General features: G+C 44.0%; 2 protein-coding genes across 4 annotated transcripts in view; one reads left to right on the top strand and one right to left on the bottom strand.

The window, feature by feature from the left end:
* Positions 1 to 12,740, bottom strand: part of nod2 (nucleotide-binding oligomerization domain containing 2) — a 50,909-nt gene extending 38,169 nt beyond the window's left edge. Inside the window, exon 1 of one of the 2 annotated variants that reach the window (XM_078210871.1) lies at positions 12,249 to 12,740. The gene's annotated coding sequence lies outside the window, so the exon portion shown is untranslated. The remainder of the gene's footprint in view (positions 1 to 12,248) is intronic. The other variant, XM_078210872.1, reaches the window with a different exon arrangement.
* A 17,818-nt stretch (positions 12,741 to 30,558) lies between these two features.
* On the top strand, positions 30,559 to 57,321 carry snx20 (sorting nexin 20). 2 transcript variants are annotated; one of them, XM_078210257.1, is made up of 4 exons: positions 30,559 to 30,771; positions 37,069 to 37,249; positions 38,456 to 38,607; positions 54,340 to 57,321. In XM_078210257.1, the coding sequence occupies exons 2-4, from the start codon at positions 37,081 to 37,083 to the stop codon at positions 55,009 to 55,011; spliced, it is 993 nt and encodes a 330-aa protein (XP_078066383.1). In that variant the 5' UTR covers positions 30,559 to 30,771; positions 37,069 to 37,080; the 3' UTR covers positions 55,012 to 57,321. The 2 variants fall into 2 exon arrangements, with proteins under 2 accessions (XP_078066383.1, XP_078066384.1); XM_078210258.1 differs by having other exon boundaries at positions 30,618 to 30,771; positions 37,069 to 37,261; positions 38,471 to 38,607; positions 54,340 to 57,315.
* Positions 57,322 to 72,089: the final 14,768 nt, after the last annotated feature.

Raw genomic sequence — 72,089 nt, 5'->3', positions numbered from 1 at the left:
GATTAGGGCCTGGGCGGAATTGTGGTCGCTACAGACTTGATGGGCCAAATGGCCTCCTTCTGTACTGTAGGAATTCTATGATTCTTAAGTACAACTGCAAAAGCTTCTTTTGATCACGTGATTAAATGTAATCAGTAAAATGCTAATTGATGAAACGTCGTAAAAATTATTATCTCAAACAAATTTTCACCTTCACTGGGCGGAAAGCTAATGGAAAGAAATGAACACCTTATAGAACCAGCATGCTTTTCATTCCCACTTGAATCTGCAGCAGGGATTGATTCTTTTGGAGAGATGTCTTGTGACATTTTGCCTGCGCAGCTTTGACTTCTATTACTGTGAACGACTGGGAAATTTTGACCGCACATCCCCTTTGAGGGCTTCTCAGGGACAGGTGCCAAGGGTATACCTTTGTTTAAGATTACCATGGAGGGGGACAAGGACGAGTAGGAAAGAATGGAGGAAAGAGGAACACTATAGCTTTGAAAGAAGATACATCCATCAGATATTTACCCACTATCATAGGAATGTACAGGCAATATAGGACCCGATGAAGACCCTAGTGAGGAAATGTGTACTCGAAAACCACACATTACCAAACAGGTAATAAAAACTCTTTGCCAGTCAGTTCTTTCTGGCCTGAATTATACAGATTCCACCAGCGAGTTTTGAAGCGGGGTGGGGGGGTTAGGAGTGTCAGATTGCATGGACTGGATTGCCTCTGGGATGATATCCGCCCCAATTCGGACATGATTTTATGGCAGGGAAGCAAGCCCTCGGCCAGGAAGTCTGCCCTTGCCTCAGTTAAGGAACATAAGGGACTTTTCCTACTGCAAGCTATGGATAGTTCAGAGTGAGAAATAGAAAAATTTACTATCCTCGATCTCGGGTGGGAGGGTCTGGTAGTGTGGGGGGACAGGGGGGGGAATGCGGGTGTGCCTCCATCAGAAGTCCCCTTTTGACCTTCTGACTGAGGACACCCTCTCCTCAAGGGCTGGACATCTCCGGTCCTCCCTTCACCTCACCACCTATCCCCTGATAACCCAATTGTCCCCCTTGCGACCCCAACCACATTACCTGGTTCCCATGTCCCGACTCGTAGTCCCAGGCAGGTCACTGCAGTGCCTCTTCCAGCCACTGCAGCAATGTGGCTGGATGGGCTGGACAGCTGATGATGAGCAATCTGACTGGGCTGGCAGCTCTCCAAGATGGGACTTCCATCTAAGTGAGAATGGAAGTTGCGCCAGCTGCCAACCAATGTTCATTCGAGTGTAAAATGGCAGTGTTGGAGCCAGCAGGGATGGGTTCCCTGTTGTCTGGATGGCGAAGGTATGAACCCCTGCACCCTAAAAATTCAGGCCTCTGTAACTAGGAAGATAACAACCACACATAATTTTTATGCTGCAAGGCTATTCAGGCTGCCATAGGACATTTCTGCAATATTAGTCAAATGTATTAATTGACTTTCTGATGCAACTTACAGGGAAACTCCAGAAATTCATCAACTTTCATTTGGGTAATGCAACAGGGAACTACAACCATCCAGTTTTATGCAGTTGTTGACTTTCCCCAAGATGCAATATGTGGAATCAATGGTGCTTTGCAAGCCTCTATAAGCAGCTCCATCAATTGGAAGGACTTTGACACCCTGAATGTAGAGATTGTGTGTGACAACATGGCAAAGAACCCTCTAGACCAATGAGAAATTTGCTGAAGATTTTCACCTTGCATCATTCCTTTGAAACTTGGTCTTCCCTGAACATGTCAAAAAGAGAATCAAGTCAACTAGTGGCTTGCGGATTATTAAGCCCGCTCCATCTTCACATAGATAATAATTCCATCACTGAGCCAACACACTGTTTCTTTGCTCCGAGATGGGGACGCCAATATTAATCACCTCATTGAATAAGTCAGCATACATGAACAGAAAAATGCTGGAAAATCTCAGCATCTGGACAGCAAGAGTGGCATGGTGGCACAGTGGTTAGCACTGCTGCCTCACAGCGCCAGGGATTCGGGTTCGATTCCCGACTTGGGTCACTGTCTGTGCGGAGTTTGCATTATCCCCTTGTCTGTGCGAGTTTCCTCCGGGTACTCCGGCTTCCTCCCACAGTCCAAAGATGTGCAGGTTAGGTGGATTGGCTATGCTAAATTGCTCCATAATGTCAGGGGGACTAGCTAGGGTAAATGCATGCGGTTTGGAGATAAGGCTTGGGTGGGATTGTGATCGGTGCAGACTCGATGGGCCGAATGGCCTCCTTCTGCAGTGTAGGATTCTATGATTCTATCTGTGGAGAGAGAGTAGAACCAACGTTTCGAGTCTAGATGACCCTTTGTCAGAGCTGAGAGGAAAGGGAGTCAGCAGTGATTTATGCTATGAGGGTAGGGAGAGGCGATGGAATTGGACAAAGGAAATGTAAATGAGCATGCAGAAGGCTGAGAAGGTGTTGAAAGGGTCCATCACCACCCTCCTCTGTCTGGCTGAACCAGTTCTTTCACTTAACAGTTTCTTCTTTAACTCAGCTCACTTTTTCCAAATAAAAGTTGTGGCTATGTGCGTAGGTCCCAGTTATGCCTGTCTCTTTATGGGTTATGTGGAGCATTACCTCTTCCAGTCCTACTCTGGCTTCCTCCCACAACTTCTTTATTGGTACATCGATGACAGTTTCGGTGCCACGTCATGTTCCTCTTTGGACCTCAAAAAAGTTACCAATTTTGCATCCAATTTCCACCCTTCTATCACCTTCACATGGTTCATCTCCGACACTTCTCTTCCCTTCTTTGACCTCTCCATTTCCATTTCTGGTGATAAACTGTCCACTAGTATCCAGTACAAAACTGTCCACTAATATCCAGTACAAATCCACCAACTCCCACAACTATCTTGACTACAGCTCTTCACACCCCACATCCTGTAAGGACTCTATCCCATTCTCTCAGTTCCTTCGCCATCTGTTCTGATAATGCCACTTTCCAAACTAGCGCGGCTGATATGTTTTCCTTCTTCCTCAATCATGGTTTTCCACCCACTGTGGTTGACAGGGCCCTCAACCACGTCCAACCCATTCCCCAGGCCACTGCTCTCACCCTCTCCCCACCCTCTCAGAACCAGGTTAGGGTCCCCCTTGTCCTCACTTTTCACCACATCAGTCTCCACATTCAAAAGATCATCCTCCACCATTTCCGCCAACTCCAGCATGATGCCACTACTCAACACATCTTCCCCTCACTCCCCGTCAGCATTCCACAAGGACCATTCTCTCCTGGACACCCTGGTCCACTCCTCCATCATGCCCAACACCTCACCCCCTGCCCACGCCACCTTCCCATGCAATTGTAGAAGGTGCAACACCTGCCCTTTTACCTCCTTCCTGCTCACCATCCTAGGTCCTAAACACCCCTTTCAGGTTAAGCAGCGCTTCACTTGAACCTCCTTCAATCTGGTCCATTGCATTCGCTGCTCCCAATATGGTCTACTCAACATCAGAAAGACTAAACGCAGATTGGGTGACTGCTTTGCTGAACACCTTCGGTCCGTCCGCAAGTAGGACCGAGACCTTCCTGTCGCTTGCCACTTCAACACACCACCCTGTTCTCCTGTCCACATGTCCGTCCTTGGCCTTTTGCAATGTTCTAGCGAAGCCCAACACAAACTGGAGGAACGGCACCTCATCTTCCGATTAGGCACTTTACAGCCTTCAGGACTGAACATTGAGTTCAACCACGTCAGAGGATGAAGTCTCCTCTCCATCTTCACCCCATTTCCATTTATTTTATTTCATTTCATCTCATTCTCCATTTTATTGCTCTCTTTCTTTCCACACCCCCCCCCCCCCCCCCCCCGCCCAAAATCTTCAGGCCAACTGCTACATTCCTCAGGCAGTCCTTTACCAAGCTGTATCTTTGTTTTGCCATTCATGCATTCTGATCACTTAATGGACACTTTCAACACCTTCTCAGCCTGCTGCATGCTCATTTACATTCCCTTTGTCCCATCCCATCACCCCTCCCTATCCTCACAATATCAATCTCTGCCCACTCTCTTTCCTCTCAGCTCTGACGAAGGATCATCCAGACTGAAATGTTGCCTCTATTCTTTCTCCACAGGCGCTGTCAGACCTGCTGAGATTTTCCAGCATTTTTCTGTTTTTGTTTCAAATTCTAGCATCCACAGTATTTTGTGTTTATGAAATACCTGAACCCTTTCCTCTATGGCTGTAACCTCCATGAATAACGAAGTATTGCTTAAGCTCTATTCTACTGTATTGCAACAAAGTTTAAAATGAGCTCATGCAAACATATTCCTTTTTTAAACACCATGCTTCCCTTTGCTTGTTCAACAGGGACCCAGGTTTAGTTCCAGCCTTGGTTCACTGTCTGTGTGGAGTTTGCATGTTCACCCTGTGTCTGCGTGGGTTTCCTCCCACAGTACAAAGATGTGCGCGTTAGGTTGTTTGGCCATGCTAAATTGATCCTAGCGTTAGGAGAGATTAACAGGGTAAACATGTGGGGTAGCGGGAATAGGGCCTGGGTGGGATTGTGGTCGGTACAGACTCAATGGGCCGAATAGCCTTCTTCTGTACTGTAGGGATTCTATGATCTACATGCCTATTCTGGTGCTTCCTCTAAGTGAAGCCAGAGGGTCAGTATGTCACACAAGATGCTCCTGCTTTACAAAAATGGTCATGGGGTTAAGGGGACCCTTCTCTCAGGGCAACATGCCCGTGGGAAACAGTTAATGGCTGCATCTCCGGTGCTTGCTTCTTGCAATTTTAGTGCCATGGCCCATGTGATATTGTTGTGGTGTTCTGAGGGGGGAAAGCTGAAGGCTTGACATATACTTTTGTTTTGAGGGACAGTAGATTCAAACTGGTTAACTCTAACCATTGCCATTACATTCAACCTTGGATTTGTGGTCCCACTGATCAGCTTGTCTGACAACCAATACATTCTGCACTCTCGTTTCCTTCTATATGAATGGCATGCTTTGTCTGCATAGCGTGCAAGAAACAATACTTTTCACTGTATACTAATACATGTGACAATAATAAATCAAATCAGATCCTGAAAACATCCTGAAGATGTCTACCTCCTGGTCACCAAGGTCTGGAAGCCAGTATATGCTGAGTACCAAATATTCTATCCCCATCTTCCACCAATCTATTCTTCCATGAAAGTGGAGGAACTGATTGATCTCTGAGATGTGGAGTGCACATCTGTTCCAAATTCCATTGAAGCTGTCATGTGTTCCATTTAGGCCTGCACTGAAGGAAATACATCCCAAATGCTACAAACGAGGGGAGTGGAATCTAGGAATACAGCTGTCTTTTGTTGAACATTCTCAGAGACTGACCAAAGAGATGTGATGTCCCTTTAATACTGTTCTTTTCAGGCCAGTACCCATGAGTTCTCAATCGCAGACTCTGTAAATCATGGCGGCCTGCCCCTCAGCCCTCACTGGGAAGGTATTACAACCTCCCCAATTCCCCAGACTTCCATGGGCTGTTTTATTTTTTTTTTAAAATCCTGGGATGTGGGTGTAATTTGTAAGGCCAGCAGGTATTGCCAGTTTCTAATTATCCTTTGAGAAGGTAGTGGTGAACCACCCTCTTAAATCGCTGCAGTCCGTGTGGTGTAAATACTCCCGGAATCTGTTTCTTATTTCAGAACTATCGTTACATACTGCACAAGATAAAAGCAAATTACTGCAGATGCTGGAATCTGAAACAAAAACAGAAAATGCTGGAAAATCCCAGCAGGTCTGGCAGCGTCTGTGGAGAGAGATGTTGCACACTCAGTTCTCAAGACTTCCCATACATTCGGTTCCCAAACACTGCGTTGCAAGTCAAAATGTATAAGTCGGAACCAGTTTTCCACTAGGAACGATGTTATAAATGGGTGATTGGATCATGAACCAAGATGCGATACCCTATTTTCACTGAATACTGAAAGGTTTTTGAGATCTTGCTTCCGTATAATTGCTTTAATGTATTTCCCATATAATATAATATAATAATATATAATATAATATAATAGTGCCGAGACTTCCAAAAAACACTTCTATACCATATCTGAGAAGTAATTTGCCTTTCCTGAGGTTGTGAATCATAGAAACCCTACAGTACAGAAAGAGGCCATTCGGCCCATCGAGTCTGCACCGACCACAATCCCACCCAGGCCCTACCCCCATATTCCTACATATTTTACCCGCTAATCCCTCTAATCTACGCATCCCAGGACACTAAGGGGCAATTTTAGCATGGCCAATCAACCTAACCCGCACATCTTTGGACTGTGGGAGGAAACCGGAGCACCCGGAGGAAACCCACGCAGACACGAGGAGAATGTGCAAACTCCACACAGACAGTGACCCAAGCTGGGGATCGAACCCAGGTCCCTGGAGCAGTGAAGCAGCAGTGCCGTGGTGGAATATAAAGGAACATACCAATATAAAGGATATAAAGGTGGAATATAAAGGAACATACCAATTGGTATGGATCAACAGTTTGCTGGTGTGTTGTCATAAAGTCGAAATATGTGTTATAAAGTTAAAATAGGGCGTCTGTCAATTTCTAAACATTGTAAGTGCCATTCATTGTAACTCGAACTTCGTAAAGTTGAGGACTTCCTGTGTGCAGCTTGTATCATAGAATCATTCACAGAATCCCTACAGTGCAGGAGGCCATTCGGCCCATCCAGTTTTCACCAACAACAATCCCACCCAGGCCCTATCCCCGTAACCCTATATATTTACCTTGCGAAACCCCCTGACACTAAGGGACAATTTACCATGGCCAATCAACCTAACCTGCACATCTTTGGACTGTGAGAGGAAACCAAAGCACCCGGAGGAAGCATATGCAGACACGGGGAGAATGTGCAGACTCTGCACAGACAGTAATCCTGGCCGGGAATCGAACCTGGGTCCCTGGCGCTGTGAGGCAGCAGTACTAACCACTGTGCCGCCCCTTCCTCATCCTTCCTCTCACATCAGAATAAATTTATAGTTAAAGCGACTGCTTTCTTGTTTTTGAATGGATTTGACATATTTTGGGCACTAATATAAAGTTTGATCAATATTCGCATTGACCTCTGTATACAGCACCTGGCAATACCTGCTGAAAATGTCAATAACAGGGATGTGGAGGGCATGACATTCTCTCACTTTAAGTGATCTTAAAATGCAACATGTTGGTTGAATCATCCACTGACAACTGGTTTGTCAATACATTGGAGACATCACCATTGATAAACACAATCACCTTGCCAAATTGACGAAGTATTGTCAAAAGGGCTTTAATAGCACATAATATTGGTGCAATCCAAGTCATGATTATAAAGTTGACTGCTGGCCAGTTTCCAAGTGTACACAAAATATAAAACGTCACAAACTAAACAGAAATAATCATTTTAAAAAATCATTTACAAACTATAAAACAAATACCTAAATATTTATTTATAATTTACTGATATGAATGCACCTTTATACCATGAGCCATTTTATTCAACCCAAAAGTCTATCTTTTCTCCCAAAGCTTGTTTTCCAGGGCTCCTTTATGTGGAAATCGCTTTGTAAATCAACGATCTTATACACCAAACCTAACGATTTAACTGAGTCACACCACTTCTTGGAGATATTCCATGTAAACACCTCACATTTGAAAATATCTTTAAAATTCCCTCCCAGACTTCTCTCAATCTCAAACACCCACTGCCACGTGCACACCCACAGGCTGAGGCGCACTTCTCCTCTTAAAATAAAGATCCGGAAATTTTCTATTTCCAGAATATCACAAGGTCTAACAATTTCCCCATGATAGTCAGTACCACAGCAATTTCTGCCCTGTTGAGAACTTGAGGCAGGAGGAGACCATACGACCCACTGACCTGCTCCACCATTCAATATGATCATGGCTGATCTTGGGATTTAATTTCACTTTTCCACCCACTTTCCCATTTTCTGAGAGACCAAATATCTGTCTCTCGTTGGCCTTAAATATATTCAATGATAATGCCTCCAAAACCCTCTGGGGTAGAGAATTCCAAGAATTCGTCACCCTTTGAGTGAAGAAACTTCACCTCATCTCAGTCCTAAATAACTGGCCCTTTATCCTGACACAGCTTCCTTGTTCAAGATTCCCCAATCTGGGGAAACAATGTCTCAGTACAGATCCTGTCAGGTAATTAGCCATATTTCATGAGGGACCAGAGGCATTTCTCTCTGTTAGATTGAGAGAGAGAGAAAGAGAGAGACAAGTGGTTATATAGCCTGAGAGCCACCACTCTACATCAAGCATGGAGCAAGACAAAGAGGTAGCACTCCCTGAATTACCACTGCTAATGCGGGAATTGAATATGTCCTGTTGGCATCATTTTGCACCACACTTTAGCCATCTAGCCCTGTCAAGCCACTTCATAATCTTGAATATTTCAATGAGATCACCTCTCATTTTTTAATCTCCAGAAAATATAGAGTCAAGTGGTTGAGGAAGGTACAATAGCAACATTTAAAAAGCATTTGGATAAGTACATGGATGGGAAAGGATTAGAGGGATATGGGCCAAACGCAGGCAAATGGGACTAGCTGGGAGGGCACCATGATTGGCATGGACTGTTGGGCCAAAGAGCCTGTTTCCATGCTGTATTGCTCTACGATTCTCTGACCGGAATTTTACTGCCGCACCCGCCCCGGAATCAGGACAGGCACTCACAGAACAGAATTCTCCGTTGGCCTCGAGCGGGATATTACAAGCCTCACCCGAGCGAGTTTGTAAAATACCGGCATATGACTCTATTTTACTCAGCCTCTCATTATAGGACCATCCTCTCATTCCAGGGACCAATCGAATGAAGATTCATTCACTGCCTCTAATGCAAGTATATCCTTTCCTAAATATGAGGACCAAAATTGCACACAGTGTTCCAGATGCATTCTCACCAAAACCCCAATACAATTTAACAATACTTTTTTAATTCTTGTACTCCAATAAAGGAAACAGAAGCAGAAGGTATTTCATACATGCTCAGTTCACGAAGGCAGCAGCACATTAAAAATTGCAGCTGCCTCGGCTCAGAAGCAATTTTCGTTACCCAGGTTTCTTAACCAGGACTTGTGTGTTTTAGACATTTGAGGAAAGGGGAGTTCTTTGGAGAGCTCAGGTACCCTTTTGGAAAGCTTCAGGTATCTCTTTGGGATTGTTAACAGGAGACGATAATATAGTTAAAAGGTGGATAAGCTCTGCGAAACTGTCATGCTGTCAAATAATTTAAATACAAACAATGAGGTAGTCAAGAAGGCATACAGCATGCTTGCCTTCATCGGCAAGGGCATTGAGTTTAAAAATTGGCAAGTCATGTTGCAGCTTTATAGAACCTTAGTTAGGCCACACTTGGAATATAGTGTTCAATTCTGGTCGCCACACTACCAGGAGGATGTGGAGGCTTTGGAGATGCTGCAGAAAAGATTTACCAGGATGTTGCCTGGTATGGAGGGCATTAGCTATGAGGAGAGGTTGGAGAAACTTGGTTTGTTCTCACTGGAACAATGGAGGTTGAGGGGGCGATCTGTTAGAAATCTACAAGATTATGAGGGGCATGGACAGTCAGAAGCTTTTTCCCAGGTGGAAGAGTCAATTACTAGGGGGCATAGGTTTAAGGTGCGACGGGCAAGGCTTAAAGGTGATGTACAAGGCAAGTTTTTTTTTTTACACAGAGGGTGGTGGGTGCTAGGAACTCGCTGCCGGGGGAAGTAGTGGAAGCAGATACAATAGTGAGTTTTAAGGGGCGTCTTGACAAATACATGAATAGGATGGGAATGGAGGGATATGATCCCCGGAAGGGTAGGGGGTTTTAGTTCAGTCGGGCAGCATGATCAGTGCAGGCTTGGAGGGCCGAAGGGCCTGTTCCTGTGCTGTAATTTTCTTTGTTCTTTGTAAGGAGCAGGAGTGGCCCATTCAGCCCCCGAGCCTGCTCTGCTATTTAATAAGATCATGGCTGATCTGATAGGAACCTCAAATCTGCATGCCACCCCCACCCGATAACGCAAGGTGTCTTTCTGTCTCTCTCTCTCTGGAAGCGGCTGTTTGGGGCTGTCAGAAGACAGGTGTCACTCTGTCTTTCTCTTTCCAGAGGTGTTCAAGGAACTCCAGGATTGTTAACAAGTACAAGCCATAAGCCGGGGTTTTTGATAATTTATTTTGCAGGGTTTTAAATCTATAAGAGGAATATTGCTTTAATTAGAACACAGTATTGTTAAATAAAGTTTGTTTTGATAAAGTTCCCCAGTGTGTCAATAGAATCATACCTGGAATGAAACATCTTCCTCAAACCAATGCCAAAATAGAAAAATAGCAGACAGCCAGTCTAATTTCATAACATACCCTGGGGTTTCTGATCCATACCCTAACATTTCTATTTACATTAATGACCTGCAGGAAGAAACAGAAGGTAAGGTTTCCAAATTTGCTGATGATATGAAGATGGGTGGAAGGGCATGTTGTGATGAGGATATTGTGATTCTGCAACAGAATATAGAAAGATTGGGTGACTGGGCGAAAACCTGCCAAATGGAGTTTAATGTGGGGAAGTGTGAGGCCATGCACTTGGAGGAATCAAAAGGCAGGTTATTATCTAAATGGAAAGAGACTGCAGGTGAGTAAAGTACAAGGGAATCTAGGTGTTCTAGTGCATGAATTACAAAAAGCTAGCAGGCAGGTCCAACAAGAAGTTAAGAAAACAAACAGCATTTGGCCTTTAGTGCAAAGGGGTTGAAGTTTAAAAATAGGCAGGTTTTGATGCAATTGTATAGGTTGTTGCTGAGGCCTCACCTGGAATACTGCATACAATTTTGGTCCCCTTACCTCAGAAAGGATACAGTAACATTGGAGGCAGTCCAAAGGAGATTCACCAGGCCAATTCCTGGCATGAGAGGGTTTTCCTATCAAGAAAGACTAAATAAACTGGCTCTGTATTCCTTGGAGTTTAGATGAGTAAGGGGTGACCTTATCCAAACATATAAGATGCTGAGGGGCTTGGCAGATAGGATAGATGATGAGATGTTTCCACTGGTGGGAGAGTTTCGTACAAGGGGACTAGCTACTAGATAAAGGGTTGGCCATTTAAAACTGAGGTGCGTAAAAGTTTCTTCTCACTGAGGGTGGGAATTCTCTGCCAAAGGGTAGTGGAGGCTGAATCATTAGAAATATTTAAAATGCTTCTGGATAAATATTTGATACAAATACTGTGCACGGTAGCACAGTGGTTAGCACTGCTGCTTCACAGCTCCAGGGACCTGGGTTCGATTCCCGGCTCGGGTCACTGTCTGTGTGGAGTTTGCACATTCTCCTCGTGTCTGCGTGGGTTTCCTCTGGGTGCTCCAGTTTCCTCCCACAGTCCAAAGATGTGCGGGTTAGGTTGATTGGCCATGCAAAAATTGCCCCTTAGTGTCCTGGGATGCGCAGATTAGAGGGATTAGTGGGTAAAATATGTAGGGATATGGAGGTAGGGCCTGGGTGGGATTGTGGTCGGTGCAGACTCGATGGGCCGAATGGCCTCTTTCTGTACTGTGGGGTTTCTATGATTCTATTTCTTCTATGAAATATTTGATTGAGAAATAGAGGACAATGGGGAAATGACACAGGAAAGGAGTTGAGGCTGGCATGGATCAGCCATGATTGTATTGAATGGTAGGGCAAGCTTGAAGGGCCTGGTGGCCTCCTCCTGCTTCTATTTCTTGTGTCACATAAATGGACATAAGTGGGCCTCCAAAATGAAACGCGATTGTACTCAGTTTACTCACCTTTATACCTCAAGCCTCCGGAGCGCTAGGAAGATTCAGCCGCCATAAAGTGAGAAATTGCTCCCTTGAAACAACTGCGAAATTACAAATTTGTAAGGAACAATTATTCTGGAGTGGGGCGGTTGTTGCGGCATCCGCCCAGGACAATACGCGGGGTGAGTCACACAAAGCAGAGTCGCTTCATTTGCCCAATATGAACCCAGAAGATATAAAAGCCTCTGTCTGTTCCCCAGTGACTGCAACTGAGTTGAGCAAATACTGCTTCTCGCAAGTAGATATTTCCAGATAGGGGTTTTTTTTTTAGTTCACGAATGCTTTCGAAAAAAATTTTTTTAAAAAATGATTCGCATACCCATTTATTGCAAAGCAGGAAGTTTTGATGAGAGCATGTAGACGGGCACAGAGGCACGTTCCTGTGATCCCGTCACAAGATTTGAAACTCCACAAATACCTTCAATAAGAAGCTGGACAGAAGTTGCGATCCTACTTCTCCAGAATATGTACCTTTCTCGGTCCCAATAGCCTGAATAGCAAAAATACAGCTGTTCCATCGTGTTATTAAAACTTACACGAACTTCCCTTTATATTTGTGGCTGCCGCAGGCAACTTCAAAGCCAGAAAGTCTGCTCCCTTTCACCGGTGCCGTCAACTTTGATGGGGGATGTTTAAATGCTTTCGTGGTTGTAGGCTCAGAAAGAACACAGCTTCACTCCACTTCACATTTAGGGCGGAGAGAAAGTGCAGCTACTTCCACCTGTTAAGCCGTGCAAGCTCAAGTGTTTTCAGGAGCCCAGGCTGCTTGTGGTGGTGTTTCACACTGTGGTGGGGGGGGGGGGGGGTGTTCAGGCTGTTGGCAGGGTGAGATGTTCTTCGAGATCACTCCGACCCCATCAAAACACCGAAGCTGCTTTCTCCAGTTCCTGGTACTTTATGTTTCAGTGAGAGAAAGTCTGCTGGCATATGTAGAGAAAAAAAAGACAGTTCAGCACTTCCGGCAGTTAGGGAAAAATAATCTTTAGATTATTGGTTAACTTGCATGTGTAGCTCCAGGAATTCCGGGGGGGGGGGGGGGGGCTGGAATTCCTGGAATTTCCCCCCCCATTACAGAATTTACAGAGTGTTCAAATGTTATTTGTATAAGTTGGCAACAGATGGTAATTGAGATCATGAATGGGTATAGGAAATGGCATCTGCCCCTTGTAGAAATAGTGTCACCTGACACTCTGATATACTTTGTGTAAAGGTGTTGGGATCCCGAACCACAAACAAAGAGGAGTTTATTTACTAGATCAGCAGCTACTTCTGCTCTGCCCATGCTCCCAAGGATAACTCCCACCACGTGACCTCCTTTATGTGACCTTCATGTGACCACTCCATCTACATCTTCCCCATTTCATTAGAACAGCTGATGGCATGAGATGGCGCAATCTGTGCAATAGGAAATCAATGCACAGACCACTGTGCAATAAGCTAACAATGCATAATTATTTACATATACAGTGAGGCACACATCAACCTTTTGCAGCTAGTGCATAGCCCATTGTGTCTTTTTCCCTTCCCTCTCCCCCAACCTGTCATTGTAGAAAGATGAGATTCTAAAGCCAGATCTAGGCTAAGTGATAATAAAGTTCTGGAACCTCATGTTTGGTTTGCTCAGACACTCTGGACATATGGTTGTGCCGGTTGGTAGTGTTGTAGTCTTTCTCTGGCTTGGATCTTGGTGTGGATGACCCGGAATGTTCTGTTAGAGTGTTCTGTGGGTGCAGGGCTCATTGCATTGGCCTCTGGACTAGTCTGCATGCTCACTGCTGTAGATGGCCTGTACCATAAGCCCGATGACTGAAGTGCTGTGTCATCTGTTGGCGCTGGTTCCAATACCTGAAGGAGGTGGCGACAGCTATGTACATAGTGGGCACTGTCTGAGGCGGCCATGTAAGTGTTCAGCTGCGAGGCATCGCTGAGTACAACCACCAACTTGTTATGGCCATGTACGGTCTGGATCCTGATTATTTGACCAGATGTGAGAGGGTGAAGTCCACGGGCATCTTGCTCATAGTGCATTTTGCTTCTCAATCTGCATTGCATAAGGTCATCCTTCACATTGCTTTCAAGTTTGGGCTGCAGCAGAGCCTTATTGGTAGGAAACGGGTCCTGGTACACATGGAAAAGAGTCATTGTGCTGATGAGGGCAGGCCCTGTGGTGGTAAGTTTTGCAGGCCGAGGAGTGCAGCATAGTAGTCTGTGCGATCCCATGTACATTTCTCTAGAAGATGCTTGGCTGAGCGTACTGCCATCCCACCAGACTGTTTGACTGTGGTTATAGGGAGCTGCTCATGATATACTCAAAGTTGCATGTGTGTGCAAAGTTCTGAAATTCAGTGGACATAAATTGGCAAGGGTTGACTGGTATGAGTCTAGTGGGATGCTGTGTGTGGTGAAATGTCTCTTGAGTTTGTTGATGACTGTGGTAATCGTCATGTTTGGCAGGTAGTCAAGTTCAAGCCACCCGGAATGTGAATCAACTAAGACCATTGCTGTTTACCATTCTATTCGAAGCTATCAACTGCTGTGAATAAGCCTGGGTGGTCTTGGACCTCAAGTAAAAGCAGTGTTTTTTTGCTTGATGTGGATTGAGTGCATTGCATGGTGCACATCTGGAGATTTCCATTTCCATGTCTGTGTAAATGGATGGCCTGTACAGTGATTCCTTGGCCCTGTATCTGGTTACTTTCAACCTGCCCTTGTTGAAGTTGTTGGATGTAGTATCACTTGAAGAGCAGTAGGACTGATGAATCATTTACCGTGCAGTATCCAGTGTCTGCGTGGGTTTCCACCGGGTGCTCCAGTTTCCTCCCACAGTCCAAAGATGTGCGGGTTAGGTGCATTGGCCATGCTAAATTGCCCTCTGGTGTCCCAGGATGCATAGATTAGAGGGATTAGTGGGGTAAATGTGTGGGGTAACAGGGATAGGGCCTGGGTGGGATTGTGGTAGGTGCAGACTCGATGGGCCGAATGGCCTCCTTCTGCATATGATTCTATGAAAATTGAGGCAGCGGGGAGAGCATGCAAACTTCTAAAGCACTCATCTATCCAATCCTTCAGGAACCACGTGCTCCGCATGTGGCAGAGTCTGCAGATCGTGCAATGGACTAACCCATCAAACTGGAATGGCAGCAAATCATCCTCCATTCCGAGGAACTGCCTAAGAAGAAGACAAAGCAACTTTATTTGGTTAAAAAGTGCTTAATTCGATGTTCTGATGGTACTGTTGCTGATTCCTCATTGACTGAGCATGATGAGAGGATTAAATCCAATCAACCTGCATGCTATGACTTCTCATAGAATAATTATGAAGTATGCAGTGCCAATAAATACATTAAAAACATGAAAATTGTATTTTAAGATGACCCTGAATTTATCCTGAAATGAGGAGTACAGTTTCAAAAGACCAATTTTATGTTTGATAATGTCTGGTTTTAATAAGAGTTTTATTATAAGTGAACTCCTGCTGTCTGGTATTGCTGCATGGTGTGACTGTATATAACAGCTTTCACTTCCCTGGCTCTCAGCTGCTTATCTAATCTATTCTTAAATGTTGACATTGCCTCTGCTTCTGTCATTAATTCAAATCCTGCATTCCATAGTCTCACAAACTCTGTGCAAAACTTTCTATATGGTTTGCGCTTAATCTCTAACATTTAATCTTTGTATCTGTTTCCCCACATTCTAGATTCCTCAGACATCCTGGGAGGTTATCATTGATGTGGAGATGCCGGCGTTGGACTGGGGTAAGCACAGAAAGAAGTCTCACAACACCCGGTTAAAGTCCAACCTGGTGTTGTGAGACTTCTTACTGTGCTTACCCCAGTCCAACGCCGGCATCTCCACATCATGACTACCATCGACGCCACAAACTGCCGGCTCCAAGTGGAGAGGATCTCCAAGAAGATCGCGCATATCGACACAGACATCAAGTTTCTACAAACATGCAAGAAAGCAGACAAGATACCGAAAGGACTACGGATCACGAACCCACTCAGGTCAACCTTTAACACGGACTACGCTGAGAGACTGTGCCGTCGCACCTCTCTCACCCTCCTCAAACACCTCATACACCAACTCTACAGCAAACGCCGCAGCCTGGAAACAGGTTGGACTTTAACCTAGTGTTGTGAGACTTCTTACTGAGGTTATCATTGACCAGAGGCTGAACTGGACCAGCCATACAAACAATGTGGCTACTAGAACAGGTCACAGGCCAGGAATTCTGCAGAGAGTAACTCCCTCCTGATTCCCCAAAGCCTTTCCACCATCTACAAGGCACGTCAGGAGTGTGATGGAATATCCTCAACTTGCCTGGATGAGTGCAGCTCCAACAATACTCAAGAAGCTCAACACCATCCAGGACGAAGCAGCCCCCTCTTGATTCGTACCCCTTCCACAAATATTCAATCCCTCCACCACTGACACACAAAAGCAGCAGTGTGTGTCATCTACAAGATGCAGGGAACCACCAAGAGTCCTTAGGCAGCACCTTCCAAACCCACAACCATTATCATCTGGAAGGACAAGGACAGCAGATACCTGGGAACACCACCACCTGGAGGTTCCCCTCCAAGCCACTCACCATCTTGACTTGGAAATATATCATTGTTTCCTCACTGTCACTGGGTCAAAATCCTGGAACTCACTCCCTTATAGCACTGTGGGTGTGTGCCTAGACCTGAGGGACTGCAACAATTCAGGAAGGCATCTCAGCACCACCTTCTCAAGGGCAACCTACAATGGGCAAAAAATGCTGGCCTAGTCAGTGATGCCCACATTCCATGAATAAATTTTTAAAAATTAACATTACCTGCTTCTTGCTTCTCTGTCTCTTCATATATTTCAACACCTCCACCAAATCACTCCTAAAAACAATCTCAATCTTTAAGTCTTTCTTCATACTTGTATTTACTGAAACTAGGTAACATCCTAGTAGAAGTCATAGAAATCACAGAAACCCTACAGCACAGAAGGAGGCCATTCGGCCCATCGAGTCTGCACCGACCACAATCCCACCCAGACCCTACCCCCATATCCCTACATATTTACCTGCTAATCCCTCAAACCTACACATCTCAGGACACTAAGGGCAATTTTAGCATGGCCAATCAACCTAACCGGCACATCTTTGAACTGTAAATTTGTGCCATCTCTTTTGTCTCCACATCCTTCCAATAGTCTTGTAGTTGAGCTCAAAATTACACAACATGCTCCAATTATAAGCTTACTAAGATTTATATATAAAGTTTTTTATTTATTAGTGTCATAAGTAAGCTTATGTTAATACCACACTGAAGTTACTGTGAAAATCCCCTAGTCGCCCCATTCCGGCACGTTTTTGGGTACACTGAGGGAGAATTTAACATGGCCAATTCACCTAAACAGCACATCTTTGGAATGTGGGAGGAAACCGGAGCACCCGAAGGAAACCCATGGAAACACAGGGAGAACATGCAGACTCCACACAGACAGTGACGCAAGCCGGGAATCAAACCCGGATCCCTAGCACTGTGAGGCAGCAGTACTAACCGCTCTGCCACTACATTGACCACTACATTGTGCCTTTTATATTCTACACCTCTTGTCATAAAACTTGGTATTCTGTTCATTTATTTTAATTATAAGATCATAAGAAATAGGAGCTGGAATAAAGTAGGCCATTTGGCCCCTCAAGGCTGCTCAGCCATTCAGTAAGATCATGACTGATCTGAACTGTGGCATTAACTCCATTTTCCTGCCTGTCCCCAAGAACCATCGAGTCCCTTGTCGATCATAAATCTGTCTAACTCAGCCTCGGATATATTCAATGCCCCAGCCTCCACTGGAGAAGAGAATTCCAGAGAGTAACAACTCCCTAAGAGAAGAAATTCCTCCTCATCTCTCTGTTAAATTATTAAGTTCAGCTGTTGTTTTTAATGCCTTGTGAACTGGAGCCTTTAAATCCATCTACCCTTTGATATCACTCAAAGGATAATTCTTGCTTTTATTTATTTTAGCAAAATGTACCAGTTCGCATTTGCCAGCATTGAATTCCATCTACCACTTTTTTGCCCATTGCACGATTATTAATATCACCTTTCAGCTTTCGTTGGTCCTCAGAATTAGTTAATGTGTCTCCTGTTTTCAATATTACCTGGAAATTTGGGCACCACTTCCTCAAGCCCTATCTCAAATCATTGATATAGTGAACAGAAGTGTGACCCTGTGGGACATCATTATCCACTTTGAACCATTCTGAGAAACTGCCCTGAGCTGTTACTGTTCCCTCCCTTCTAACAACTTTTCAGTCAACTTTGCTACCCTACTCCTCATTCCATATGCCTAAATCTTCTCCAATCAGATACTGTGTAGTACAATGTCAAAACTAAAAGTTAAGGTTTATTTATTAGTTGCAAGTAAGGCTTACATTAACACTGCAATGAAGCTACTGTGAAATTCTCCTAGTTGCCACACTCCAGCGCCTTTTCGGATCAATGCACCTAACCAGCACATCTTTCGGACTGTGGGAGGAAATCGGAGCACCCAGAGGAAACCCACGCAGACATGGGGAGAACGTGGAAACTCCACACAGACAGTGACCTAAGCCGGGAATCAAACCTGGGTCCCTGGTGCTGTGAGGCAGCAATGCTAACCACTGCGCCACCGTGCCACCTATTTTACTATATCTTGTCATATGTATTATATCTGTCCACAACTATAAGGATTCTAATGTGCTTGTCATCTATAGCATCTGCTTCTAACATTTTCTCCTCAAAATATTTAGCAAGTTTGGTACAGAAAATAGCCTTAAAGTGAAAGCAGTTTTAGAAGCTTCAATGGAGTCAGTCTTCGACCTGTTTCTTCTGAGAAAAAAAACCTTTGTTTCATAAAGTTTACATGGGATTAAGTCATTGGCTGGAATTTTACTGCCCCGCCAGCCACAGGAATCGAAGCAGGCGAGGGGTGGACAATGGGAAGGTCCACTGACCTCGGACAGGACTTTAAGGTTTCGGGATGAACAAGGCTGTAAAATCCTGCCCATTGTCTCTAATGAATAACTGGTGTGTTTGTTCCTTAATACGTTTTAACTAATTAACAATATTGATTAAAAAATTGGAGAGATGTTGGAAAGAGTAGCTGTCAAAAGCAGGTTCTCAGAGGAGATAATGATGTCCCACAGGCTTCTGTTCTGGGATCATTTCTGTTCACTGTGTACATCCATGATTTGAGATAGGGCTAGAGGGAATAGTTAATAATGCAGATATCCTCCAGATATGATCTATGGAGATCCATCAGAGATACCAAAAGACAGTACCGGACTAAGCTAGAGTCCGAGGCTAGCCACACAGACTCCCACCGACTATGACAAGGTCTGCACGACATAACAGGCTACAAGATGAAGGCATGTAAAATCACTGACACCAATGCCCCCCTCCCCGATGAGCTCAATGCGTTCTATGCCCGTTTTGAGCAACAGCACGCCCTCCACCCCAGAAGTCTCGGATGAACCTGTTTCCGAGGTAACCATCGCAGACTTCAGAGCACTCTTCTTGAAAGTCAACCCACGGAAAGCGACTGTTCCGGATGGGGTACCCAGACGAGCACTCAGATCCTGCATGGACCAGTTGGCGGGGGTATTCACAGACATCTTTAACCTCTCCTTACACCAATCTGAGGTCCCTATCTGCTTCAAGAAGACGACCATCATCCCGGTACCAAAGAAAAGCCAGGCAACATGCCTTAATGACTATTGTCCGGTGGCTGTGACGCCCATCATTATGAAATCCTTCAAGAGGTTAGTCATGGCATGAATCAATTCTGGCCTCCCAGATTGCCAAGATCTACTATAGTTCACCTATCACCGCAACAGGTCCACAGCTGATGCCATCTCCCTGGCCCTATACTCAACCCTGAAACACCGAGACAACAAACACACCTATGTCAGACTCCTATTTGTTGACTACAGCTCAGCCTTCAACACCATTATTCCGACAAAACTCATCTCCAAACTCTGTGGCCTGGAGTTTGGCTCCTCCCTCTGTGACTGGATCCTAGACTTCCTAATGCACAGACCGCAAATAATAAGGATAGGCAACAACACCTCCTCCACAATCATCCTGAACACTGATGCCCCACTAGGCTGTGTCCTCATCCCCTTACTATACTCCTTATACACCTATGACTGTGTGGCCAAATTTCTCTCCAACTCGATTTTCAAGTTTGCTGATGACAACACCATAGTGGGTCGGGTCTCAAATAATGATGAGACGGAGTACAGGAAAGAGATAGAGAATCTGGTGAACTGGTGTGACAACAATAATCTCTCCCTCAATGTCAACAAAACGAAGGAGATAGACATTGACTTTAGGAAGTACAGTGAAGGACATGCCCCTGTCTACATCAACAGGGGCGAAGTGGAAATGGTCGAGAGCTTCAAGTTTCCAGGTGTCCAGATCACCAACAACCTGTCTTGGTCCCTCCACGCCGACGCTATAGTCAAGAAAGCTCACCGACACCTCTGCTTTCTCAGGAAGCTAAGGAAATCTGGCACGTCTGCTACGACTCTCCCCAACTTTTACAGATGCATCATAGAAAGCATTCTTTCTGGTTGTCTCACAGCTTGGTATGGTTCCTGCTCTGTCCAAGACCGTGAAAAGCTACAAAGGATCATGAATGAAGCCCAGTCCATCACTCAAACCAGCCTCCCATTTATTGACTCCGCCTACACTTCCCGCTGCCTCGGAAAAGCAGCCAGCATAATCAGGGACATCCATACACCCCAGACATAGAATCCCATAGAATTCATAGAATCCCTACAGTACAGCAGGAGGCCATGTGGCCCATTGAGTCTGTACTGAACACAATCTCATCCAGGCCCTATTTCTGCAATCCCACATATTTATCCTGCTAATCCCCCTGACACTGGGGTCAATTTAGCATGGCCAATCAACCTAACCCGCACATCTTTGGAACGTGGGAGGAAACTGGAGCACCCAGAGGAAACCCACGCAGACACGGGGAGAATGTGCAAACTCCATACAGATAGTGACTCGAGGCCGGAATTGAACCTGGGATCCTGGCACTGTGAGGCAGAAGTGCTAACCACTGTGCCACCATGCTGCCCCTCTCTTTCACCTTTTTCCGTTGGATAAAAGATACAAAGGTCTGAGAACACGTAACAACCAACTCAAGTGCAGCTTCTTCCCTGCTGCCATCAGACTTTTAAATGGACCTACCCCATATTAAATTGATCTTTCTCTGCACCCTAGCTATGACTGTAACACTGCATTCTGAACCCTCCTTTCCTTCTCTATGTACGTATGCTTTGTCTGTATCGCGCGCAAGAAACAATACTTTTCACTGTATACTAATACATGTGATAATAATAAATCAAATCAAATCAAATGGATTTTCATGTTTCCATTCTTGTAAAATGGAAGCGGGAAGAAGAAAAAATGGCGGACAAGACCCGGATGCAGAAGTCCTGCTCACATTTCCGCTTTGTGATTTTTCATTTGTTTGGAAAAGAAGATGGAGTGTTTTTCACATAGGAGTTCGGGGAGAAGTCAGGGAAGCCATTACCGATACTGGAAACTAGTTTCAGATCCCAATTTCATTGTTCCTGAAGCTGCAGTGATTGGAAGCAGATCCTTCACAAAGAGCTGTAAACGCTGTTGGAAGACAGATTGAAGATGGAGAAATTTTATACAAAGTTAACCCGAACTATTAATAGTTTGCTTAAGTCACCTGGACATAACTGCCAACCTTACGTGTGAGGGGAAGAGCGGCCATGAGGGCATTCACAGCCAAGCCTGAAAGATTCATAAATCAGAAGGCATTCCATTCTATTAACACTCAGGTGGTTGTGTGACCAGGGGAAGATATTTCTGAATGTCTGCGCTTGGTTCCCAGGCAAATGTCACAATGCCTTCATCCTGCAGAAGTTGTGCCTGCCTCATTTATTCCACCTCATTCCCTAGGTGTGTGGCTGCTCTTTAAGGAGGTGGCTCCTCACTCCCCTGAGAACCTCACACACTGGGGCCCAATGGCTTCATAGTGTGAGCCATACACAGAGATGGACCAGCATTGACTGGACACTCAGCCTGCTGAAGATGTACTTTTGGTGCCTTGACCATTCCAGAGGCATTCTATGAATTTAATCTGCCAGAGTCTCCAGAATAGCGATTGTCTGTTGCAAACACACAATAAGGCACAGAGAAGTAGGGTACACCTTAAGGGGATAGACTCTGAAGAAGGGCCCATGTCATCAGAGGAGAAGAAGGGAGGGGAACAGCCAAGGAAGTCAGAGGTGAGCCATTAGCAGTGGCGGGCGATGAAGAGAGGATCAATACATAGCATGTCCAGAGGCTGTTGGTGGGTCTCACAAGATGCCATCGTCACCAAGGCCCTCCTAATATAGTGGCAATTCAACTGAGCGGCCATGTGGAGCTCACAGCACAGGCACAGAACCAAGCTGCGCCTTCATGTGGAGAGTATCCATGCCACCATTTTTCACAATCCTCCCATCCCTGAGAGATGGACTGCACTCTATCACCTCAATTGGACGTGGTAAGAACCTTACTTAGTTTTTGAAGGTGAATCATCAACTTACTAAATGAACAAACATTGACAACTATTATAACAACACAGTGACCCATTTAGTGTTCATGGTGACAGGGCACCTTGCAAACGCACTCATTCCTCTGAGATGCTGCGTGATTCCTCGGAGGAGGTGGAGACCGGCTGCTCACCTCTCTGGTTATGTGACTTTGAGTAATGTGGTGATCAGCCTCAGTGTGTAGGGAACCATTCAGTTCTAGCCTGCAGCTGCGTTCCTTGCAGAGCAGCTGTGGTCACCAGGATCTGTACCACAGATGTTGGCTACTGAGGGGCTGGGAAAGCTCTGGAATATAAGTGTGTGAAAGCTGCTTGGGACCCTCATCCTCCTTGCCCTCCTCAGCCATGAGTAGATTTTCAGGCAGCCTATATGGGGTCAGCTGCAGGGGCACAATACCAACCCCTCCTACCAAGTGTCATCATTGCAAGTGTCCTGCTGTGGGTACATGGTTCCTTGTGCACTCAATGGAGATTAGCACTCATGTCATGGACAGGCTGATCACTGAGTGTGCCTTATATCCTGTGTACACTTACATACTGATCATGTATGCACTCCAAATGCTACCGCATGTGGCTCATCATGAGGTTGGCCAATCTCTCCATGAAACAAGCCCCTGCATGAGCTCCTGAGACATGAATAATCTCAAGAATGGTCAAGGTGGACAATTAGCAACTCATTGGAGGAGGAGGCTCCACAAATATCCCCATCCTCAATGATGGAGGAATCCAGCACATCAGTGTGAAAGATAAGGCTGAAGCATTTACGACAATCTTCTGCCAGAAGCGCCAAGTAGATGATCCATCTTGGCCTCCTTCGGAGTTCCCCAGCATCACAGATATCAGTCTTCAGCCAATTCAATTTACTCCGTAAGATATCAAGAAATGTCTGAAGGCTGGATATTGCAAAGGCGATGGGCCCTGACAATATTCCGGCAATAGTACTGAAGACTTATATTCCAGAACTTACCGCACCCCTAACCAAGCTGTTCCAGTGGAGCTACAACACTTGCATCTACCCGGCAATGTGGAAAATTGCCCAGGTATGTCCTTTGCCTGACTAATCACAGCCCCATCAGTCTACTCTTGATCACTAGCAAAGTGATGGAAGGGGATCATCAACAATGCTGTCAAGCAGCACTTAGTCAGCAATAACCTGCTCCCTAACGCCCAGTTTGGATTTCATCGGGGCCACTCAGCTCCTGACCTCATTACAGCCTTGGTTCAAACATAGATAAAAGAGCTGAACTCCAGAGGTGAGACGAGAGTGACTGCCCATATCATCAAGGCAACATTTGGCACAGGATGGTATCAAGGAGCAAAAACAGAAAGTTCCGGAAAATCGAGATTTTCCACCATTTTCAGTTTTTGTTTCAGATTCCCGCATCCTCAGTAATTTGCTTTTATTTTATGACATCAAGGAGCCCTAGCAAAACTGGAGTCAATGGGAATTGGGGGAAACTCTTCACTGGTTGGAGTCATAGCTAGCATATAGGAAGACGGTTGTGGTGATCGACGATCAGTCATCTCAGCTCCAGGGCATCACTGCAGGAGTTTCTCTCTCTCTCTGAAGCTGAAATTAACTCCAGCAAGGTGCAGTTACCTGAACTTCAATTGAACTCCCAAGATTTAAAAGGAAACCAGCGAACATCAAAATAGTTGCATTAGTTCAAAGCTTTATGCCTCAAGGACAAGCAAAGGGACTTATTTGAATACTTCTAAACTTTATTTTGGACTCTAAGTTTGGACCTGAATCCAATTTCCATTCCTGCCTTGATAGCTTTAATTGGATGGAAAAACATGCCTCCAGCCCAATTAAGGACTTGCCCTCAGGAAAATTGCAATTGGACTCAGATTTCTGAAGGAGACGCGTTTCTGATCCAAACAAATTGTGACCCCTGTTTCCAATGGGAAAATCCAGACCCAAGGGTGGGATTTTCCATCTGTGCTCACCCTGAAACTGGAAAATCCCGCCGTAGGTCAACGGACCTTTCCATGGTCCTTCCATCTCCCGCTTCGATTCCGGGGCAGGCGGAATGGGAAAATGTGCCCCAGGGTTCTCAATTCATTGTAACGTGTGCTTTGAATCATTCAGTTATCTATGTAATAAACTTAAACTTATTCATTTTAAAAATTCATTGATAGGATATGGGTATCACTTGCAAGGCCAGCATTTATTACCCATCCCTATGCAACTGAGTGACTTGTTCGTCCATTCCTGAGGGAAGTTAAGAGTTAACCATTCTGCTGGAGTCACTATAGCCCAGATAAGGTCAGAAAATTTCCTTGTCCAAGGATATTCAAGAAAAGTTTTTTATGATGCTGATGCTTTCATGGTCACCGTCACAAATTCCAGATTTATGTAATTAATTAAACTTCAGTTTTCCAAATGCCAAGGTAGGGATTTAACCTCCAGTCTCCAGATTATTCATCCAGGTCTCTGGATTATTATTTTAGTAATATAATCACTTTTCTATGGTACCCCATATTTTGTGGCCCCCTATGTTACCAGTACTTCGCAACTTTTCAAAAGTAACTGAGTTTATTTGGTGCCTTTTATAACCGTGACATCTTACAGCAAAGTAAATACTTTTAAAGCCAGTTACTATTGTAATATGGAGAAAGTAGCAGCCGATTTGTGCATAGCAAGGTCCACAAACAACAATGAGAGAAATGACCAAATAATCTCTTTTAATTATGTTAGTTGATAGATAAATGTTGGGCAGGACATCAGGGGAATATCCCTTTTGTTCAAAAAGTGTGGTTGGGATCTTTTTTATCCAAATCAGATGGGGTTTTTTTTTAATGTCTCATCTGGGGTGGCACGGTGGCACAGTAGTTAGCACTGCTGCCTCACAGTGCCAGAGACCCAGGTTCAATTCCAGTCTCGGGTCACTGTCTATGTGGAGTTTGCATGTTCTCCCGGCTTTCCTCTGGGTGCTCTGGTTTCCCCTCATGGTCCAAAGATGTGTGGGTTAGGTTAATTGGCCGTGCTAAATTGCCCCTTAGTGGTCGGGGGATTAGGGTTTACCTGGGTTTACGGGAATAGGATCTGGGTGGGACTGTTGTCAGTGCAGGCTTGATAGGCTGAATGGCCCCCTTCTGCACTGTAAGGCTTCTATGAAAGATGAGGTTATGAAAGATAATTCATATCTATTTATAAAATTGTGGTGAACCATCGTTGGTTCCCACTGGATAGTACTGAGCCAGGGTCTGGCCAGTACTACAAGGATGTACATATGTTACTGTTGGGTTGTGCTACTTGTTGCTGTTGGGGTTAGGGTGGGGTTGTTACACCTTTGTACTGTAGTGTTGTGGTACATCCCAGTCGGGCTCCGCCTCCTGGGAGAGGTATAAAAGTCCCTGCTCTGGCTGGGACCCCTCAGTCTGGGATCGTGTATATAATTATTGGCTGCTTCATTACAGTAAATAAAAGCCTTTATTTCCCGAGCATCTAGCCTCGTGTTTGATAACGCGCATCAATTTTATTTACTGTTGTTAAACTCTCGTCGAAAAAAAAAGAGAGTATGGAGCAGATCCTGAAGCCGGAACGCCTTACATTAGATCCACGTGCGGTGGGCGCCTCTAACACCTTCGACCACTGGCTGAAGTGCTTCGAAGACTACCTGGCAGCCTCCGCAGCGGTCACCACAGATGATGACAGACTCCGGGTCCTCCATGCGAGGGTAAGCGACACTGTCGACCTCGCGATCCGTGCGGCCACCGATAATACAAAGGCCCTCGAGCTTCTGAAGAAGCGTTATATCAAACCGCCCAATGAAATACACGCTCGTTACCTCTTAGCCACTCGACGACGGCAGTCTGGTGAAACGATGGAGGAATATGCGAACGAGCTCCTACAGCTAGCCAGGGGCTGTAACTGCAAAGCTGTGTCGGCTGAGCAGAGCATGAACGACCTCGCCCGAGATGCGTTTGTGGCGGGAGTTGGATCATCGTACATTCGACTTAAACTATTGGAGAAAGGTAACCTTGACCTTACCCAGGCAATCGAGCAAGCAGAGATGCTGGAGACGGCCTCCAAAAGCTTAGTATTGTATCCGGAAGACCACGTGGAGACAACGTGGCAGGAGCAGTCGCCAATCCCTCCCCGTCCCTCGGGTTCGAAATGCTGCGTAATGGCGTGCTCACACTCGGGCCAGACGACGGCAGCAGCTCCGGGCGGCCCGCGGTGTTACTTCTGTGGGGGAGCGAAGCATACTCAGCAACGGTGTCCCGCTAAGGCTGTGTTGTGCTCCGCCTGCGGTAAGAAAGGGCACTATTCGAAAGTGTGCCGATCTGAATCTAGGAACGGCAGTGCGGCCTGCGATTCTTCAGAGCTCGGCTCTTCGTTGTCGAAATCATCGAGGGGTTCATCCACGTGCGAGGCCAGGACGACGCCATTACGGTCGACGGAGCCGGAGGTGTGTGACCACCAGGGGTCGCTGAGTTTGGCGCCATCACCCACGTGCGACTTATGGGAGCGGCCATGTTGGTTGGCACCGACCGCGAACGACCAGCAGGGGTCCTCCTCGTCGATTTCAGCTGCCTGCAGTGGCGCTCAGGAACCAACGGTGGCGTCGATCATCCTGGACCAGGCCAAGCCTCATAGACTTGACAAATCTATGATGAATATCCAGGTAAATAACCACGTGATTTATTGTCTGTTTGACAGCGGGAGCACTGAGAGCTTTATCCACCCAGACACTGTGAAGCGGTGTGGACTCTGGATTCAACCTGCCAAACAGACAATCTCTATGGCATCGAGGTCCCGGTCTGTCACCGTGCTAGGGAGTTGCGTGGTAACTTTGACGGTGCAAGGCACAGTTTACGAGCGTTTCAAGCTCCTAGTGTTGCCGTACCTTTGCGCGCCAATACTTCTCGGACTAAACTTCATGGTCCACTTGAGGAGTGTAACCCTACAGTACGGTGGGCCACTCCCTTCACTGGCAGTGGGAGAACAGCAGCAGCCTCCAAATTGCCTGTAGCCTCTCGACGCTGAAGATCACCACACCCTCCCTGTTCCAGAATCTTGTGCCAGGCTGCAAGCCCATCGCGACTAAAAGTAGGCGTTACAGCGCTGAGGATCGGATCTTCATTAGATCTGAGGTTCAGCGGCTCCTCAAAGAAAGGATCATACAACCCAGCGCTAGTCCGTGGAGGGCGCAGGTCGTGGTGGTCAAGAGCGGGAACAAACTCCGGATGGTCATTGACTATAGTCAGACCATTAATCGATATACGCAGCTGGATGCGTATTCTCTCCCGCGCATATCTGATATGGTCAATCAGATTGCGCAGTACCGGGTGTTCTCCACCATAGACCTCAAGTCTGCCTACCATCAACTCCCTATTCGCCCAGAGGACCGACAATACACGGCTTTTGAGGCGGATGGTCGCTTGTATCACTTTCTCAGGGTTCCCTTTGGTGTCACCAATGGGGTCTCGGTCTTCCAGCGTGCTATGGACCGAATGGTGGACCAGAACGGGCTGCGGGCTACCTTCCCGTACCTGGATAATGTCACCATCTGCGGCCATGACCAGCAGGACCACGACACGAATCTCCTGAATTTCCTACGCACTGCATCTCGCCTGAACTTGACCTACAACAGGGAGAAGTGTGTGTTTCATACGTGCCGTTTAGCCATCCTAGGATACGTGGTGGAAATGGGGTCATTGGCCCTGATCCAGACCGTATGCGCCCCCTTTCTGAACTTCCCTTCCCTGCTAGTGCAAAAGCACTGAGAAGATGCTTAGGCTTCTTCTCTTATTATGCACAGTGGGTTCCCAATTACGCGGACAAAGCCCGTCCGCTCATTAAGTCCACGACTTTTCCCCTAACGCCAGAGGCCCAGTTGGCCTTCGATAAATTAAAAGCCGACATCGCGAAAGCCACGATGCACGCTGTTGACGAGTCCATCCCCTTTCAGGTGGAGAGCGATGCATCTGATTTCGCCCTGGCCGCCACACTTAACCAGGCGGGCAGGCCCGTCGCATTTTTTTCCCGCACCCTCCTAGGACCCGAAATCCAGCATTCAGCAGTGGAAAAGGAGGCCCAGGCCATTGTGGAGGCCGTCAGGCACTGGCGCCATTACTTGGCGGGAAAACAGTTCACCCTGATCACGGACCAGCGGTCCGTGGCGTTCATGTTTAATAACACGCTGAGGGGCATGATCAAGAATGACAAGATCTTGCGATGGAGAATTGAACTCTCCACCTATAACTACGACATCATGTACCGTCCAGGGAAACTCAATGAGCCCTCGGATGCCCTCTCGCGTGGAACATGTGCCAGTATACAGGAGGACCGTTTGCAGGCTCTCCATAATGACCTATGCCATCCTGGGGTCACTCGGCTCTACCACTTTATAAAAGCCCGCAACCTGCCCTACTCGGTGGAGGACGTCAGGTCCGTAACAAGAAGCTGTCGGGTTTGCGTGGAATGCAAACCGCACTTTTACCGACCTGACCGGGCACATTTAGTCAAGGCCACTCGTCCCTTCGAGAGACTGAGTGTCGATTTTAAGGGCCCCCTTCCCTCAACAGATCGGAATGTGTACTTCCTCAATATCATTGACGAGTACTCTAGGTTCCCTTTTGTTGTTCCCTGCTCTGATACATCCGCTGCCACGGTTATCAAGGCATTCCGTGATCTCTTTACCCTGTTCGGGTACCCCGGCTACATCCATAGCGACAGGGGCTTGTCATTCATGAGCGATGACTTGAGGCAATTCCTGCTCTCATACGGGATTGCCTCTCGTAGGACCATGAGCTACAACCCTCGGGGTAACGGACAGGTGGAACGTGAGAATGCTACAGTCTGGAAGGCTGTCTTACTGGCGTTAAAGTCAAAAAGTCTTCCAGTCTCCCGTTGGCAAGAGGTGCTCCCTGATGCGCTCCATTCTATTCGCTCCCTCCTGTGTACGGCAACCAATGCTACTCCCATGAGAGGATGTTTTCATTCCCTCGGAAGTCTTCCTCGGGGACCTCATTACCGTCTTGGTTGACGTACTCAGGACCCGTCCACCTGCGGCGACATGTAAGGGCCCTCAAGTCCGACCCGTTGGTCGAACAGGTCCATCTCCTCCACGCCAACCCTCAGTATGCCTATGTGGCATACCCTGACGGGCGAGAGGACACGGTCTCGATCCGAGACCTGGCGCCAGCAGGGGACGTAGCAACTCCTGTCGCTCCCATACCCCCAGTTACAAACCCCTTAACTCTTGTTTCTCCCCCGGACACGGCGCGGGCAGCATCGGGACCATTGCTTAACCCTTTTACTCCCGTGTACAGTTTGCCTGAGTCCAGAGGATGGTCGCCACTGCAGGGCGTGTCAGGACCCCATGGACTACCGTCACCTCAGGGTCAACCGGCCTGTGAGTCCGTGGAAGAACAGCTGGACGCCGCCTTGGGGAGAACGCCACCGCAAGTGCCTACTCTGGTGTCACCGCCGGTATTGAGGAGGTCACAACGACGGTGTGGTCCCCCTGACCGTCTGAACTTATAGACTGATGACACTTTATTCTGTTTTTGTACCCCGCCGGCCTTTGTTCTCAAAGGAGGGGTGAATGTGGTGAACCATCGTTGGTTCCCACTGGATAGTACTGAGCCAGGGTCTGGCCAGTACTACAAGGATGTACATATGTTACTGTTGGGTTGTGCTACTTGTTGCTGTTGGGGTTAGGGTGGGGTCGTTACACCTTTGTACTGTAGTGTTGTGGTACATCCCAGTTGGGCTCCGCCTCCTAGGAGAGGTATAAAAGTCCCTGCTCTGGCTGGGACCCCTCAGTCTGGGATCGTGTATATAATTATTGGCTGCTTCATTACAGTAAATAAAAGCCTTTATTTCCCGAGCATCTAGCCTCGTGTTTGATAACGCGCATCAAAAATGCTTTCTTATTCCAAAATTAAGTGTTTTGACCATGGCCTAGGTGCTTCCTCTTTCACTGATACCACTGAAAACCCAATTATTGCCAATTATTTTCAATTAGCATCCTCGGTTTCTTCATGCTACTATCAATGGGAATAGTTTCTCCCTATTTACTGTTTATCTTTTATCTATCTTTCGATTTAGTACGTGTCCCTTTAAGCAAACGGCTCAGAACTATTTTCCTTTGTATAAACCCCTCCCTTGCAGGAAGTGATGAGTTTAGCAGGGCATAGCTTCTGTTTCTTTTAACCATGTAAAGCAAAGTGTCTTTATCATAGCTGCGTGCATCCACAGAAAAACATTGTGGTATCGTAAAACTGAAAGCACACTTCAGTTCTTTACATCTAGCATCACAGCAAAGTCCGAGTCTGCTTTGACGCACTAGCTCCAGGACAGAATTGAGATACTAAAGGTTAGTGTATGTTTCTACCTCAGTGCTTCCTATTTTGCAAACTGCAACAATGTGTAACTACCGCGTGAAAATAACTTGAAGTTTTGATTTTCCCTTCTTTCCTTCAGTACTTAAAATATGCAGAGGGCTATTTAATATATTTTGTGTTGTTTAATATATTTTAAGGAAATTTTACTGGAATTAGGGAACTATAACGGTTTTGTTGTGCGTGGGAGGGACCTATTGCTTTCGGCTATGCACAGAGATTATTCAGTTCTGGCAATGATGGGACATTGTAGTCACTAGTGAGATTTTAGATTTATTTTTTAATGGACACTTGAATCTAATTTTAAACTGTATTCACATGTAAATAATCATCTTGCTTGTAGTAAAATTACTAATAACTGAATACTTTCCAGAAATTAAAGAAAATTAATTCACTGTTCATTAGTCTATTCTAGAATGTTTGTTAGAATGGTTGTAAATTCTGAAAGACAGAACAGACTGGACTCTTTCCTCTGGAAAACTGAAGTGGCATATTAGAATTTAAAATGATGTAGGGGTTTGATTGGATTAGAGTCTAAAACTAGGGGTCTTGCCTGAAAGGTCATTGCTCATAAATCCAATAAGATATTCAGGAGAAACTTTGTTACTCTTTGGTGAGAATGTAAAGCCACCACATGGAGGTTTTTAAGCTTTTAAGGGGAAGCTAGGAAAGTGAATGAAAGAGAAAGGAAGAGAAGGACATGTTGATAAGGTGAAATTTTGTAAGGTAAATGGAGGCTCATGAAGAACATAAACACCAGCATGAACTGTTGGGTCACATTAGCGGGATGGTGGCAAAGTGGTTAGCACTGCTACCTCACAGTGCCAGGGACCCAGGTTCGATTCTTGCCTCGGGTCACTGTCTGTGTGGAGTTTGCATATTCTCCCCGTATCTGTGTGGGTTTCCTCCGGGTGCTCCGGTTTCCTCCCACACTCCAAAGATGTATGGGTTAATTTCCACTCCATCTGACGAAGGAGCAGCTAATGGTATTTGCTACCAAATAAACCTGTTGGACTTTAACCTGGTGTTGTTAAAACTGTTATTAAGTTGATTGGCCATGATTAATTGCACCTTAGTGTTAGGGGGACTAGAAGGGTAAATATGTGGCGTTACCCTGGGTAGGACCTGGGTGGCATTGTTGGTGCAAGCTCAATGAGCCAAATGGCCGCCTCCTGCACTGTAGATTCTATGATTCTATATGTTGGGGGAATTTTCCTGTCCCGTCTGCCACAGGAATTGTAACAGGCAGGGGACGGATCATGCAAAGATCCGTTGACTTCGGGTGGGATTTCCTGGTTTTGGGACGAGCACAGTCAGAAAGTCCTACCCGTTGAGTTGAAAATTCTGTGCAATTATACAATCAGCCCACATAGCATTCACACACCGCATTGATCTCCTTGTAATCGACTATGTCCTGGGCCAGGTGGATCCAAACATTTTACCCTCATGGGCCCTTTAGTTGCACCCATGCACCAGTTTAATGAATCTTTCCCTTCATTTTCATTATATATACAAACAGACCTTTCCGTACAGTTTCATCCACCATTAAGGTAAAATGCCAGCAACTGCTCATTTGAAACTTCCAGTGCCATGAAGTTCAAGCAGAGCAAGTTAGCAGCAAAATAGAAGTTTTTTTGGACTGGGTTGTTAGGACTCATCGGTCCCAAGTGATCCACTGATGGTTGTTTCAGTCTTGGAGGTGATTTATATAGTAATGATGAAAATATCAGAATGTACCTAGTCTTCTGAATGCTCAGGAGGACAACTAAAAGTTCAAGCGAGATTCTGTGCATTTTCAACTTGGTTGTATAAGCACTTTCGGGGACATCTGCTCAACGATTACAGGAGTTTCTGGAGATTATTACCAAAGTGTTTTATTTAACAATATTTACATAAAAGGCATGTCAAATGTGCATCCATGTGGAAACACAGGAAATGGCTTGTCTATGAGTAAAATCTAAAGACTTAGTTGTACTTGCCGACTGTGCCACAGATGAATTTATACTGTCAGGTGTCAGGAACTGCAAACAAGTATTTTTTCATTTGGCATAGTCACTTCCTCTTTTGAAGCATTTTTACATATGGTAGATGGACTTGATTGAATTACTGTTGTCAATCTTTTGATTGGCTGGACAATTAACTCTTAAACCTTGTCTTCAACCAAAGGAGATCTATTGCTTTGGAATTTGTTCCCAATCACAAAATAGATTTTTAGGAACCAGTGTGAAGAAGTAAACAGGAAAACAAAGAAAAGGTTATGTTAATTCTGAAGTTAAAATGGAATGTTAACATTAGGTTGAGATAAACCAAATTAAAATCCTAATAATCAATAATGCCGCAGAATGTGGCAAACCTATCGGACTCAGATTGAATGACTGAGGCCTCAACGGAAGCTTAACTCCTATTACCAGACATGTGATTCTGGAATCAAATAGACCCCAAAGGGATTCAACCAACCCACTACTCTTAACCCTACCCCAAACCTACCACCACCCACCACACATGGAGAATAGCCACCATTTGTCATTAGACAATTGAGCAAGGCACTAGAAGAAGATGTGTTATCAGGAAATACACCCAACATTCCCTGAAAAATGTGCAAGGTGTATAGCGCAGCATTGGAATATAAATAATAGTTAAAACTGTGGAGTTTCAGCAGTAACTGTTTGACTCTTCACAGCCCAATCACAGTGGGCATCGAACCCTGAATATATTAGCCTTTGAGCTTGCTCCAACATTTGATAATATCCTGGGTGATCTGATTGTGGCCACAATTCCATGTTCCTACCTACCCTTTGACTCCCTTGTTACTCAAGAATTTATCTATCTCTACCTGAAAAATATACAATGACCGTGCCTCCACCGCACTCAGTGGAAGAGAGTTCCAAAGACTCACAACCCTTTAAGAGAAAAAAATAATCTTCATTTCAGTCTTAAATCGCTAACCCCTTAATTTTAAAGGGGAAACATTCTTTTCAGCATCCACCTTGTTAAGTCCCCACAGGATCTTATATCTTTCAACAAGATCACCTCTCATTCTTCCAAACTCCATTGGATACAGGCTCAGTATGTCTAACCTTTCTTCATAAGGTAACACTCCCATCCCAGTTATCAATTGAGTGAACATTCTCTGAACTGCCTCGAATGTATTTATATCCTTTTTTTTGAAAATGGAGACCAAAATTGTACAGAGTACAGTAAACATCCATACTTTTATATTCCATCCCCCAACAATAATCAACATTTCTGTTGTCTTACTACTCACTAGTTATACCTGTTTACCAACTTTTTATGATTCATGTACCAGGACACCCAGGTCCCTCTGAATCTCAGAGTTCTGCAATCTCTCACCTTTTAAATAATATGCTGCTTTTCTATTCTTCATGCCAAAGTGGTTAAGTTCACATTTTCCCATATTATACTCCATTTGCCAATTTTTTGCCCACTCACTTAACCTATCTATATCCCTTGCAGATCATTATATCTGCTTCACAGCTTCCTTTCTTACCTATCTTTGTATCATCAACAAATTTAGCAACCATACATTTGGTCCCTTCATTCAACTCACTGATATAAATTATAAACAATTGAGGTCCAGCACTGATCCCTGTGGAATTCCAATTATCACTTCTTGCCAACCTGTAAATGACCCACTTATGCTGACTCTCTGTTCCCTGTTCGATAACCAAATCTTTATCCATGCTAATATGTTACACGCAATGTTAGAAAGCCATATTTTGCACAGCAACCTTTAATGTGGCACCTTGTCAAATACCTTCTGGAAATCTAAGTATGGTGCATCCACAGGTTCCCCTTTATCCATGCTGTTTGTTACTTCTTCAAAGAACTCCAATGTATTAGCCAAATGTAATTTCCCTTTCATAAAACCATGTTGGCTCTGTTTGATTACATTTAATTTTAGAAGTCTAAGATTGACCCAGTAATGTCCATATATTAATTTTCAAAATTTGAGCTTTTGACTGGCTAATTTTCCCCAATTATTGCCCGCTTGCTTCGATACTGAGACTCAGAGGAAGATATTATTGATGACCAGTGTTTAAACTGGAATGGAACAAGGTGAAAAGTGTGGGCAAAAAACACACATGGGGAAAAGAAATAGAATGGCCAGAAGTGCCTAATTGAAGAACAGGAAATAATTATGTGACAAAAATAATATTCAGGCAGACAATAGGAGATATTGGTGAGAGAAATCAAAGGGATTTCACATGGGCACATTCTCATGGAATTTAGGACACACTGGGCCCGATTTTACCATTTTGATTCTAAGTGCTGACTCTGGGCACAATTCAGATCCAACTTGGAAACCTGCTCTCTGGCGCCCCCATACGCACGTAGCCTGAAAAAAAAATCGCATGTCTGAATCGTGCAGTGGGCGGGGCTTATCGTGCCTGAAACGCTGCAGCTCCGATCGGAGATTTGAACTGCGTATGCACAAGTGAAACAAAAAAATTGAAAACCGCGCCCCTGTTACATCGCCCCCGGGCCGCAAAAAACGGATAAAGCGGCCCAGGAGCGATGGCCCCCACAGAGATCGCCCCACCCCCACAACATAACTGTCACCGTTATCCACCCACCCCCCCACCCCCCCGCCCCGCTACCCAGGCCGATCGCAAGCCTTGCCTCCCTTCCCCCCCCCCCCCACTGATCACCCGCAGAGTGGCAGCGGTCCCCCCCCCGCTTCCCACCAGAGATACATCTGACCCTCCTCCCTCCCCCCCCCCCCCCATCAGAGAACGGCCAGGCCTCCCTCCTCCCCCCACCCCACCAGAGAACGATCAGGCCTCCCTCCTACCCCCCCAGCAGAGAACGATCTGGCCCACCCAACCAGAGAATGATCAGGCCTCCCTCCTCCTCCCACCACCCCCCCCCCCCCATCCCCCCAATTAACCAGAGAATGATCTGACCCGCCTCCCTTCTCCCCCCACCACCGATCTGACTTAGAGAGCTGCTGGAAGCTCTGAACTTACCTCTTCAGAAGCTGGAGCACTCGAAATAGACCTTTGCCGAGCATGTCTGTTTCATGCCGTATCTGGACGGGCAAACGCAATAGTAAAGGGGGAATTATCTATCTCTACCTGAAAAATATACAATGCAGCCCATTAATTCAATTTAAATGCATGTAAATTGCTGTTGCGTCCGTTTTGGGCATGGTTCGAATCGTGGCCATTTTCAGGCCTTGATAAAGTGGGCATCTGCGCGGGCGTGGATCGTGCTAATCGCCTCACGCCCGACTATACCAAGTTTTTGCACCTGAAAACGGGTACAACGCAATGGTAAAATTGGGCCCATTGGGTGGGATTTTATGGCCTTGCTCATCCCAAAACAATAAAACCCTACCCGAGGTCAACAGACCTTCCCATGCTCCGCTCTTTGCCCGCTCCGATTCCCGTGGAGATGGGACAGTACAATTCCGGCCTCCGTGTCTCAAGAAATACAAAAGATCCAATATTCACTTCGCACCCAAAACTGGTTGTGATCCATGTGGTGCAAAGCCAAGGCACACCAGGACAGTGAGGCTTGGGGCCCATTCTAACTTTGTCTTTGGGCATCATCATAATTGTGGCAAGCTGGGAGCACCAATCTGGTGACCTATGCAATCAACCCACCTTAGTCCTCCAAGTTAGACCGGCTCAAAGCACAAAGAAACTGTCTTGTCTGTCTCAGTTCAGTTCCAGGAATCTTTTAGTTTATTAATTTATTAGCGTAACAAGTAGGCTTACATTAACACTGCAATGAAGTTACTGTGAAAATCTCCCAGTTGCCACACTCTGGCACCTGTTCAGGTGCACTGAGGAAGAATTTAGCAAGCCAATGTCCCTAACCAGCACGTCTTTCAGACTGTGGGAGGAAACCGGAGTATCCGAGGGGATACGCATGTAGACATGAGGAGAACGTGCAGACTCTCCACAGACAGTGACCCAAGCTGGGAATTGAACCCGGGTCCCTGGTGATGTGAGGTAGTAGAGCTAACCACTGTGCCACCGTGCTGTCCTGTTAAGCACCTTGAGAAAGTTCTGAGAATATAAATGCATATTTTTATTTTGCTCATTCTTTTAGATAAGTGAAAAGAATAAGTCCTCCAAATTAGGACTTGAATTTCAAATATACATGCCGGGGTAAAGATACTGCATTTACAATACTGATCATCTACACCTCAGCAACCTTTTCTAGTTAGTTAATACAAATCAATCAGCCACCCATAGATTCTCTTCAGATTTAAAAATATAATCTTGTGCTTTTATTGTGCACAGGTTGGTAAAACTATGGAAGAGAACGAACAACACCAATCATCAGTGAACAATGAACTTTCAGCTGCATTTTGCAATAACAAGCCTATTCAGGAAGAAAGTGTTACTGGCGTTAGGAATACGGTTCTCAGTGCACAAGGATGCAATACAACGGGTGGAGTTTCACTACAAAAGAAAGAAGAAGGTGAGAGAGGTGGTGTATCTGAAAGATAGTTTTACACTTGCATTTAATACTCAATTATGTTATTGTTGTGCAATTTGAATGCTTTCCAACCCTTTCAGTATTTCTGTCCAAATCTTGTTAGCTTCTTTTATGTTTGGTTTTATAAGTAAAACAGCGCAAGATATTGAACAGGAGTGAATTGTTCCCCCCAGATCTTGGAACAGACAAGGCAGCATGTTGGCACGGCATATTAAAACAACAGACCAGCAGGTTTTTCTGCCTCTGAGCTCGACAAGCCGTCGGTGTTCCACTTACTCAGTTCAATGAACAGAACCTCCACTCACCAGAGCAGAAAATCCCATCTGCTGAGTCAAGAACGATCCAGGGTTGTGGTTAAAAAGATCTTTAAGGGTGGGATGAAAAGCAAAAATGGGCACTAAAAAAATAAACAAGATTGAGTTTCATACAAAGGGGCATTGAACATAAAAGGAAATTATGTTGATTTTAAAAAGGAATTGGTTACGCCACTGATGTGATATTGTGTGCAGTTTTGGGCAGGCCATTTTAGGAAATATACTATCATGGAAGATTCAGCAGAATCATTCTAGAAATGAGATAAAGGAAGTTTCAGAAACATTTTTTTTCAACAACAGAAAATGTGAAGGAAGATAAATAATATACACTTTTTAAATTGAGAGGTTTATAAAAGGTAAACAGTGAAATATCAGTCTCACTGTGGCAAATTAGTAACGCGTGGCATGGATTCCAGAATTTCACCAGAATTATGTTAAAAATTTCAGGATTGTTTTTCACATGGTATTACGCGAACACAGAAGTTTTTACTACAAGTAGCTATTCAAGCAGAGTCTATAACATGATTTAAAGGGGAGATGGATAAACATTCGTAAAGGAATATAAGAGGATGACAATACATGGGAAAAGATTGGATAGCTTCAGTTGGAGAGCTAGTTTAGCTGTAGGTGCAATAGGCCAAAGGGCTTCCGTTTGTCCTTTAATTTCTATTATCCTACAGAGTGATAGGTCACGGGTATACCAACATTGGGTATCTGCCATAAGTATTCTATCAAAATCCAGCACAACAAAGGATTGAAATAATATATTGATGAAGTTACTGGGTTGATTTCAAGCCACAAAAAGTTGAATGTTTAACTGATGTTCCAATAAGCTAAAAACAAATGCACTCTGTATGTTATCTCCCTTTCTTAGCTCCTTACAGCACAGCAGTCCCGGAAGCTACACTAACCACAAAGCAACTGTTGCAGTACTGGAATGCTGTGAATAAGAAGGTGAAACCAATCCGACTGCTCTTTGAAATACCAGAAACTAGAACAGTGGAAGATCAGGGGTCCAAATATGTGGTAAGTTTCAATCAGCAAACTGAATTGCGTGTAATTATACAGCAGGTAATGGACAAAGAATGATTACAAGGTGTGCAAAGGCTATTGGACCAAAATATAAAGCTGGTTACAAGTGACATCTGAAATTTCATACTAAATCATAGTCTTGGGGATATATAGAATCATAGCATCATCGGATATCTGCAGTTCAGAAGGAGGCCATTCGGCCCATCGAGCCTGCACTGACAACAATCCTACCCTGGCCCTATCCCCGTAACCTCACATATTTACCTTACTAATCCCCCAAACACTAAGGAACAATTTAGCATGGCCAATCAACCTAACCTGCCCATTTCTGGACTGTGGGAGGAAACCGGAGCACCTGGAGGAAACCCACGCAGACACGGGGAGAATGTGCAAACTCCACACAGACAGTCACCCAAGCCGGGAATCGAACCGGGACCCTGGCGCTGTGCGGTAGCAGTGCTAATCACTGTGCCATCGTGCCGCCCTAAAAATTGCCACTTTGGGTGCAATTGACAGATCTGGGTGCAAATTGCACTGTTTTTCCAAATTGAAGTTATGGTTAAGCATCCGCTCAAACTTTTTAGCATGATCACAAATGTAAAATCGTCCATGAGCCAGTGCAGCATAATAGAATATAATTGTTTATCCTTGTTGGGGAAAAAAATTCACTGATGTAATTTAAGAATGGTGACATGATGCAATTGTATTAATGAAGCTGAAAATGCGTTCAACTCAGACACATGTATTTTAACTAGAGCATCTACTCCATCAAGTTTTACAGGTTTTAAATCACTCAAAATAATTGGCATGGATTTGGCAGCCAGTGGTAAAATGATGGCACTCGCTGCTGACCTTGGACGAAGCTGCTTGCTAAGATTTAATGATCTCATCTTTGCTGTTAATTTTAATTCCAGTGCTAACTATCTCTGGCATCTAGCATCAGTGATGTTGTTAAAGAGTCCAAGTAACCAATCACATTGAAGAATTCTTATGGGCAGAAAATAAAATGCATTGAAAACCCCAACGGGTAACATTTGTTGCCTTGTAGCCAAGTCTTTGGCTTGCCTTGATGGGTCAAATATAGGTCGCAGGGAGGATTGCCACAGAGTGAAGGAATCCTGACTCCTAACAGAATACGGTAAGAAGTCTCACAACACCAGGTTAAAGTCCAACAGGTTTATTTGGTAGCAAATACCATAAGCTTTCGGAGCACTGCTCCTTCGTCAGATGGAGTGGAAATGTGCTCTCAAACAGTGCAAACAGACAAAATCAAGTTGCAGAATACTGATTAGAATGCACATCCTACAGCCAGCCAGGTCTTAAAGGTACAGACAATGTGGGTGGAGGGAACATTAAACTGGCTGGCTGTAGGATGCGCATTCTAATCAGTATTCTGCAACTTGATTTTGTCTGTTTGCACTGTTTGAGAGCACATTTCCACTCCATCTGACGAAGGAGCAGTGCTCCGAAAGCTTATGGTATTTGCTACCAAATAAACCTGTTGGACTTTAACCTGGTGTTGTGAGACTTCTTACCGTGTTCACCCCAGTCCAACGCCGGCATCTCCACATCATTCCTAACAGAATAACAGGTATTCGTTTGTAAGATAGTCTGTGGTCACACAAGGCTGGGCGGAATCCCTTTTGGTTCATGGAAATGGCCTAATTGACATGAAGCTCATGCAAGGAGTGTGGCATGCGTGTGCATGCATGTTTGTGTATAATCAATAGGACCCTTCACCATGGGGAAGCCTGCAGTTTTACGCAACTCCTTATCCTTCCTCTGTCTGCTTGTGTTTTGGAAAGAGGGAATGTGGTGAAGATGTCCCTCTGTGTATAGAAAACCTCAGTTACTTCCCGTATGCAGCAGTGTAGTGCTTATATCTTCAGCAGCAGTCTGGAAGGAGCCAGAATATAAAAGTTGAGAGCCACGGTCACCTTGCCAGTCACAGGCAATGCTATCTTTACCCTGCTCTGAGGCAGAAGCTGGAGCTGCAACAGTCAGCAGGTTTGAATCACAGCCTCCTCAGTGCAGGTAAGATGTCTCAAGAATGAGTCTCTGTTAAAGTTGAGATAAGAGAATTTCTTCATAAAGACTCTTGGATACTTATTACCGGACTGAAGCTTTTGGTGACCAATATGATTCTATCTGATTGGCCTGTATTACTCTCCTTGTCTTCTACATATTCGTTGTCTCAAAATCCCTGGGTGAGATTCTCAGAGTGCGTTTGCTCCAGGCAGAAATCCCATTATAGCTACTAACTCTAAGAGATAAACCTGTTGGACTTTAGCCTGGTGTTGTGAGACTTCTTACTGAACTCTAAGAGGGCCATTACAGGATTTGCAGTGGTGAGATCTCAGTTTGTGATCTTCTCCGCCCCCTCCCTCCCCCGGCTAGCGATGTAATCAGGTTCATGGCCAGAAAGAGCGAGAACCTGTTTTCTGAGTATTTAAATATCATTACCTGGCTTAGCAGCATTGCTTCTGGGATCATTAATTCCCCACCCCAAACTCCTCCCCCCCGCCCCCAACCACATCCCAGTGTAATTTTACCCTGGTGGGAATCACTACTTGTTTTTAAAAATGCAAACCGGTTGTAATGCATTTAACATCCAACAACAGAACCTAGTAGATCAATGGTGGACAACCTGCAGTCTGGGTTGTTGACTGTTGCCCATGCGCGGAGATGTCACATTCTGCTGGTTTCCATCCACATTTTTTTCCCCCTACTGGTATGACTGACATGATACACCTATAAAACAAGGGCGAGTGAAGTGAGGTGCGTACTGAGCGCACACAATATTGACTGTGAGAATCGTGCGCTCCCTCTGCATCCAATCAAGCATAAATATTTATCTTTTTGTCATTTGAAGTTGATGACAGTTCTATAAATTTATGAATGATTAAGCATTTTCTATTATTATGAAATGTACAATGTGTATTAAATATATTCAATCTTATTCAAAGGGTCATAGTGATCTTGCGGCCCACTGAGATGAAGGAGGGCCACTCACTAGTGTAGGTTACCATCACCGTATAACTGCTAACACTAAGTTCCTTCTTCTGCTTCTGAGAATTGCTGCCTACTAGAATATGCTTCATACCATTTGTGGCTTCACCTGTCACAGCCATTGGATCCACCTCAAACTAATTTTACTGAAAATGATTGGCAGATGGTATGGTACCATTTTGAAACCACTTCCCCATTAATAAGAGAAATTTGTGACGTGTGATATGCCTTAAATTCCATTTTAAGGAACGAAAAGAGGAATAGTGAGCTTCTGGGGGAAATTCGATTCCAGTTGAACACACAGACTAGAGTTTTGTGTTAAAGAGAAAGGAGAATGTCGGTTAACTATAAAGAATGTTGTTTATTTATATTCTTTAAACCCTATTCTGCACTGCATAAGTCTTCAGTAATTTGCTTTCAGGGATTGATACAGGGTTCTGTGTTTTCATTTTAGTGGAATTTCTGTATTTGTTGGAGCAAGTACTGAGCAAAAAACAACCGACATACCCCAGGTTTGGTCACTGGCCCAGTAAAATATATGGACAAGGAAGGAGACATTTTGCATTTCATTTTTAATATCAAGGAAAAGGAATAGCTTCATCCAAACTGTTTTTACATGAGCCAAATACAATTGTTTTCCAAAAAAATGACATCTGCTGAGAACAATAAACTGTGGACTGTGTGTTGGTTAGTCGGGGGGGGAGGGGGTGGGATTGCAGGGAAAGTCAGATGGGGTTTCTGTGTGACAATGTTGGAAGGTGGTGGGGTGGGATTGAGGGGGATTAAGGTGGATTAAGATGAGATGGCAGAGGTTAAGGACATGCATGATGCCAGGGGCAAGAAGTAGACATTCACCCTTGCCAACCGGAGCAGGCCGTTCACCTTCTGGCATTGCATGCCCACCCTCTTTGTAAAGCTCCTTGCGCAGACTGCCTCGGTCACCGCTTCCAATGCCTCTGCTCCCTGACCTAATGGCAACCTCCTGCCAACTCTCGTGAAGAGGGTGGCCCTCATCTCCTCCAGAGCTTCAGGCATCCTCTCCACCTCCGACTCGAGGAATCTGGGTGCCAACCTTTTCCCGGCCCTATGAATTGATAGCGCTGCTGAAGGGAGCACCGAAATACTGCTCCAGCTTGTAGAGGGCTAACAGCTGAATCCCGACTGCAGTGAATCAGGCGGCAGACATTGGGAAGTCTGCGTTAGACATGTGGGGGCAGAACTAGCTCATTAACATATTCTGAATTGTGAGTGCAGATCGCTGGTAACGCCAGTGGGACACCCTCTGGTTTTCCCACTGGGGTGGGCACTTAGTCCCAATTTGGGAGAATTGCAGCCGTTATCTTTCCGTCTCATTGAGGTTAGTCGGAATTTTAGCCACGTTGCATGCTGATATTCCTTGGTTATTTTGCTTTCTTGCTGAAGTTGAATGAACTCCTTTTGTACATCGCTGACAAATTGGACTAAAAGTTGTTGGGAAGTTGCATTGTTCAAATGATGGGTTCACTGCACTCAGCTTTATTCATTTGTTAAAAATCCAGCAATTAGCGGAGTAAGAGAAATAGGTGATGAGTTCCGAAATTGCTGGACGATTTGTACCCTTCCATCATTGGCCTTGCCAAAACCAATAATAAAAGCTCGTTCATGCCATTGGCCCCCCCACTAAACTTAACGGCAATTGTGATATCCCTGGATTTACGACATTGTTAAGAATTATTCCCACAGCAGTCACTTGTGACTGATAATCAATTTTGTGGAGGCCCCTGCTAAATGAAATTATTTCTGCTCCTTATATGTCACTCAACTTTGGAGACTTACTACGGGACCAGTGCAGCTGTGTTGTCTCACTCCAGCAGACAGTGGTTTGTTCTGAGAGGTCTTTTAATCTGTTTATTTGTCTTGGCAGTCCTTCATGCCAGGCATGCCATCCGCAGTTGCAAGGCAATAATTTTCAGAAGGCAAATCTGTTTCGACAGAAATGTTCATTCATTCAGATGCAAGGGAAATGCATTTCTTTCAGAAAATAACATGTTGCGATATAGTATCTGAGTGGCCTGAGACAGGATGGTGTAAGTGTAGCGTGCTTAGCAAGGGGAAGGGCGATTTAATTGCTTCTAAAGCTCTGCAACTTTGGTGTTTTTGTTGTCACGTTCCTAGGTCTGTTGTAAACTAATTGATAAAGATTTATTGCTATGATTAATCAATAACTCCATTGTATTATGCAATTATCTAGATAGTAGAAGGCAAAATAGATGGACCTTGGTATTTGTCGGTCTAGCAACTCCTGTATTCTTACTGTGCCCACGGGGTGTTCCACTGTTCCTGATCATGATAGATTGGGCTATTGGTTCTGAATTTCATAGACCAAGAACATCTGTACATAATACTTATTTTGCTTGCCAATCACTCATTAACTTTACAAAAACCAATGCAAAAATCCCAAACACAAAATAGGCTTGCAATGCCTTTTTTTTTCTAGTTCTTTTTAATATTTTCTTCCTTTACCTTTCTGCTTTTCTTCTTTGTCTATAATCTACTGTCTTTATCCCTTTATTCCTCTTTCTGTTTCTATTCTGTTTGACTCATTTCACCCTATTTCCTTGTCTTGCTTGATCTGCTTCTTTATATATATATTTTTTTATTGCTCAAGAACATCCCAGTTGTGGCATTGACATCACGTACCATTATTGGATTGATGCTCCAGCAATTTGTGGTGCAAATATTGTGCAATATCAATGATGGGTATAAAAATCCAATCAACATTATTCACTGCCTAATCCAGCATTACAGCAATTTCTGACCCCATGTGATATCGCTGCAGCAATATACATTTATATTGCCCTCTAACATAGCAAAATGTCCGAAGGTGCATCATAGGAATGTCACAGACAAAGTTTGACATCGAGTCAACAAAGGAGACAGTAGGAGTGGTGATCACGTTCTTGATCAAAGAGGTAAGTTTGAAGGAATGTCTTACAGGAGGAAGAGAGAAGTTAAAGAGAAATTATGTTTGACATTATTAGAGTTCTTCAGAATGTAACAAGCAGCGTGGATAAAGGGGAACCTGTAGATGTAGTGCATTTGGATTTCCAAAAAGCATTTGATAAAGTTACTATATAAGGTAAGAGATTATAGCATTGTTGTGATATTTTAGCAAATATAGAGAACTGCCTAACTAACAGGAAACTGTTGGGACAAATTGATCATTTACAAGATGACAAACTGGAACTAATAGAGTACCTCAGGGATCAGTGCTGCAGCCTCAAATATTTACAATCTATACTAATGACTGAGATGAAGAGACCGATTGTAATATTGCCAAATTTACTGATAATATGAAGATAAATTGTGAGGAGAATATGAAGTGCCTGCGAGGATATAGATAGGTTAAAGTGAGTTGTCAAAAACTTAACAGAAGGAGTGAATGGTGGAAAATGAGAGGTCGCCCACTTTAGCAGGGAGAATAGAAAAATAAAATATTATTCAAATGGAGCGAGATTAAACAATGCTGTTGTACAGAGAGGGATCAGTGTTAACATGTGCATGAATCACAAAACGTCAGCATGTAGATACAGCAAGTAGTTTGGAAGCAAGCAGAATATTGACTTCTATCACAAGGGGGATGGGGTATAAAAATAGAGAAATCTTGCTACAAATTCCAGGGAATTGGTGAGACCACATCAAGATAATTGTTTACAGTTTTGGTCACCTCACGTAAGGAAGGATATACTTACATTGGAAGCAGTTCAGAGAAGATTCATCGCCTGATTCCTGCAATGTGAGGGTTGTCTTATGAGGAAAGGTTGAGCATTGCAGTTTAGAAGATTGAGAGGTAACCTTATTGAGACATATATGATTCTGAGGAGGCTTGACAGGGTAGATGCTGAGGGGATGTTTCCTCGTGCAGGGAGATCTAGAACTAGGAGGCACAGTTTAAAAAAAGGGGTTTCCCATTTAAGGTGATGAGGAGAAATTTCTTCTCTTAATTATGAAACTTTGGAATTCTTTCCCTCAGTGAGCTGTGGAGCTGGGTAATTGAATATATTCAAGGCTGAGTTAGTCAGATCTTTAATTGAAAAGGGAGTCAAAAGTTATGAAAGGCAAGCAGGAAAGTTAAGTTAAGACCACAGTCAGATCAGCCATGATCTTATTGAATGGCGAGGAGGCCCAAATGGCCTACTCTTGCTCCAATTTCTTAGGTTAGAGTTTAGAGAAAGAATTCCAGACCTTGAGGTCAATAAGAACATAAGAACATAAGAAATAGGAGCAGGAGTAGGCTGTCTAGCCCCTCAAGCCTGCTCCGCCATTCAATAAGATCATGGCTGATCTGATAGTGTGTTCAGTTCCACTCACCCGCCCGCCCCCCCCATAACCCTTAATTCCCTTAATGGTTAATTAAAAATCCCAATGGTGGGATGAAGGAGGTTAACATTATACAAAAGGTCAGAGCAGGAGAAACACAGTTGTTTATGGGTTTTCAAAATAATTACTTTGTGAGTTTTACAAAATATTTTGATTGAGGTTGAAGCTTAAAATTGTTGTCAAACTGAAAATAAAGCAGTCTTTGAAAAATGATTTAATAATTTTACCACAATGAGGCCTATTATTATATTTTTATTAAAATAATAAATTTAAAGAGGAGCTCATAAGATCATAAGAAATAGGAGCAGGAGTAGACCATTGAGCCTGCTCTGCAATTCATGTTCCGAGAATTTCAGAATAATCACGCTTTTAGATTAAAAATACTGGGGCTTCATCAAGTACATTTTTTTACAGCTTGCCATGTGTCTGGTGAACTGATATATTGCTGCTTGGCATATGACTACAGTGCAGCAGTAAATGTAGCACTCTGGATGTACATTCGCATAACCATAAGATATAGGAGCAGAATTGGGCCATTCGACCAATCAAGTCCGCTTTGCCATTCAATCATGGCTATTAAGTTTCTCAACACCATTCTCCTGCCTTTTCCCTGTAACCTTTAATCCCCTTCCCAATCAAGAATCTATCTACCTCTGTATTAAATGTACTCAATGACCTGGCCTTCACAGCCTTCTGTGGCAATGAATTCCATAGATTCACCACCCTCTGGCTGAAGAAATTTCTCCTCTTCTTGGTTATAAAGGATCATCTCTTTATTCTGAGGCCATGCCCTCCGATCCTAGTCTTGCCTACTAATGGAAACATCTTCCCCACGTCTACTCTATCCAGGCCTTTCAATATTCTGTAAGTTTCAATGAAATTCCCCCTCATCCTTCTAAACTCCATCAAGTACAGACTCAGAGTCCTCAAATGCTCCTCATACATCAAGCTTTTCATTCCTGGGATCATTCTCTGGACCCTCTCCAATGCCAGCACATTCTTCCTTAAATACGGGGCCCAGAATTCCTCTCAATATTCCAAACGTGGTCTGACCAGAGCCTTATAAAGCCTCAGCGGTACATCCCTGCTTTTGTATTCTAGTCCCCTCAAAAGAATGCTAACATTGCACATGCCTTCCTAACTGCCAACTCACCCTGCAAGTTAACCTGAAGAGCATCCTGAACCAGGATTCCAAAGTCCCTTTGCGCTTCCGATTTCTGAATTCTCTCCCCATTTAGAAAATAGTTTACGACTTTATCCTTCCTACCAAAGTGCATAACCTCACACTTCCCCAAACTGTTCCTGCTAATAACAATTATTCCCCAACTCTTTTCGAATGATGTAACAATAGAACAGTGGAAAATCAGGCGTGAGGGGAGAGGATAGAGGAAATTGAAGGCTGGTGGTCAGTACGGCAGCATCTTTAGGGGAAGATCATTGAGGGATGAGGGGACCTGATGGGGGAGGCTTCTCAGATAAGCACTTGGATCCAGGGGGTAAGTGTGAAGGCACTCAACCATTTGAATCCACCAAGTCCTCGCCTTGAACAAGCTACCACATTTGGCATAATTCTGGAAACCCTGCCAACTGCTATAAAAGTCCAAACACTTCATGACAATGAGAATCTCAGCCGAATATTTAAAACTGCAACCTGTCTCCTTGACTCGGGTTGATCACCAGTCACATTCCAGCTTCAGTTAAAGAAGGAAATGGGGTGAGGTAGAAATGGGTTGGCTTGGGAAACAGATTTTTGACACTTTAATTTCCCAATGATCTAAATCCTCTCTATATCCTTCAGTTAAAATTCAGGGGTTCATGTGATGTTAGCACGGGAGCGGCTGTATTTTTGCAAGCTCTAGCGCTACTCATCTTTAATCCTTATAGAAACTAGAAACGGGTGTAGGCCATTCGACCCTTTGAGCCTGCTCCGCCATTCACCTTGATCATGGATGATCATCAAATTCAATGTCCTACATAACCCATAATTATTTAATCCTGATGTGTATAATCTGTGTTATGTTCCTCAAAGGTCTTGGCTAAATTTCTGTGATAGGGAGCAGAGTTAAGTCAAGAAAATCTTTGTTTGATTGAAGTGCTCAGAGATGGCCAGGGTGGGGGTCTGTTCTCAGTGTGGTTTTGCTGGTGTGTGGACCTATTTATTCTTCAGCGATGCCGTAGGCATCAAGATGATGGCTGCCATTGTGAATGAAGTTGTGGAGACGGTCTCGGCTCCCTAGCACAGACTATTGGTGCTCCCATTGATGAACTGCGAGATATCCTAAAGAGAATGAAAGAGGCGGAGAAGGGAATCCTGGGTCAATGGAGGGGTCCGTTTTCTCGGTGAGTCTCACCTTCAGTTCTTGGAAATCCTGCTGCATGGTATGTAAAACATCTTGGTTGATTCGGGGAGATGAGGCCAGAGAAGGAATATCCATGTGCCCGGTCTCCCGAGGGGATTTGAAGATGAATTCTCAGCTGAATCTGAGAACTGGCTCGCTGGAACATATTGTATCCGGTCTTCGAGGCCTGGGGTCGGTTCAAGACTCCGACCACTGGTCTTACTTTGTCTTGTCCTCCATATTTGTCAAAAAGGGCTAGAAGTGGTTGGAAACGGCAGGTCTTCACCATCCGCCAGGGCCTAGGTTTCTCTTTGCTGGGGCTTTGGGTGGAGGTGCAAGGGCTTTGGTGAAACTATGGATGGATCCTGGACATTGTTTGACAATCCTGCCACGGCTCTGACCTTTCCAAGCTCCGTGAATGGTTATATTATCCTGCAGTTCATCATTAATCCTGAACTCCATTTCCTTCTGATTATACTCCTAATTTTGTGATATTGCCTTTATCCTGACAAGAGTATATGATATATGAGCACAGAGGCACTTGTTGCCTGTCATCCTGTTGCACTGCAAAAATCAGGATATGTTAATCCTGGACTGTACCCCTTGCAATTATAGCCTTGTGTTGATCCTGTACTGTGGTTTTTCATATTGATGGGGGCAATCCTGTATCTGAGCTCTGAGGTGAATTTCACCAATTATTCTGTTTAGAGTCATATTCTGCAGCTCTTCATTAATCCTTGAATGTATCCCCTGTAATTTATTCTTTTATTTAATCCTGTTATGTAATTTATCACATTGATGGGGCAATTCTGTAAGTGAGCATAGTTGCGAAGTTTCGCTTGTTATCCTGTTGTTGAGCCTGTGTAAGATTTGCTTCATTTTTGCAAAGACTTCATTTTGAGATATTTCTACCTATGCAATTATATTTAAATGCTAAGCTTCAAAAACTTAATTTGACTACCTTTTAAAGCTAACTTGACCACATTTTAAAACTCAGAAAGCATGCTGGGTTAACTGGAAAACTGACTGCATTTTTGAAAGTACAATGCAAGCAAAAACAGGCCTTTTTATAAGCCAGACAAAGTTTTTTCATTAACAACATCTGCGAGGCCGTGAGATAAGGATGGATATATGGTGGAACTGTGTGTTCAGTCAGTTTTGGAGTTCTGTTTTGATCAGTACCGAACTGGCAGAAGAAGCCAGTCTCTCTCTCTCTCTCCTAGTTTTTTACTCTTTCTGTTCGCTTTTGTAATGATTTAATTTTAAGTTCTGTTCAATAAAAATTCATCATACTAGTGCCATCTCCGTCTATTCTAAGGAATGAATGGACTCTACACCTGCTATCCTAATGAATCCAGGGACATCCATTTACTTTAAGTGGAATGCATCCTGGTGAGCCCAAGGACATCCGTTTATCCTTATCCCCTGCAATTTAATTTCTTAATGGATCCTGTTACGTAATTTATCACATCGATAGGGGCAATCTCGTGAGTGAGCATGGTAGCGAATTTTCACTTGTTATCCTGATGAATCCAGGGATATTCATTTATCCTTAGTGGAATGCATCCTGCAATGTACTTCTCATTTCTGAGGAGTGCGTTGTGTAGGTTGTATGGTACTCGAGCTGTGTGATTTTTATCCATCTTCTCATCTTGTAATCCTGTCATAGATAGTGGCGGACTTTTTCACCTGACATCTTTTATTTCAATTACGGTTAAAATGAGTAGCGCCATTGCAGGAAGATGGGCAAGTGGTTTAATACAGGGGTAGTGGCTAGGGCTCTACAAGTCTTCACAGCCAGTGAGGGAAACCCCCCCAGAACTTATGCCCTTGTGTATTTTTTGTAATTCAGTTGTTTTGGGGTTATTGAATCTCTGGTTAACTCCTGCTATGGTGAGGACAAACTATTATATCCTGGGGCATGTGCTTGTTTGAAAATGATCTTGCTGTACTATACCAATTTTTGAGAGTAAAAAAAATGAAAAATCTTCAATAAAAATATATACATTTTAAAATATTCAGTCAGGCATCTCACATTTAGCTTTTAAACATAATGAATTCTATGCTGTGTTTCATAATCTTATGTGGACTGCCAGTCTATCAATAGAACATGTTAGAGGATGCTGGCAGGTAATAGGTATTGGCATCCTTGGGTCAGTAGGGTTTTGGGCTTTACTCCTATATTTCTTCAATTTGGCTTCCATCCTTCTCACAGCACCGAAGAAGCCCTCAGCAATGTTATGAGTGACACCCTCTGGGCCTATGATGTGCTATTTCTCTTTCTCCTTCCCTACCCTACTAGAGTGTTTAACTTACCATTATCCTCCAATGCGTCTCCTCTTGTTATCCCACACGTGGGTCTGCACTCAGTCCTTTTTTTGGCAGGGGTTTTGACCCAGCTAGTTTGTTGGTACAACCATTGTACACACTTACTGCTGCAAGACTACGTTTCATTACAAATGTGCCTTTTCAACCATGTTTTTTTAGTGGTGCACCCATACCTTGGAATTTCAGTAATTGCGGTACTAAAACAAAATAACTCACGTACTAATGTTTGAACAGCAGAGCTAATGGCACCATGGAGGCTGATGAATACTTGACTAATATGTTTGATGCTTCTTCAGAAGCACTCCGATCATGTTTATGCATTAGGTTGGATTGCATGAAAGGCTTCCTGCCAGGGTGACTAGCAAGTATAGCCTGATCATCCACACTCACCAAAATGCTACCATTCATGTATGGGGGCATTGTTGAACACAACTGGCGATGACCACAAGGTTTGGAACAGAAGAGCTAGCAGCTGACCTGTACCATAGACTGAAGGACTCCATGCAGCATAGGAATAGGGCAACTAATTTCCATACTATGGAAAGTGCCCACCTTCCTGCTGGCATGCTGCAGTGCTGACCAATGGGGATAGTGCAATGGAGTGTCGAACAGACTAACATCTCCTGCCCAGTCCATCACGCAAACTAGCCTCCCATCCACTGACTCAGTCTACACTTCTCACTGCCTCGGAAAAACAGCCAGCATAATTAAGGACCCCATGCACCCTGGACATACCCTCTTTCACCTTCTTCCATCGGGAAAAGTATACAAAAGTCTGAGGTCATGTAACAACTGGCTCAAGAACAGCTTCTTCCCTGCTGCCATCAGACTTTTGAATGGGTCTACCTCACAGTGAGTTGATCTTTCTCTGCATCCTAGCTATGACTGTAACACTACATTCTCCACTCTCTTTCTTTCTCTATGTATGGTATGTTTTGTCTATATAGTGCATAAGAACCAATACTTTTCACTGTATACATGTGACAAGAATAAATCAAATCAAAAACACTGGCTGGCCAGCATTTATTGCCCATCCCTAGTTGCCCTTGAACTTGCTAGGCTATTTCAGAGGGCAGTTGAGAGTCAACCACATTGCTGTGGCTCTGGAATCACATGTAGGCCAGACCAGGCATGGACAGCAGATTTCCTTTCCTAAAGGACGTTAGTGAACCAGATGGATTTTTCCGACAATTGACGATGGTTTCACGGTCATCAGTAGATTCTTATTTCCAGATATTTTTTATTGAATTCAAATTCCAACAGCAGGATTTGAACCCAGGTCCCCAGAACATTAGCTGAGTTTCTGGATTAATAATCTAGCGATAATACCACTAGGCCATCATCTCCCCTGCAAATCATATAAATCACCTGGATTTCCTCTGTCTGCTATTCCTTAGTTCCTTGTGTTGACAAAAGCATGAAAGCTTTTTGAATCTCCCTGGATCATTCAGAATTTTTGTCTCTCTATTCCGTCACTTCCCTTGAATTGTTTTCATGCCTTTAAATTTCACTCACACGACTAGTGTCTTCACTTGTCGAAATCGGCATTTGGACCAATGGGCTGACCTTTGAAAAGATTAGGTGCAAACGGTAGTACAGTGGCATAGTGGTTAGCACTGTTGCCTCGCAGCGCCAGGGACCCAGGTACGATTCCTGGCGTGGGTCACTGTCTGTGCGGAGCTTGCATGTTCTCCCCGTGTCTGGGTGGGTTTCCTCTGGGTGCTCCAGTTTCCTTCCACAGTCCCAAAGACGTGCTGGTTAGGTGCATTGGCCATGCTAAATTCTCCCTCAGTGTACCCGAACGGGCGCCGGAGTGTGGCGACTAGGGGATTTTCATTGCAACTTCATTGCAGTGTTAATGTAAGCCTACTTGTGACTAATGAATGAATAAATAAATAAACACTTACCCAGAATGTTTAGGTGAGGACCTATCGTGAAAATGGTTTGGGCTTCTCGCTATGGCCATTGGGCCGGTGTAATGTTGCTGCCCGTCAAATGTGTGCTCCATTTGAAAACAGCCACCCCACCCCAAGTGCTAAATTAGAGCACAATTGTGGAGGTTTGACAGCCAGACTTTTGATTTTACCCAGTCCACAACATAGTGGGCAGAATTCTCCAACCGTTCATGCCGGTGGGAATTTCTGGTTGTGCTGCAGTGAATGAAGATTTGGCTGAACGCCACATTCTCCATCCTTGCTTGCAGCGGGGCGTGAACAGCCAGACAATTCCAGCCACTCTCTATATACCAGCTGCTTTGAATTGCAAGGAACTAGTTGCACTCCAGAAGGTGTGCTGATGTACAACTGATTTTTTTCCAAGACATTCGGCAAACCAGATGCATTAAAAACCCTCAAGTTTGACATATTGCTGCTGGAGGACTCAAAGAGAAATACATATAATGACCTCAATAGATGCTGCTAAGACTCGTGGTCCACATTTGGCCATGGAAGACTGGCTGCTGACAGATATTACTAGATGGGGTCACCCTTGGACAAAATACAAATTTATGACCCAGTTTGATGCTGGCATATCCTACAGGTCAAATGAAAATAATTCATCTCCTCATCGTCAGTGTCACTGCAACTACGCACTCATTTTTCAAATTGCCACAGATATTTATTTGATACCGATGCTGTTTAAAAGGGACATATACAGCAGGATTTAACCCTTGACTTTCTAGTTATCGATGTTCAATGATAAAGTTATTCTACAAAGGAGGAAGAATTTTTTTTGTTTGTTTAAAACATTCACATGGTGTTTAATCACAATAAAACAAAACTCTTGAAAAAATGGTGCTTTATTTCATATTGAATTATCATTTTCCCATCCGAGAAATCCGCAAATGTTATATTTCCCCCCTCGTATGGTTGTGCTATCAGGATGACAAGTCTTGCAGTGTTGTGGGTAAACTCAAACAGAAAAATCAGACATTATTCTTATATATACTGTTATGTGATCTTTACATCCCATTTGATAACACATTGGTAAACCTTCATTAAAATGTCAATAAGCTCCTACTGGATCATCGCTGTTGCTTCTTCAGAGTTTTCTTCCATATAAGCTCATGGTTCCAATGTGACATAATAGTGCGAATTCTATTACCAATCACATTTGAATTCTAGACATTTCCAATTCTGTTTCCGACGTGCTCGTGGCTCTTCTATTCCTCCCCAGGTGAATTCTACATCTTGTAGTACATATGCAGAAGTCTGCAACTGTTAGGTAGAAGAAAGTGTGAGAAATCTTCTACTTTAGTTAAAAAATCCATTTCATAGTTTGCTCTTTGCTTATATTGCAGATTGGAATAATGCCCTTGGGGAGATATTTTCCTCCACTTGCTAACTCTGCTCCCTGCTTTATATTCACATCCACTTTTGTGCTAAAATTAGTTAGGGAGGAAAACATGGTCATTAATTAATAACACAAATCCCACAAACCTCAGTGGGGTTGAGCTTCTGAATTGTATTTATGTAAAAAGGGATCTGAAATTCTCCAAAGGTGTTATGGTGCAGAATTCCAATTTTGCTTTGTGCCACATCAAATAGGCCAGCGCTAAAGCTAGCAAAGACAATAAAATTGTACTGTCTGAGCCGCAAGAGTGTTTGTGGCATCTCTTTATTTTCTAATTAAACACGTGCCATTATTTGGAACTGCTCACAACTATTCTGATCTGTATTTTCTGCCTCCTCAGATGTACAAAGTGGTGGTAATAAAGTCTGGCACCTATGACAGCAGCCAAGCTTATGTTGAACGGCGATACTCGGACTTTGAAAAATTACATAAAAACATCCTGAAGAGTTTTAAAGAAGAGATAGAAGAAATCACATTCCCAAAGAAAATCATGGCCAGGAACTTTGTGCAAGAGAAAATCACTGAGCGTAAATTGGCATTCATCGACTACTTACAACAGTTATATGCGATCAAAGACATCCGTGAATCAGATGAATTTATTGAGTTCTTCTTCCTACCAGAGGTGCAAGAAGGATACAGCTGCCTTCGAAGTGGGCAGTATACCAGAGCTTTGAATTGTCTTCTGAATGTACTTAGCTTGCAGGAAAAACTGTGTATGCGTTACGATGATCGGCCTGTTCTTACACTCAGCGCTATCAGTGTGTGCTGCAGGGATTTGGGTAATATAGAGGATGCCTACCAATTCTGTGAGAAAAGTGGCATTATTTTGCACAACCAGAGTCGCCACAAGTACCTTATCCCTTTGTTGAAGGTTCAGATAACTCTAGGTAATGATCTGGGCAAGAACATGAGGGACCTCAGACAAAAGGTCATTGAATTAGAGGAGCTACATGGCTGCCAAGGCAACTTGCCTTCACTGAAAGAGCTGGTGGTACAGGAATACATACATTAAGGTTTAAGTCCCTAGCTCCCAAAAAATTGTTTTTGAAAAGCTCAGTAAAAAATCGAAAAGGTTATTGCCAACTTCTGCTAAAATGTTTTCTGTGCACGTTTAAAAAATCTTACTAAGTGCAGTCAATTCTATCAAAAAAGGTAATTTTCCAATAAACAATGTAACAAATAATGTTCTCTCTCGTGTGTGTGCGTGTGCGCGCGCGCGCGCGCTGTAGGGTGCATTAACCTTAAAAAATAGAAATTGAAATCCCTGATTTTTAAGTGGGCAAATAAGTAATACTGATCATTGTTTGGATTTGCAATGAAGAATTACATGCAGTGGATTCTAGATTGAAAAATAATCTTTAAGCAAGAAAATTAGCCATTAAAGCAAATGTATTAGTGATCATTTGTAACCCCTCCAATCACCACACACAATCCTACTCTTATGATTTCAATACCATGAAATGCCAGCTGTTCCTGACTTTAATTTATTGATGCATCCAAAACTCATTATAGATTGCGGGATTTGCTGGCCGCGCTCACCTCAAAACCGGAAAATCCCCTCCGAGGTCAACAGACCTTTGCATGGGACGGGACGTTGTAAGGCAGGACGGGAAAATTCCCCCCAGAGTTTTCATTACGATGGTGATCTATTGAATGGAACTCTGTTCCACTTTATTAGATCTCTGTAATTCTTCCCTTTGCAAAATTAGTTCAAACTCTTTGATGCACAGGTTAAACAGCTGATATCAAAGAACTTTCTTATTCTGCTACTTACATGGGACATCACTGAACCGCAATCTGACCAGAGTCCTGGTGGTCATATATTTGGGGCTGAAAGTGCACTTTAAGCTAAATAGTCAGGGGAAAGATCCACATGAGGGGAAATTTGGGAAGTTGGAAAGAAGGGACAAGGCCATGGTGCAGGGTAGCAATAATGGGTATGACAAGGAAGCACAGAATATGCAAGCATAAGAGTGCACCAGCAACTGTTGTCAGAGGAGGGAAAAATTACTTTTAACTCACAGAGTGCGAGGAGTTTTTGTGTGAAGTGCGATATAGAAATCCAAACATAAAAATTGAGGCAATAAAATAGTCTATCGATATGAATAAAGACAAGCTGAGTGGGACAGGAAGGAACAGAGTGTGTAATGGTAATCAGAGAGTAAGGTCCATGCAGGGAATTGAAGTAAAAAGGTAAAATTCAAGTCACTTTATCTGGATGCATGGAGTGTCTGCAATATTAAAGATGTGCGGGTGGCACAAATAGAGATAAACGCTTTAGATCTAAATGCCAAATGGGGCAGAATTTTGCCATCCTCTGCCGGGAAGTTTGCAGAGAGTAAAATTCCCTGGCTGGCATCCCTGAGCAGTCCACAATTTTACACTGGGTGGGTGAGGCTCTTGCCAAATTGAGGCCTACAAGTGGACAATTATTGGCCACGTAAGGGATGCTTCCAGTCTTGTCTGCAGTGTTGCCAAGCTCATCAACATCTCAAAAGCACTAGTTCCATTAACACATCCACACTGTCCCTGTCTTAATTAGATTCCATTTTCCCCACAGTTTTAAAAATATCTAACCAGCAAAAAATATTCCAATTTCTTGGATGGTGCTGATATTTTCATGTCACCAGTATTTGCCCAACAGTGTCCTAGTGTATGAATCCCAAAAGTTTAGTATGCAGGTACAGCAAGTAATTAGAAAAGCTAATAGAATGCTATTGCTTATTGCGAGGGAGTTTGAACACCAAAGTAGGGAGACTGTCCTTCAGTTGTACAGGGTATTGATGAGACCATATCTGGAATACGGTGTACAGTATTGGTATCCTTATTTAAGGAAGGATGTAAATGCATTGGAAGCAGTTCAGAGAAAGTTTACCAGACTAATTTCCGGAATGGGCGGGTTATCTTATAAGAGAAAGTTGGATAGGCAAGGCTTGTATCCGTTGGAATTTAGCAGAGTAAGAGGCAACATATAAGATCCGTAGGGGTCTTGACAGGGTGGATGTGGATAAGATGTTGGAGAATCTAGAACTAGAGGTCACTATAAAAATATGGGGAGATAAGACTTTTTTTTCTCTAAAAGGGTTGTAAATCTTTGGAACTCTTCCTTAAAAGGCAGAGGAAGCAGAGTTTTAAAATATTTTAAGGTAGATGTTGATAAATTTTGGATAAGCAAGGGGGTGAATGGTGGGAATGTGGAATTGGGGTTACAATCAGATCAGCTATGATTGTACTGACTCAAGGGGCTGAATGGCCTGCTCCTGCACCTGGTTTGTATGTTTGTACATATGCTTTTATGTAATAAAGAAGTTTTGTCACAGTTGTGCAGCCTTTGGTATGACCACACCTGGAGTACTGTGTACAGTTTTGGTCTCCATTCTTAAGGGAGGATAGGTTTGCATTGGAGGTAGTACATCCTAAGTTCACTAGGTTGGTTCCTGGGATGAGTTATCCTATGATGAGAATCTGAGCAGGTTGTGGCTATAGTCTCTGGAGTTTAAAAGAATGAAAGGTGATCCTCACTGCAACAATTAACCATTCAAGGTTACGAAGAAGCTGGACAGGGCAGATCCTGAGACTTTGGACGGAATTCTCTAGCCCCTGCCAATGTGGGTTTTCCCATGACAGAGACAGCTTGCCATCAGCTGCTGACAGGATCTTCTGGTTGTGGCGAAGTCGATGGCGATTTACATTTCTTGCCTGTACCACCATCAGGGAACCCGTGAAAGCGGTTGACTTCGGCGGGACCGGAAGATCCCGCCGGCAGGAGGAGCTGGAGAATTCTGCTCGTTGTTTCTGCAGAGTTAATGTATGCAGGTACAGAAAGTAATTAGAAAAGCTAATAGAGTGTTATTGCTAATTGCGAGGGAGTTTGAATACCAAAGGGACACTATGCTTCAGTTGTACAGAGCATTGGTGAATATATAGCACCACCAACATAGATGGCACAACAGATCATGTTGAGCTGAGACAGACATAAATGTGGAGATAGTTCTTGGTCTGTACCCTTTACTGTATAGAAAAGCTAATAGAATGTAATTATTTATTATGAGGGAATTTGAATACAAAAGTAGGAAGACTATGCCTCAACACATCCACATTGTCCCTGTCTTAATTAGCTTACATTTTCCCACAGTTTTTAAAGCAGAAAATATTCCAATTTCTTGGATGTCCCTGATATTTTCATGTCACCAATATTTTCCCAACAGTGTCCTGGCGCATCAATCACAAAAGTTTAGTATGTTCAGGGCATTGGTGCGACCACATCTGGAATACGGTGCACAGTAGTGGTCTCCTTATTAAAGGAAGGATGTAAATGCATTGGAAGCAGTTAAGAGAAGGTTAATTTGTTAATAAAGACTTACAGTTAACCAACTAAAGAATACAAAGACTTCTTTAATGGATACCATTCTATAGCCATCACCCTTTCAAAGTTACCCCTGGCTGGGGAATTTAGGGGGCACAGTCTCAGGATAAGGGGCTGATCATTTGGGACTGAGGTGAGTAGAAATGTCTTCACTCAAAAGGTTGTGAATCTTTGAAATTCTAACACTCAGAAGGTTGTGGGTGCTCCAACATTGAATATATTTGAAGCTGATTTAGGCATATTTTTATCTCTCAGGGAATCAAGGGCGATTGGGAATGGGAGTGAAAGGAGTTGACGCCCAAGTTTAGCCATGATTATGATGAATGGCAAAGCAGGCTTGACGGGCCATATGGTTTACTCCTACTCCTACGTGATAAGTTCTATTCCTGCAGCTCAAGGTTAATATTTCCAAAGTGAGCAAAGGGCATCAGAGGCCATTTTGGCAGCTCTGATCATGGTGAACAGATAGAACTTTGCCTTCAGCCAACCATATTGAACATGCATGAATTTAGGTTATCGATAGTTTTACATTCTGAACATATCTTTTTAAGTTTGTAGGGAACTTCTACTTTAAGCCAGGGTTTCCCAAATTGGGTTCCATGGAGTTGGATAAATCCAGGGCTTCTGTGATAGGCCAAGCTAACATATAAAATTTGAAAACTGATATGAAGCTGCTTGTCTAATCACAGGCTGGCTTCTCCAGAATCCAACCATGGATTGGATGAGCTGGGAACAGCGCAAAAGTAAATCTTCAAATTTTCAGGTCAGTACGAGAGAGGGTATGGCGTGAGGTACAGCATACAAAAGAGGTGATTGGCAGAGCAAGTGATTTAGTGGGAGTGGAAGTGATCATCCCACAGGTGGGAAAGTAGGCATAGAGCAGGAGTGAGAGGACGAGTGAGCCCCGGAGTGGGAGTGAGAACGGCACAAGAGGGAAAACGGGGTGATGGTTAGGGTGGGAGAACGTGAATCACTGTCATGTGAGAGGGTTGAGGGTGTGTCTTTGTGTGTATGAGAGAGAGAGGTGAGTGTGTGTGAGAAAGGTGTGCGGGTATGTGAGAAAGAGGATTTGTGAGAGAGATGAAAGTGAGTGTATGTATTTGTGTGTGTATATGTATATGTGTGTATGAATCTGTGTGTGTCTGAGAGGTGATAGCGTGTGTGTGCGTGCACTTGTGTGTGTGTGTTTGTGCCTGATATGAGAATCCATCTTTCCAGCAGCACTCCTAATATTAAACCAAAGAAGCCGAATTACTCCTGATATTAAAAATGACAAAAAGGTAAGACTTAAGTACTTTTTAAAAAAAACAAAATAACTTTTTAATTATAGTAAATGTATACATGTAAGAAATAGAAAATGTTTCTATGAATTTGTTTTTTGTACGTATTGCACAAAAATAATCAAGTTTCCGAGGTTTAACTCTTCAACACAATAAGAATGTTTCTTAGAGATTACATTAGGATGTTGAGAGGTTAAAAGTGGTCCATGGCTGGCAAGCCCTGCTTTAAACCGTGCAGCAGAAGACCCCCCTTTTAATTTTAGCACAACCAAGAAAACATGTTTCACAGGTATACAATACACTGTCCTTTAAGTAGATATTCAATTCTCCCAGCAACAGCCCAAAATGATAGCTAGTTCCAGAGGGTGTACTTCCAACCTTTTTCTTTCCCAGTTTGGAAGCTTTTAACTCCAGTACTGTCTTTAATGATGTGAGTTTTCCTGGAGACTTCTCCCTCTCGCTCATTCTGGGCGAATCTTCCAGTCATTGCACTCAGCTTCTCTCCCAAGAATCTCTGCAGCTCTTTTCCTTCAAATTCCTTTTCAAACCACATTTTTTAATTAAAAACCTTGAGCAACCTTATCTAATTTTCCTCCATGATTTAGTGTTTTGTTTTCCTTATGCAAAGTATCTTGTGTTGAAGCAATTCCTGTGTTAAAGGCAACACGATAGATGCATTTGTGAAGGCATTTGGGAAATCATTAAAATCCCTCTGATCAACTTGGTTGAAATTAAGAATTTTTGTACTTTGTTACTCGATGCCAAGACAGAAAGAAACTGTTTTTTTTTAAAGGAAGTAGCAGAAAGTTTCAATGACCATCCCAATGAAGAGCTTAATTTGAGTTGGTAAAGAAACATACATTTTAACGTGGGGTAATCAGAAACATTTCAGTTGCATTGCTACATAATATTTGTTCCACAGATTACAGTTAATACCTTTTCATTCAATTCAATCTGCAAAATGAATGCACTTTTAATAAGCAAAGTGTCCCTTCTGTACTTAAATTACTCCTAGGCAATCACTGACTCCAGCTGCTTGTTTGCAGGCCCTTAACCATTTTCCTGATATGTCTCATATTTACCATTAGATGGTGCTAAAATATTGTTAGATGTACTGAACCATCAGAGAATAGTCCAACAGTGTTAAACCAAACTCTATTCAGGGAATTCTTCAAAATAATTTCTGCTATTAACCGGCACTGGGTATGTGTGTAAGAAAAATGTCCTCTAGTTTCTGATGAGCATTATATTAATTTTAATAACTTGGGGTGACCACTTTGCCTAACACCTTCGCTCAGTCCCCAAGCATGACTCCAACCTTCCTGTTGCATGCCATTTTAACTCAGCACTTCGCTCTCATGCCCACATGTCCATCCTTGGCCTGCTGCACTGCTCCAGTGAAGCCCGGCCAAGCTGGAGAAGCAGCATCTCATCTCCCGGTTGGACACATTGCAGCCCTCGGGACTCAACGTTGAATGCGGCAAATTTAGATTGTGACCTTTCTCCTCCATCTTAAACCCTTTTTAAAAATATCCCATTCATGGGCGGCACGGTGGCACAGTGGCACAGTGATTAACATTGCTGCCTCACAGCGCCAGGGACCCGGGTTCAATTCCTTGGATGACTGTGTGGAGTTTGCACGTTCTCCTTGTGTCTGCATGGGCTTCCTCCGGGTGCTCCGGTTTCCTCCCACCAGTCCAAAGATGTGCGGGTAAGGTTGATTCGCCATGCTAAATTGCCCCTTAGCATCAGGGGAATGAGCAGGGTAAATACGTGGGGTTACAGGGATAGGGGCTGAGTGGCATTGTGGTCAGTGCAGGCTCGATGGACTAAATGGCTTCCTTCTGTATTGTAGGGATTCTATGATTCTATTCGATGTATTGCCTCAATGCAACACCTCCTTCCCGGCCCCCACCCCGCACCTCTCCCTCCGTCTTTTGTTCTTAAAGTTGCCACTTCTTGTTGCAATCTTACACATTCTCCCTCCCTTCAGTTCTGATGAAGAGCCAATGGACTCGAAACGTTAACTCTGCTTTCTCCCCTAATAGGTGCTGCCAGACCTGCCTCAGTTTTTCCAGCATCTCTGTTCTTGTTTCAGAGTCTAGCATCTGCAGTGTTTTGCTCATTAAGTTGATCTCACTCATTCGAGGCAGAAAAGATTGTTTTAAATATCTTGCCCTATTCACTGCAGACTATTGTAAAATGAAACCTCCTTTATCAGTCCTGGCACTCATGTCTGGATTGCATTTTTGAAATCCCCAGACTAAAATTTCATTGAAAATAGCATTTGCAATGTGAAAAATATTAGCAAGCAAACCATCGAGCTGATCAAATCCTCTGGCTCTCTGACTCAGTAAAAGCAAATTGTTTTCAATAACAGCCTTAAGAAGATTCTGTGAAATTCCCATTGCACTGAGTTTTAAATTATATAGGGGATGAACCAGAAAAATTCTATTTGATGCTCTAATTGCCCATCTACTTACAGATATTGTTATGCGGAGTAGCATGCAAATGACAATTTGAAATAATGGAAGGTTGAAACATTTGAGTGCACTAGGTGCCAGTGCGGGCATCGGAAGACAAGCCATTAGACTGGTTGCACTGACTACATCGAGACAGGCAGAAGTGGAGCGATGGTAGGATGATGCCAGAGAGAAAAGACAGGAGTCAATCAAAACCTCCAGACAGGATCGAGGAAATATAAGCCTCGAGCGCTGCAATTAAAGTGAAATATTAAGACTGAGCTGCTCCACAGGAGGAAAGTAGGACGATTGAGTACTGAGGAACAGGAGGAACAGGAGCCACAGAAGCTCTTGATATGATGAGACTCCCTCACTGCACACAGGTTCCTGAAGACGTTAAGCATGCAGGCATGTGCTGCAGGAATCAATGGACCAAATCACCACTTTGTAAAATTGCAACATCCCGAGTGAGTCCGAGCTCCACCATGCAGAAAACTTACATTCCTCAGCAAGTTTCCATCATGTGAGTCTGGGAGCTGGTTTCACTCCACTAGACTCCATCTGACATATTTCCCATCACTTTCTTTTTCCAGTATAGTTCAAGCACAAGTGCACTCTCCAGCCTCAGTATGCTCTCAGCTGCTCTGGCAACTTTAAGTGAATTTTGGAGTTGCTGATGAATTGGCCAAGCTTGGCTGAAAGCTGCTGGCTCTGAATAATTCAGAAAAGTCATACTTTCTACATTTAAACTCAGTTTGCCCTCACCACAAACTCAAACCGGTAGTTCAACATTCGTTCTCCATTACACACTCTTCAACATTGGTTAATGATCCAACCTTTGTTTAAATTATAACTAACAATGTTGTGAACTTTCCTGCTCTTCTTCAAGATAGTGCCAGAAGCTCTTTTACACCTACTTGAAAGGGCAGACGAGGCCTCGGCTTAATGGCCACTTAACACCTCCGACAGTGCAGCACATCCCCAGTACTGTGCTGTAATATCAGCCTCACTTTCTGCAGTGGGATTCAAACACACAACTTGCGGACTCCGAGATGATAACCCTGCCAAATGAGACACAATAAAAAAAAAGCATTAATATTCGAAAATTAAAATATGAATAGAAACTACTGTGAAAAGGAAGAAAGATTTGCATCTTTCATTATCGTAGGAATTTCCAAACTGCTGCCCAACCAATTCAGTACTTTTCTTTTAAAAGTTGTGTCTGATGTAATATAAATGTGCAGCAGGCTGAATATTATCTAAAGCAAGAGATTTTGGCCAAGGATGGAAATGTTACAACTTGATTCCATTATATCAATCTAATCATAGAATCAAGAATCCATAGAATCCCTACAGTGCAGAAGGAGGCCATTCGGCCCATTGAGTCTGTACTGACAACAATCCCACCCAGGCCCTATCCCCGTAACCCCACATAATTACCCTGCTAATTCCCTGACACTAGGGACAATTTTAGCATAGCCAATCAACTTAACCCGCACATCTTTGGACTGTGGGAGGAATGATGTGGAGATGCCGGCGTTGGACTGGGGTAAACACAGTAAGAAGTTTAACAACACCAGGTTAAAGTCCAACAGGTTTATTTGGTAGCAAAAGCCACACAAGCTTTCGAGGCTCTGAGCCCCTTCTTCAGGTGAGTGGGAATTCTGTTCACAAACAGAACTTATAAGACACAGACTCAATTTACATGAATAATGGTTGGAATGCGAATACTTACAACTAATCCAGTCTTTAAGAAACAAAACAATGGGAGTGGAGAGAGCATCAAGACAGGCTAAAAAGATGTGTATTGTCTCCAGACAAGACAGCCAGTGAAACTCTGCAGGTCCACGCAACTGTGGGAGTTACAAATAGTGTGACATAAATTCTGATTCTAGGATCGCATGATAAAGACTCAGGAGGAAAAAAGCAGAAATATTTATGTGAAATAGTGTGACATAAACCCAATATCCCGGTTGAGGCCGTCCTTGTGTGTGCGGAACCTGGCTATCAGTTTCTGCTCCGCGACTCTGCGCTGTCGTGTGTCGCGAAGGCCGCCTTGGAGAACGCTTACCCGAATATCAGAGGCCGAATGCCCGTGACCGCTGAAGTGCTCCCCAACAGGAAGAGAACAGTCTTGCCTGGTGATTGTCGAGCGGTGTTCATTCATCCGTTGTCGCAGCGTCTGCATAGTTTCCCCAATGTACCATGCCTCGGGACATCCTTTCTTGCAGCGTATCCTTTCTTGCAGCGTATCAGGTAGACAACGGTACATTGGGGAACGGTACATTGGTACATCAGGTAGGCATGGTACATTGGGGAAACTATGCAGACGCTGCGACAACGGATGAATGAACACCGCTCGACAATCACCAGGCAAGACTGTTCTCTTCCTGTTGGGGAGCACTTCAGCGGTCACGGGCATTCGGCCTCTGATATTCGGGTAAGCGTTCTCCAAGGCGGCCTTCGCGACACACGACAGCGCAGAGTCGCGGAGCAGAAACTGATAGCCAGGTTCCGCACACACAAGGACGGCCTCAACCGGGATATTGGGTTTATGTCACACTATTTCACATAAATATTTCTGCTTTTTTCCTCCTGAGTCTTTATCATGCGATCCTAGAATCAGAATTTATGTCACACTATTTGTAACTCCCACAGTTGCGTGGACCTGCAGAGTTTCACTGGCTGTCTTGTCTGGAGACAATACACATCTTTTTAGCCTGTCTTGATGCTCTCTCCACTCCCATTGTTTTGTTTCTTAAAGACTGGATTAGTTGTAAGTATTCGCATTCCAACCATTATTCATGTAAATTGAGTCTGTGTCTTATAAGTTCTGTTTGTGAACAGAATTCCCACTCACCTGAAGAAGGGGCTCAGAGCCTCGAAAGCTTGTGTGGCTTTTGCTACCAAATAAACCTGTTGGACTTTAACCTGGTGTTGTTAAACTTCTTACTGTGGGAGGAAACCAGAGCACCTGGAGGAAACCCACGCAGACATGGGGAGAATGTGCAAACTCCACACAGGCGGTGACCCGAGGCCGGAATTAACCCGGGTCCCTGGCGCTGTGGGACAGCAGTGTTAACCACTGTGTCACCATGCCACCCTAACAGAGAATGACTGCAGTGGCTTTCCCTTTCCAATCTTGCACGGATATCTCTGGATTCCCACAAGGATCTATCTATCTATCCTTGACCCCATCTGTTTTTTCACCTGTATGCTACTCCTCCCATCCTCCTCCCCACCCTCCATCACTGATCTTCGCCTGGATGATATCATCCAAAAAGACATCAGGTTCTACATGTATCCCAAAGACACCCAGCTTTATCTCACTACCAACTCTTTCGACTATTCCAGTCTTTAAATTGTCAGCTGGTTTGTTGGATAGCTAGTGTTGGATGAGCGGAAATTTTCTCCAATTAAATGTAGGGAAGACTGAAGCCGTTGTTTTTGGTCTACCCCAAAAACTCTTTTCCCTAGTCACGGAATCCATCCCTCACCCTGGCAACTGTCTGAACCTGAACCAGAATGATCATAATGTTTGTGTCATATTAACCCTTGGAAAGTTTCTGACCACATGTCTGTGCTATCACTAAGACTGCTTACTTGCACCTGCTTAGCATTGCCCAACTCCACCCCTGCCCCAGTGCAGAAGGAGACCATTTGGCCCATCAAGTCTGCACTGACTCTCCGACAAAGCATCCCATCCAGGCCCTATCCCCGTAACCCCACTAATCCTCCTAACCTACACATCTTTGGGCACCTAGGGGAAATTTAGCATGACCAATCCACCTAACCTGCACATCTTATGGGAAGAAACCGCAGCACCCAAAGGAAACCCACACAGACACTGGGAGAATATGTAAACTCCATACAGTCACCCAGGCTGCAATTGAACTAGGGTTGCTGGCGCTATGAGACAGTAGTGCTAACCACTGTGCCACTGCGCTGCCCCTCCACTGTGCCACCATGCCACCCCATCTATTGCTGAAACTATCATTCATGCCCTTGTCTATACTCCAAAACAGGAGGCCATCCAAAACCCTGCTGTCCATCTTCTAACTCACACAAGGCCCTACTCATCTTTGTGCTCATGACCTATGTTGGCCCCCAGATAAGGAATATCTCAATATAAAACTTCTCATTCTTATTTTTAAATCTCCCCATGGCCTCACCGTTCCCTATCTCTGTAATCTTCTCCAATTCTACAATCCGCTAAGATATTCGCACTCTCTAATTCTGGCCTCTTGAGCATTCCCAATTTTAAACAATCCAGGTGGCTGTGTTTTCAGCTGCCTAAGCTCTAAATTCTGGAATTCCCATCCCAATCCTCAACCTCGCTATCTCTTTTTTTCTCCTTCAAGATGTTCCTTTATACCTATCTCTTTTGACCATCAGTTCGTATATCTCTTCAAGTAGCTTGGTGTCAAATGCGGTTTGATAATGCTTCTGGGACGTGTTAAGGCCAAGTTGTTGGTGTCATTGTTAACCTTTATCAGAGCTGCAGTGACCAGTGTGTAGAAACCACTTTTATATGGCTGTCGGGGACAATTTATAACAGAGAAGCACAACATATAAATTCAAAAGTTGATATGTTACTATTTTATTTATAATGGGTTTATTCCTGTTTTCAGCACTTAAGAGGCTGTCCATAATAAATAGGCCTCTCATGCATGGATTCGGCACCCAATTTCTTTTAAAAAGACAAAGCTAATGGAAAGGGAGTGAGTAAGATTTGCACTTTAATGTTTCACATTTTTCCTAGTTTTGATTTCCATTAGAGGGAATGGAAATAAAATCAGGAAAATGTAAAACAATTTATCACTCAAAGACTATCAATGTCTTCCAATCAGCTTGAAGCTCGGTGAAAAGTCTGATTTCTTAAATGTACTCTGCGTTTATATACAAGAAAATAATACCAGTAATTAAAACTTTCTTTTTTTGTAATTTATTGCAACCATTAAGATCACATAATAACAATTACAAAGAATTTCCACACTGGCCCCATTATAACCAGTATACATAATATACAATTTCGAACCAGCCTGAGGCGACTTCTGAACTAGAATATTATCACGCAGCACGGTGGCACAGTGGTTAGCTCTGCTGCCTCACAGCGCCAGGGACCCGGGTTCAATGCCGGCCTCGGGTCACTGTCTGTGTGGAGTTTGCACATTCTCCCCATGTCTGTGTGGGTTTCCTCTGGGTGCTGCAGTTTCCTCCCACAGTCTGAAAGACATGTTGGTTAGGTGCATTGGCCATGCTAAATTCTCCCTCAGTGTACCTGAACAGCACCAGAGTGTGGCGAACAGTAATTTCATTGCAGTGTTAGTGTAACCTACTTGTGACACTTAAAACTTAAACCTCAATATTTCCAGACAGATTTCTGGTTCCCTGGGGGATTGAGTGACTCAGGGGATCTGTCTGGGTGGTTTGAAATTACATGTGCCACTGCCTACTATGGAGTCACCCTAGGATGCTCCGTTAAATTCAGATTACCGGTGATGACTAGCAGGCAGGGAGATCTGGCTCGATGTTTTCCATGATGGCAATTAAACTGACCCAGAAACAGCAATGAAATGAATAATTGGTTAATTAACAATCAGTCCTACTGGCATGGTGGCACACTGGTTAACACTGCTGCCACACAGCACCAGGGACCCAGGTTTCGATTCCCGGCTTGGGTCACTGTCTGTGCGGAGTCTGCACGTTCACCCTGTATCTGCGCGGATTTCCTCTGGGTGCTCTGAAATCCTCCCACAGTCCAAAGATGCTAAATTCTTCCTCAGTGTACCTGAACAGGCACTGGAGTGTGGCGTTAAAAATCCATGACATTTGTCAGATAATATATAAGATGAATAGTCTTGGCAGAAAATAAACTGCTTCTTTCTCCTTAAAAGAAATTTTGCTGCAGCTATTTCCCAGAGAAGGGCAGTCTTTTTTGAACACAAAACAATAAGTTGTCCCTTATTAGCCTAGATTTCATAATATATAGGGCGGCACGGTAGCACAGTGGTTAGCACTGCTGCTTCACAGCTCCAGGGACCTGGGTTCGATTCTCGGTCACTGTCTGTGCAAAGTTTGCACATTCTCCTCGTGTCTGCATGGGTTTCCTCCGGGTGCTCTGGTTTCCTCCCACAGTAAGAAGTCTCACAACACCAGGTTAAAGTCCAACAGGTTTATTTGGTAGCAAATACCATAAGCTTTCGGAGCGCTGCCCCTTTGTCAGATGGTGTTAACCTGGTGTTGTGAGACTTCTTACTGTGCTTACCCCAGTCCAACGCCAGCATCTCCACATCATTTCTCCCACAGTCCAAAGATGTGCGGGTTAGGTTGATTGGCCATGCCCCTTAGTGTCCTGAGATGTGTAGGTTGGAGGGATTAGTGGGTAAATATGTAGGGATATGGGGGTAGGGCCTGGGTGGGATTGTGGTCGGTGCAGACTCGATGGGCCGAATGGCCTCTTTCTGCACTGTAGGGTATCTATCTATGTATATATGCAAATGGTATTGACTGATTTGAGACAGATTCAGTACAGTTTTCAATCAGTACTCTGACATTGACTCTTTTTCATAGTTTCAGGTGCAGGTTGAGACAGGTGCATCCAGCAAACTAGTTAATGCAACAGAAAGTTGTGTGGAAGTGAAATTTAAAGGAATTTTAAGGAGTGTTAGAATATTAGCACAACTCTGAAGCCTTTGCAAAGATGCAGACACATGCCAACCCTTTATCAAACTTAACAAAGTTGAGAGGAAGATAGGACAAAAACATGATAATCTAAGTGAAAGTAAGGAAAATCTAAGTTACAACCAGAAGTCTATATGCAAGTGATGGAGCAGGCTAGCTCATGGCACTCCCTTAATGGCTGCTGAGGGGAAGGTGGTGACCCTCTTTGTCGTTCAACAGCACCACGCCTATGGACCACCACCGGGGGGTGTACCTACAAGAAGGTGAAGTCATGCATCAGACCATAGATGATCTTTCTGGTCACTGGAAGTTAACAACTATCTATTGCATTAGAGTTGCAATTGTTCTTGCAGCAGACAGCACAGCTTGGCATTGGTGCCACTGCTATCTGAGACCCTATGAAGACCATTCTCAACTATCCTTGCCAGGATATATCCCATGATCTGCAGATATGATTACTGCTATTTTGACAGGTAAGTAAGTTTATTTATTTATGAGTCACAAGTAGGTTTACAGAGAACAAAAGAACAAAGAACAATACAGCACAGGAACAGGCCCTTCGGCCCTCCAAGCCCGCGCCGCTCCCTGGTCCAAACTAGACCATTCTTTTGTATCACTCCATTGCCACTCCGTTCATGTGGCTATCTAGATAAGTCTTAAATGTTCCCAGTGTGTCCGCCTCCACCACCTTGCCTGGCAGCGCATTCCAGGCCCCCACCACCCTCTGTGTAAAATACGTCCTTCTGATATCCGTGTTAAACCTCCCCCCCCCTCACCTTGAACCTATGACCCCTCGTGAACGTCACCACCGACCTGGGAAAAAGCTTCCCACCGTTCACCCTATCTATGCCTTTCATAATTTTATACACCTCTATTAGGTCACCCCTCATCCTCCGTCTTTCCAGCGAGAACAACCCCAGTTTACCCAATCTCTCCTCATAACTAAGCCCTTCCATAACAGGCAACGTCCTGGTAAACCTCCTCTGCACTCTCTCTAAAGCCTCCACGTCCTTCTGGTAGTGTGGCGACCTGAACTGGGCGCAGTATTCCAAATGCAGCCGAACCAACGTTCTATATGCCCCGTCCTATAAAGGCAAGTATGCCATGTGCCTTATTCGCTACCTTCTCCACCTGTGACGTCACCTTCAAGGATCTGTGGACTTGCACACCCAGGTCCCTCTGCGTATCTACACCCTTTATGGTTCTGCCATTTATCGTATAGCTCCCCCCTACGTTAGTTCTACCAAAATGCATCACTTCGCATTTACCTGGATTGAACTCCATCTGCCATTTCTTTGCCCAAATTACCAGCCTATCTATATCCTTCTGTAGGCTCTGACAATGTTCCTCACTATCTGCAAGTCCAGCCATTTTCGTGTCATCCGCAAATTTACTGATCACCCCAGTTACACCTTCTTCCAGATCGTTTATATAAATCACAAATAGCAGAGGTCCCAATACGGAGCCCTGCGGAACACCACTAGTCACAGGCATCCAGCCGGAAAAAGACCCTTCCACTACCACCCTCTGTCTTCTGTGACCAAGCCAGTTCTCCATCCATCTAGCCACCTCCCTCTTTATCCCATGAGATCCAACCTTTTGCACCAACCTACCATGAGGGACTTTGTCAAATGCTTTACTAAAGTCCATATAGATGACATCCACGGCCCTTCCCTCGTCAACCATTTTGGTCACTTCTTCAAAAAACTCCACCAGGTTAGTGAGGCATGACCTCCCTCTCACAAAACCATGCTGACTATCGTTAATGAGTTTATTCCTTTCTAAATGCGCATACATCCTATCTCTAAGAATCCTCTCCAACAACTTCCCTACCACGGACGTCAAGCTCACCGGCCTATAATTTTCCGGGTTATCCTTCCTACCCTTCTTAAATAACGGGACCACATTAGCTATCCTCCAATCCATTAACACTGCAATGAAGTTACTGTGAAAATCCCCTAGTCGCCACACTCCAGCACCTTTTCAGTGTACTGTGGGAGAATTTAGCATGACCAACCAACCTAACTCGCACATCTTTGGACTGTGAGAGGAAACCGGGGCATCTGGAGGAAACCCCCACAGACACGGGAAGAACGTGCAGACTCCGCACAGATCGTGACCCAAGCCGGGAATTGAAATGCGAGTCCCTGGCACTGTGAGGCAGCAGTGCTAACCATTGTATCATCGTGCCAGTAGGGTTAATTGTTAATTAACCGGTTATTCATTTCATTGCTGTTTCTGGGATCTTGTTGTGCATAAAACAGTTGTGGCATTCACTTACACTGACAATTACTACATTGTCAATGAATTCATTGTACACGAGATGTTTTCAAATGTTTTTGAGGGACATAGGAAGATCCTGTTTAATGCAAGCTCACTCTCTCTCTCTCTCTCTCTATCTCTCATTCTCCATACTAGAGAGGAGAATGCACCATGGGGGGGTGAACACAAAATATACAATATTTTGATATTAAATTCAAACACGTTAGAACCTTCCTTTGAAAATTAGCATGTTACCAAGTATCAAAGCACACAGCTGATCACCAGATGAGCATCGGAAAATTATTGAAAATATGCAGATGTAATTGAACATAAAAGTGGTTCTCTGCCAAAGTGTAAATGAAGAATAACAATTTTGTGCTAAACATTAGCGTGTCATCACTTAGATCAGTCTGGAGATCAGTTCAAATATCAAAATATTCCAATAATTCCACAGAAAATGCGAACTGCTCAGATAATAATGCAATTGTCACTTCTGGTACCAGAGGAGGATTTTCCTTTCCTGTTTTGCTCTCACGATTGCTTCTGAGCAACATCAAAGTAAAAGTTAATTAGGTAAACAGCACAAACATTTTCTTTTTAGTTAGCATTGCTGCCTCACAGTGCCAGAGACCCGGGTTCAATTCCGGCCTCGGGTCACTGTCTCTGTGGACTCTGCACATTCTCCCCGGGTGCTCCGGTTTCCTCTCACAGTTCAAGGATGTGTGGGTTAGGTCGATTGGCCATGCTAAATTGACCCTAGTGTCAGGGGTTTAGCAGGATAAATGAGGGTTACGGGGATAGGGCCTGAGTGGGATTATAGTCAGTACAGACTCGATGGGCTGAATGGACTCCTTCTGTACTGTGGGGATTCTATGATTCTATTTTCACATTGGAATATATGTTAAAATGATCTTTCTGGATTTCTTAGTGCTGAGATCTGTTAAATACCAGTCATGTGTTGAGTTTTAGTGATTAAAGGCACATAGCTGCAGAATTACATTAGAAGCTTCAAAAAAGGCAACACTCATTGCAGCAA

This window comes from Mustelus asterias, chromosome 4, assembly GCF_964213995.1.
Source record: "Mustelus asterias chromosome 4, sMusAst1.hap1.1, whole genome shotgun sequence".
Lineage (NCBI taxonomy): Eukaryota > Metazoa > Chordata > Chondrichthyes > Carcharhiniformes > Triakidae > Mustelus > Mustelus asterias.
Note: the sequence above shows the minus strand (reverse complement) of the source record. Positions and strands in the feature narration are given on the sequence as shown.

What these genes read in the sequence shown, in the direction of transcription:
- snx20 (XM_078210257.1), top strand. Translation starts at nt 37,081, where the DNA reads ATGGAAGAGAACGAACAACACCAATCATCAGTGAACAATGAACTTTCA. An exon ending in ACTACAAAAGAAAGAAGAAG is followed by an intron (nt 37,250 to 38,455) that starts GTGAGAGAGGTG and finishes TCCCTTTCTTAG; the next exon opens with CTCCTTACAGCACAGCAGTC. An exon ending in ATCAGGGGTCCAAATATGTG is followed by an intron (nt 38,608 to 54,339) that starts GTAAGTTTCAAT and finishes CTGCCTCCTCAG; the next exon opens with ATGTACAAAGTGGTGGTAAT.